The sequence below is a fragment of the Lissotriton vulgaris genome, chromosome 1_1 (assembly GCF_964263255.1).
Source record: "Lissotriton vulgaris chromosome 1_1, aLisVul1.2, whole genome shotgun sequence".
NCBI lineage: Eukaryota > Metazoa > Chordata > Amphibia > Caudata > Salamandridae > Lissotriton > Lissotriton vulgaris.
The window spans coordinates 162,598,702-162,670,790 of NC_141685.1; the positions used below are offsets into that span (position 1 = coordinate 162,598,702).

Below are 72,089 nucleotides of genomic sequence, written 5' to 3' on the forward strand. Positions count from 1 at the left end.
TGATCTGAAGGAAAAATATCAGCATCAGAATCAACCTTGGGGGCAGAGGAAAAAGTATATGGAGGAGGGAAACGATCTAACAAAATGGAATCGTCCTGTGGTTTATTAAGTAGAGGGTAAAGGGGGCACCGGACAGGGTATTGGCCATTTAACTGTAAACAACGCTCCCTATCCTCTCTCTCTTTTATCTTCTTCATTTCTCTATTTTTCAGCTCCAGCGCTTTCGCATGGATATTTTTGCGTTGTTCCTTTTCTACCAAAGCTTGCTCTCTTCTCACTCGTTCACATACATCTTTCTCCCACATTTGTACACAGTCAAACATATCTTGTCTACTTTGGTGCTTAAACATACATTGTTCCATATACTGAATTTTTCTAAGATCAAATGACCCATTTATAGGCCATTGCAACTCAAGATCCTTACTGGTATATTTATTCCATAGTGTTCTGTACATTATAGAAGAAATACAATTTTTAATATACATGTCCCTATTTTGTGTCCACTGGGGGGGGAGTGGGGGCTGATTCTGTTCTAGTTCCATTTGGTACCTCCAAGAAAGCAACACATTCTGCGAAGTGTGCTAAGAATAGGCATGCCAAGAATATTGCAGCATATACAATATTATTCGCCAAGTGGCACTTACTCAATGTGTGCCGTTCAAGTTTTTAAAAAGTTAGAGAAAAATCTCCTCATTACCAGTCTATATAAATTGCAATTCATATATATCTAAGCAAGTTCCAAGATTTTGGCTAAACATACTAGAAGTGTCGCATCAAATGACCGTACCAAGCAAGAGTCTCCAGATTCCTAGTGCCAAGTTCTGAATCGACCAAATGGTCTCTGCACGGCAAACACTAGAAGGGATCTCAGTCGAGGACCGGCACCACCTGGAGGGGCAGGTCGGGAAAAGTTGAAAAACTCTGTGACTGCCAAGCCACGGGCCTCCTCAGCAGTGATCATCCGCAGCGAGATTCCATTCCTCCGTCAAGACCACTCCATTGGGTATCCGAGTCGCCGATGAGCCACACGGGTGGGAGTCAATTTGTAGAATTAGACCTCAGCAAGGCCTACCAGTGCTAGGGGTTCATCCTTCTCTGCACACAAGTCCTCAGACCAGCAAATAGAAGTTGACACAGAAACTGAAATGTCAAGTAAACAATTTATTAAACCTCATGAGGTGGAACTACATTCACACAACACCCTTCAGCAGTGTATGAAGTAGCACAAGGAGTAGAAGAACCATGGGTCTTTTATACCCACACAGGAGCTCAAAAGGAGGCGGTGCAAGTTCACATTGGAAGAGTTACATACATAGATGGTCATACAGAGAATGGCCAGTCAACAAGGAAGGAGGGCAATAAGTTGCTGATCTCAGTTAAAACAGCCTGACAGTAACAGACTAGAGCAGGCACATGGGCAGCTACAGACTCTTCTGAGCATGTGCAGAGTAACAAGGGTTAAGTATAGCCAGGTCTTGAGCAAAGCATAAGGGCAAGCAACAGCGAAGAAGGAAAGAGCACATGGTGAGCACATGGTCAGACAAGATGACTGCCGGAAACAAGATGGCTTCAGCTCAATGCTGACATTGTAAATTGAGGACAAGGCGCACAGCGCAAGTTGTGTGAAAGTGTAGATTTTTCTTAGTTGATAAGTAGTTGTTTGAGATTTTAATGATTTTAAGGGTGCTCCAACAAGTGGCGTAACCGTCCCAATACGCCGTGGATTGGTGGCTGGTTGAGTGCGTTACCATGTGTGTAAACGCATCCTTGTGACTGGGCACACCATTAGGTTGGTCATAGACACAACAGACTCCTTTGTAGTTTCAAAATTGACGTGCTTTTATTTAAGATTCAAATTTTTCATCAATGTTCACATGTTTTTATTTTATGAGCTCATTTTATCCATATTAATGCATATGATTCAGTTGAGTCGAGGCTTTGGTATTTCACACAAAACAAATGCTCCAATGCATTTCGGGCTGGAACAGCCCTTTCTCAAGAAGCGCTGAAAACATAATAATAAACGCCTTTAAAATGTGGAACTGACTCAAAAGCATATATAATCACACATTACATTATTTTCCATTGGTGTAAACCCACTGATAAACATGCTAACCTGGTCACCTGATGGCGTGTAAAAGAATACCTTATAGACCGTGGGGGCTATTTTTAAATGTGACGGTTTTTAGAGACTAAATGAAAGTTGGGTCAGGAGAGGGTGTGTTTAAAAACTTACGCCAAAGTTGCTGGTCTGTTTGGTTAAAACCTGCGTGGAAAAAAACAAGTGGGAGGTATTGTAAATGTACGTTTCGAACCAAGCAGTGAAACAGCATTCCAATACCCGTCGGGGGCCCCGACTTACTTGTGGGATTTTTGAACACGTGCGTAGCGCTTCAGGTTGAGCTCCGTCAGCTGTTGTGGTAACAGGGGTCTGAAGCGGAGTTTCCGCGGAGTGAAAAATAAAGTTTCAATTGGCGCAGTGAAACGGAGCCATGTGACAGAGTCATGTGGCTCGGTGTTGAAACATAGTAAAAGGACTAAGAGTGAAATTACGTTCAGATGGCCATATTGGAGTGGGGAGGTGGAAACCGATATGTGCAGAATAAAACCCAGAAGGGGTGGTAGGTGTGGGAGGTTATGGATAAAGTGGAAACTGATATTTATTGGGTACATGGCTAAGGTTAGCAAGAAGTGCATCAAAACATACGTATGAATTTATCCATAAACAGTCATGACACTCAAGCTGTTGCTGCCAGGGGGCAATGTGTGGAGAAAGGTACCACGCAGGGTACTACAGAAAGGCACTTAGTTCAATTCGGTCATTCAGACCATGCGGCTTCATCGCCTGAAGTCTGTAGATCCAGGCCGTTTCTCGTTGGAGGAGGAGTTTGTTATTGTCTTTACCTTCTTTTTTGCAAATAGTCTCAAGGACCATGTATTTTAGTTGGGCCACATTGTGGTTGAAGTCATTAAAGTGAATTGCAACACTGGATTTCTGATTCTTAGTTCGAATGTTTGATTTGTGTTCGTTAAGACGAACTTTGATTTTTCTGGTAGTTTTTCCCACGTAGATCATGCCACATGGGCATTTGAGAAGGTAAATAAGATTGGAGGAGTCACACGTGGCATCCACATTAAGATTAATTTTGAAACCTCTCATCGGATGGTTGATACTATTTCCAAGGATGACGTTGTTGCAGCTGTTGCAATTGTGGCACGGACGTGTGCCAGTGTGTGACACCTGTTTACTTGGTGGTTTAGATAGAAGTTCTTTGAGGTTTTCCGTCCTCATGTAAGCGAAGATTGGAGGTTCTTTGAAAAGATTCCCAAAATCAGGCTCAGACGACAGAATGCGCCAATGTTTCAAGATGATACTTTTAAAGGTTTTGCTGGCTGTTTTGTGTGAAATACCACAGTCTCGACTCAACTGAATCATATGCATTAATATGGATAAAATGAGCTCATAAAATAAAAACACGTGAACATTGATGAAAAATTTGAATCTAAAATAAAAGCACGTCAATTTTGAAACTACAAAGGAGTCTGTCGTGTCTATGACGAACCTAATGGTGTGCCCAGTCACAAGGATACGTTTACACACATGGTAACGCACTCATTCAGCTCAATGCTAACAGCGATCTCTGCCAAATTTCCACACAGTCTAAGCCCTAAAATCCCTGAATTGGCTACTGTACAAAGCAAGAATTCAACAAGTAATTGCCTGCATGACTTATAAAGTGCTACACATCAATACCTCCAGATATCAGGCCCAAAAGCTAAACCAATAGGGGGCTGCAGACCTTTGCGAAGTGCGCACACCCTGCTTCTGAAACCCAAATGAACCCATAAAAAGAAAACGGGTGCCAGCACGTTTTCCTTTGTCGCACCTGATATGGAATTCTCTACCACCAGAAATTTGTCTAATCTCTTCTACCACCTCCTTCAAAAAAGAAGCAAAATCTATTCTGCAGACTAGTTTTTTACCCTAAGACAATATATTTATGGCTATTAAAATGTAACCTTACTAACTACTGTTTATGATACTTGGCCATCTTATTGCTTTTTAATCTTTCATTGCTGTTTGTCATTCACTCATGTCTATTTTACCAGTCCAATTGATACCCTACCTATCGTCATGTAAAGTGTTCTAATACCCACTAGGGTCATGTTCGCGCAATACAAAACTATAAATAAAAATAATTAAATATACATTTTTATATGAATTTCTCAGAGTCCTGAGCTGTTGTAGGTGTCGGGAGGGTGCTAGCCTCCATCGTGTCTCTCCAAATCTGAGTCTGCTTCTTTCTTCATTTTGGTGATCGTTATACCACGGTTGTGTTCATTTGTTTTTGGTCCTTTTTTGTTGTTTCTACCGGCTCCATTTGTCATTCATAGTTCTGTTGTAGTGTTCCATGAGTTTGTGAACATCGGAAATGCTTTCCTGGGGTTGAAGTTTTCTTTGGCATAGATCATACAGGTCATCTCTATTCTTATTTCTAGTATCCCTGACCCACAGTCTAAGTCTAACCTCTTATCTCGTTGCCTTTGCTTCAGGAGCTGAGATGTGGAATAAGATGCTGTGATGATCTGACTAATCGCATGCCGTTATGGAGTCTATACATAGTGCTTCTGCCATGGATATATGGTTAGTGATGTTCCTTTGCTGTGTGTTCGACCTGTGCATGTTTTTTATTTTTTTACACCGTTTTATATATCGCAAACTAGACCCGGATCGGGTATCAAAGCACTTTACAAAGCACTAGTTGCATTACATGAGGACACTTTTTTTATTTTTCATTTTTATTAGGCACAGGGAGATTAAGTGATTTGCCCAGAATCACAGTATGTTCAGAGTCATTGCAGTGACTCAAACCCAGTTCCCCAGATTCAAGGTCGACCGCCCTAGCCATTAGGCCAACTCCTCTCCCCCGATTGCATGATTGCACCAGATTATGGTCTTTGAAAAAAGATTTAGTGGAGTCACATGCGGGTCCTCAATTTAATTGCAATTTAGGTTGAAGTCGCCTAGAAAGATTGTGTTCGGGTGTCGTATGGTCTGTACTGCGATTGTTAATTGCTCATGAGGGTCTGCTTGTCTCCAGGAGGGTGGTAGACAATATATAATTTGGTCAGGGAATAAATCCCCCTAACCCATGTGGACTTCCCATATATTCACAGGAGGATATCTTCTCCATTTGGAATAGTTTGATATGTGGATGCATGCAACCCGCACGCCCCCAACTTGGTTTTAGTGTGTGGTTCAGTCTAATGATGTTGTAGTTAGGTGGTCCTAAGATATCTAATAGTGGTGTGGAAGAGTTATTTAGTCAGGTCACTGGTAGGATTGTTGTGTCTAAGAGGTAAGTGGAATTCCTATAGGCCGACGCCCAGGATATATTGTTTGAGGCCAAGGGCAACACGTTTTCATTTGTATTTTGTCCTTGGGACAAGTAGGCTTAACCCCCTGCAGCACAAACCCCTTGGCTGCCAGTTTACAGTACCACATTATGGATCAGGAAAGGGCACTGTCTGCAGTTAAGGTAATATTTTTGTCCAAGCTGTTCAAGCTTGTAATTATGGTTCATTAATTGAAAGCATTTATTATTAGGGTGAGAGTAATTGTTGTAAGCTCCGACTGTACTACTGACCGTGGTTCCACTATAGAAACGTGTACACACGTTTTCAAAGCTTAGCAATATGAGGCTACGTATAATGCCCCCACTTATTTGATGCAAATATTTGCAGAAAATTGAAAGCAAGATTGATGAGTCTTTGCTTTCAAAATAAAATGTTCATAAATAAATGAAAGCAAAAAGAAATAAATTCGCTAAACTACTGTAACATTTCAGATAAAAAATATTTGCAGCATCGTTTAGTAACGTGTTGACGCACGCTAGTATTTCCCAATACAATTGATTATGGAAAATCAGTGTAACCAGTTTCAGTAAGATTATGGGAAACTAAAATAAACCTGCATCGGCAAAGCCAGTATTATCAATGTGCGAATTGTTTTGCCATGTTTTGTGTAAAATCTTATTGGTGTGAGAACTGCCGGGCACTCACCTTTATAACAAACATTGGCAAAAGCAACAATAGTTTTTGGTCTCCAGGAGCATATTCTGCCACAGTAGTTACTGGCATTGAGCAAAACTACTGTGTGCCGATATGCTCCTTGTGAAAGAGCAGAATGCTGTCACTCACAGTGAAGCCAGCCGATACAGAGAGAGAGTGATAACATTTTAATAAACGCAAAACATCCTGGTCAACGCCAAACCAAATTAGGGAACCAATTATTTTTTTTTTTTTTTTTTTTTTTAAACCTTTATTGTGCATCGAATCAGAACAAATACGGGCCTACAACCTGCCGGCCGGCCACGAAAACAGTTAAGCACCAATGCAGCGTTACGGCGACACAGTAATATCTCTCATTGTAAGCAAGCATTAAAAGATTACACTGTAATTACCACATTACCATGTCTCAGGATCAGCGAAGGTTAATTTTAAAGGTTTTCATCGCAACCATTAAGAGCAGGTCATACTGTTCCGTACTTATACAAAGAAATTAAGAACTAGGTCCATGTAGGTGGGACTCGACAGAAGACACCCTTACCAGTCAGTACAGTTCGCTACATGCAGGTTCCAGCCAGAGGATGGTCACAAGTTATGCACACCCCCAAAGAGGACGTAACATCCCAACTAATACCGCGCTACCACCCCTCCCCCAGCATGCCTAACACAGGCCTAGAAAAAGAAGAAATTATACAAAAACAAAAAGGCACCATAGAAAGAAAAACGAACTAAAAGTTACCCCCCCACCCTACACACATGCAGAGGCTACGGCCTACCCCCCCCCCCCCTAGCAGAGTGTTTGTCTCCCCATAACCCGAAATATAGTAAGAAAAGAGAGAATTGAGAAGGAGAAAAAGAAAAGGAAAATAGGAGAAAGAAAAAGAATACAATTCACATAAGACCGGAGGAGGGCCCATGAAATATACTCAACACGATTAGCGTACAGTTCCTTAGCCGCCCTTACCCCGACCCCAAGACCAGTACAATACCGATATTCAATATCCCCGGCAGTCCGTCAACAACCCAGCAGTACAAGAGAGACAGTCCTGAGTCAGGAGGGGGCATCCTCAACCCTATCCCCTACGGTGCGGTGCAACGATACAATCCAACTGCACGATGGCCCTCTTGGAAGGTGGGAGCACACTGAGGGACCACTGCCGAATCAGGGGACGATCGCAAAAGTCCATCCAAGTCGTAACCATGTAGTCCCCAATTATAGCAGAAGATCCGTAGCACGACAATGGTCCACCAAAGGCAGTTAGTCCACACGATAAAGGCCGCTTCAGGATGAGAGACGGAGGCCCGCCATGTGTCCCCGAGGAAGCCCCCAGGCGCGATGTCTCACGGCGCCTTCCAAGCCAGTCCGTCACCCCAGAGAGCTTGCGTACCTTTGGGGGTGCTGCCACCAGCGCCTCAGCAATGATGGGGTCTCGCGACCGCAGCGGTCCAATGGCGACGTTGGCGAGGAACCCATGGAAAGCAGCCGTGGGGTGTGGCGTAGTGTCCCGCAGGCGGGCAGACTGGGGGGCTGCAAGCAGAGTAGCGTCCATCCGAGCCCCCAATTCACAAGTAACAGTACGCATGGCGGACCCAAGGTCGACTAGGGCGCGCAGTATGTCACCGAGTTGCAAAGGTGCCTCAATGGGCAGGGACGCAGCCCCCTCCGGCACTCGAGTATAGCAGACGAGAGGCTGTCCCACTGGTTGTTCGCCATCACCCTCAGCAATCCCACGAGCCCCCTCCCGGGCCGAGGCACTTTGGAAGCAGCCTGGGTGCACTGAGGTAGTAGTTTCCATCCCGGTACAGTCGTGAAATGGATCGGGCCAACGCCTGCGTCCTCACCGGCAGCTCTGAGTTAATAACTGTGGGAGCCGAGGGCAGGCAAGAAGATGGCGCTCACAGCGGCGTCAGGGGAGACAATGTTGCGGAGGAGCCTTGCCGAGGCTGGAGAGCAGCTACTTTGTAGCTCCAGTAGCGGCGGCGCCCAGAGTCAGAATCCGCGGTGCCAGGTGCAGGAATGTGGGCGCCGCCGACGGAGGAAAGCAGCCGGCTCTATTCGACCCGTAATGGCCGCCGTCTTCATGTGCAGGGCCGGCCGTCTCCGCAGGACAAAGACTCGGCGTTTGCCTCACGGTTCCGCTGGTACAGGACAGTACTCGGATAGGAAGCAGGATGATGCGGGAACCGGGGGGACTGCAAAAGGGTCAGCGGAGCCGAGGAGTCAGGCGGCCATCGCGGTTGCGAGCTAGGCTCCTCCCTCCGGGAACCAATTATTAAAGTAAGTCTAAAAGTGCACCCATGGGATATGTCCATGGGTGCACTATTGAAGCTATACCGCTTTTGTGAATTCCTAAAATTTTCAGAAGTAGGACAAAAAATAGTACTCGTAGAAAATATTTGTGAACTGCATTTTGGCATGAACAAATATGCATGTGTATCTTTGCTCATGCAAACATCTGAGCTTTGCAAGTGAACTTTCCCTCTAACCACTCTTTTTCCCAACTCTGTAAGATTGTTTACGTCTGCCATTGTAAGGAGTAAATCTCCAACATTTCTCAGTATGGGATAAGATCAGAGAAGGGTTGTGAAAAACCTTAAAACATGCAAGTTAGTATGTTCGCACAGACTCAAAAGGGCATTCTAACCCTGGAACTATTGTGTACCACTACCTAAAGCCCCAGTATGTAGATCTGCGGAAATGTGGCAACATAAGGGCATCGCACATATTCAAACGCTATCATGGTATGAACCCTGGCATAATCTGAGAATCCATATCAGAGCTCTTATATATGGAGGTTGCTGCCATAATTTGTCACCACACTACATGGCACTAAAGGGACAAGTGGATTTTGTTACAGGACAAGTAGATTTCTGAAGCAACCTTCCTATGGACAAGTAGATATTTTATTTAATTTCACACCCCTGGTCTAGATTATGTGACGGGATGGGGTCAGCTATGTCTTTGCCATATTTTGCTGCTGATTGCAGTTGTGCAGTAAGCTTTTCAGTGTCCTTTTAGGCTCTCTTTTTTCTGTCTTGATTACCTGTGATGAAGGTGATGTCTTACTTTTCAGAGGTTTTTAGTACAAGCTATGAATCGTTGCGCCAGAGAAGTATTTATAGCTATAGTGTGTATTTTATAATTTGTTTGTGTGCTGAGGGTATGTTATGTAAGATTGGCATAGGTCATCAATGTCCACCTCTAACATCTGGTTTGTTGTCCTGTTGAGGCGTATAGTTGTGTTTGGCAAAGGCATAGAGATCCATCTAGGTGTGCTTGATACTGTGTGTTTGTGGTGGTGGGAGATCTATGTAGTCTCTTAGTTTCCTGAGCCGTAGTTATTTCAACTGCCAACTTAAGGTTGGCCATGATGTTCCATAATTCTTGACTTATCTTGTCTATTGTCGACTCTAAGTTGTTTCACATGCTTGACCGGGAGAAGTAGCATTGCTTGTGGTGCTGGGAAGGGGAGACTCTTATGAGGGTGGGCATGCTTGTTCTTTGAGATATTGCTTGCCTGGTTTGGGGAGTTGGGCAAAGAGGTATACTGCACAGTGAGTTAGAGGAAGTTTTGATCAGACACTTGAAAAGCTTACTGATGATTACTGATAAGCACAAAACTGTTCATCAGAATTTCCATCTTTAGACCTTTAACTAGTGTTCCATTGTTCTCAAGCTTTCTATCGAAAATGCCTAGATCCCTCTCATCCCTCTCTCAAAATGAACTCAGACTCTGGATGTTCTGTATTAGCTAATAAATGTTATTCCTTTGTTCCAGTTGGCATTCTTTAACAATCTCTGGTTTTAAATCCACAGGTGATTGAAAAGTAGGCGTAGAAGACAAAATGGTAGTCAGTATTAAGCAAATAATTGAAAACTATTAAAGGACTGATGCTAAAGAAGTAAAGTTGCTTCAGAGCTCCCACAAGAGAAAAGTATCTAATGAAAAGATGTGGTGAGAAACTTGGATTAGAGTAAAATAAAGAATGCGAAAGCCATTTCTCTTCATAGACTTCCTGCTGCTCTAATGGTATATGTGGAATGCCCTAGAGATGCTAACCCAGCGCAGGAAGACCATCTGTCTGAACCAGCGGGGACAAACATCAGCCTAAAGTTCTATCCAGTCCAAGAGAAGATAATACACACAGAACAAGTGAGACTTGAAGAATTTTTAACAGACCTCAGCAAATGGAACACTTGAGCACCATATCCAGTGAATTGTCTTGATATCAAAAACAAATATCTGTTTGTCACTTATACAGTGTAAACAAAGCTGCTTAAAAGACAGGTAGTCCACTTAGAACTAAGATACCTGTTAGTTACGAACTAGCGATGTGGGTATATCTTGGACAAAGGGAAGGAGAATGAGGGAAAAAAATTCACCTCTAGGACCAATGACCACCTTTTGCTTGTAGTTCAGGTCCCCATGTCCACTATCATTCTTGCCCATTAGATATGACTTCGGATACTTGTTACCGGGCAAGACCTGCAAAATCCTTAACATCCTCATTGTAGTCTTATATAGAGACATAGAAGACATCCATAAGAAGGGTGACCAGAAACAATGTGCTGCTTTTGATGCACAATAGTATTCTGAATTTCATGTCCAATACATTATGTGAATATGTACCTAGCTTTGAAATACTGAACACCAACCAAAGACCTGATCAGTACTTCATTAACTCATAAATAAATAAGTATGAGAAAAGGGTTAGAGAATCCACATGGATGCAATGAAGAGGCAATAATCCCATGAGAGGCTTCCCCATAAGTACCAGGGGCTGCTGATATTAAGGTTGTAGGGTGAATTAGGTTGCCTACAAAGGTTATAAACTGTGAACTCCACAGAGAAGTGATCTTTGACTAAATAAATGTTCAAGTGTTAAGTTCAACAAGTGCAGCACATTTGAGTGGGTGATGCTAAACACATGCTGAATAAGATTTAGTATTGTCTTATGGTGTGTCTGCTAGAAAAATCCCAACTTGGAGATATTAACTTCAGAAAGAAATCCTATCTCATAATGGAATCTATACAAGTCAAAACCGAACTTGGAGATATTAGCACCAAAAAGAAGTCTCATGCATGCTCTGAATGTGAGAAGAGCTTTAGTTATCAATCCAGTCTCAGTCAGCATGAGAAAATTCACACTGGGGAAAAACTTCATCAGTGCTCTGAATGCCTGAAACGCTTCACTCGCAAAGGTCATCTGACTCAACATGTGAGAACTCACACTGGGGGAAAACCTCATAAGTGCTCTGAATGCCACAAAGGTTTCCATTTCAAATTCAGCCTTATTCGACATGAGAGAATACATACTGGAGAAAAACCTTTTCATTGCTCTGAATGTCTGAAAAGCTTCAATTGTAAAACCCTTCTCCGTCAACATGAGAGCACTCACACTGGACAGAAACCCTATCAGTGCTCTGAATGCCTAAATAATTACCAATGTAAATCAGATCTCACTCGACATGAGAGAACGCATACTGGGCAAAAACCTCATAAGTGCTCTGAATGCTAGAAAAGCTTCAGTTGGAAAAGAGATCTCACGCGGCATGAGTTAACCCATACTGGGCTGAAATCCCATCAGTGCTCTGAATGCCCAAAAAACTTTAGTCGTAAATACCTTCTCACTCAACATGAGAGATCCCACACCGGAGAAAAACCATATCACTGCTCTGAATGCCAGAAAAGATATTGTCTGAAAAGTGGTCTTAAATTACATGAGAGAACTCACACTGGGGAGAAACCATATAAGTGCTCTGAATGTCACAAAAACTTTAGAGATAGAGCTAATCTCACTCACCATGAACAAACTCACACTGGGCAAAAATCTTATCAGTGCTCTGAATGCCTAAAAAAGTTCAGTTATAAAACTGGTCCTATTATACATCAGAGAACTCACACTGGGGAAAAACCTTATCAGTGCCTTGAATGCCAGAAAAGCTTCAGTTATAAACTCAGTCTAACTTTACATGAGAGAACTCACTCTGGGGAAAAATCTCATCAGTGCTCTGTATGCGAGAAAACCTTTAGTTTGAAAAGTCATCTTACTGTTCATGAGAGAAAACACTATGGGGGAAGAACCTTTTCGGTGCTCTGAATTCCAGAGAAGCTTTAGTTATAAAATAATTCTCACTCCACATATAAAAGCCCATCCTAGCTAAAATAATGTATGAGTGTTATGAAGGCATGTAAAGATTCAGTTGGATGGTCAAAGTTATAAAGGATAAGTGTTTATTAGTATTTTGAAAGCCAGAGAAGCTTTATTCAGAGAATTCATTTCAATGAACATGAAAGAATGCATCCTGTGCCAAATCCTTATCACTGTTCTGAATGTCAGGAACACTTGAGTTGTAAAATGGACGCCCGTCGACATGAGGCAACCCCCACTGAGTGAAAAACCTTAAACATATACCCTTTGCCAGAAGCACTTGTCACACCCATCGCAGTGATTTTAAACCATCTATACTAAGAGCAAAACTGGTTTACTTCCTATCTCAGAAAGCTGATGCTGATAATTCCTCAAATAGGTTTTTGGGTCTACCAAGCACAGTTTGCATCTCCTCTTCTAAGATTTATGGGTTACCTGCGCAACAGCTTTTAGAACGACTTGATGTTTTCCTTTTTTCTTTTAAACATATCCTTATTGCACATTTTATAGCTTATGTTTTAACGCACCCCTCCAAGTGGAAAGTCCATTCTTTTTTTTTGTTGAAAACCTTTATTGATGCATTCAGAAAAGGTACAAACATGGGCCTACAACCACTGGGGCCGGCCGCTAGAAGAAAATGCAAACACCATAGAGTCATATCATAGAACAGCACTCCAGGCCACCGCCCGAGGTCCGGCAATAAATCAGTGATATATACAGTGAACTCAGGTCTAATATGCAGGATACAAATGTTTTCGTTTTGTAATATTATAAATAAGCGGATCAGGCTCCATACAGTCATAGCAGTACAGTACGAGGGGCAGGCCCTCATCAGGATATACGCTGTAAGGACGGCAATAAGGGGGTAGCGCTGGCGCTAATACATACAATGCATTACAGACAATGGTATTATACGTGAGAAATTGTAAGCGCCAGTACTCAGAGCATGCCCGCCGGAGACCATAACTACCTAGAAAGTGAAAGCACAGAGCATCAGCAAGCGGTAAAATCAGGGTGATTCGCAGAATATTCTGATCCGAGAGAAAAAGAGAGAAGAGAAGAAAAATAAGGCCATAGAAATTAAAGCGACAAAACAACCCCCCCCCCCCACATCCCCCCACCCTGCACCCCTGCGAACGGCTACAGCCTAACCCCATTAGCAGCGTGCCTGTCGCCCCAAATAAACTAAAACCCTAAAAGTAGGAAATAATGGAGGAGGACATCAAAAAACATGCCTCCGGACTCCCCTCCCCCCGCCAGCACCAGGTATCCCCACAGTAGAATCGACTAATCACAGTTGCTGTCATATATGTATTGTTACTGGGGAAACTGGAAAGACATTGCCCAACCTTACAATCATAATGTCTCTACCACACCTCAAGTCCGGAGAGAAACGACCCCATCCTTCGGTACTCTTTCTTTAAATTCTTTATTTCGGCTTAAATGCCATAAAAGAACATTGCATACTTTACATTACATTTCATTAGTAAGTCAAAAACATATCACTTCATAAAAGCATAAAAACACGTTAGTTAAAAGGTACAATTCAAGTTGGAAGATAATTTGAGCGGGAACATACATTCATAAATCATAGAATGGACCATCATGTCGATTCCAAGCAATCAGTTCAGTTACAATTGGTGCCCCATTTTTTTCTTTGATAAAAGATAGAAAGTAAAAATCTACTAACACTAAATGTTATCTGTTGAGATGTGTTTGTTGTTAGGATTCTCAGAGCCTGTGAACATGACCTCAAGCCTAAAAGTAGGCATATTGGTTTAATCCATTTCTTTCTTGCCTGAACGTAAAAAGGGCAGAAAAAAAGGATATGCTGCTCATTTTCGGTCTGGTTATGGTCACACATAGGCAAATTTCGTCCATTACTGGGGATGATGAATCGCGGTTCCTAGCCCAACGTGCCAAAGTAGTTTTAATTAATAAATTTCCATACCGAAATTTTAAAAATAAAGTTTTGGCAAGTGGGGGCTCTATTTCATCCATAAAAATCTCATAGGAGGGTTCGTCCTTAAAGTTTGGAAACTTTGCAACTAAGGTCCCACTAGTTGTATTACTTACAGTCCTACTTAATATGAAACTCCAAAAGGCCCTTTTTAGAATTAGTTTGGGATTGACGGGTAATTGCTCGGGATTCTCCCAAAAATGTTTCAATCCTATATTATTCAACCATGTTTTAATGTGCCTTAGCCATGGGGTGGTAATCTGACTATCAAGTGTCATAATTTCCTTCAGCCCGTCTCTGTAATCTTGAAGTTCGGGCACATGCCATAATCTAACTCACAGCATTAGAGGTCGAATCAGGACTTGGTGATCAGTTCTTTTGAAGTTTAGGTCCAGTTCCAAGGGTACTAGTGGGGTACCTCTCGGGACCCTTGCCAAACTACGCATAAAGTTATTATCTAAAACAGCAAAACTCTCCCTGGACCCAGGACCCCATATTTCAGCACCATAAAGGACAGATGATTGGACCTTAAATTTGAATAGTTCCATCACTGGGGACACCGCTTTGCTAGTGCTCAGACTTTGCTCCCTAAGAATTGGTTTGGTATTCTGAGCAAAGATTAATTTACTTTTATCCATTTGGGCTTTCCAAGTAAAGTTTGAATCCAGGGTCACCCCTAAGTATGAAAAATGAGGCACTGATTCAAGCTTTACTCCTTTTAATGTTAGACAGCCCTTGTCCGGTTTAATCGGATTTAGGGCCATACATTTGGTCTTCTTACCATTGATCTCCAACCCCTTTTGACTACAATATTCACTAAAGGTGTCTAATAATGTCTGTAAGCCATTTTTCGTTTGGGAAATCAAAATGGTGTCATCAGCAAATAGTAAAGATGTCACCTTTTCGCCGTTCAGTTTAGGTGAGTCATTTTTACATCTCCTTAAGAAGGAGGGAATATCGTTTACAAAAAGGGAAAATAGCGTAGGAGCCAGGACGCAGCCCTGGCGTACTCCACGTTCGATGGGTATTTTTTGAGTTAGTTCACCATTTGGGCCCCATCTAACTCTCGCAAAATTCCCTTCGTGTAACTCTTTAATCTGAACGACAAGATTATTTGGCATACCTGCTGCACTCAAAGTTTTCCATAAGAGATTGCGAGGCACCAAATCAAATGCTGCCCTTAAATCAACAAAGGCAACATATAGATGGCACCTTTTGATCACTACGTACTTCCAATAGAGGCAGCAGAATTTAAAGATTTGGTCTATTGTGCTGACTTTTGGTCTGAATCCGGCTTGGAATTTAGTTAGAATTGAATTTTCATCTAGCCAGTTACTCACGCGTAGTAGGATGTGTCGTGAGTAGATTTTCTGTAAGATGTCCATTAGACTTATTGGCCGATAATTACATGGGTCCATCCTATCTCCTTTTTTAAAAATTAAAACAATTTCTGCTCCCTTCCAACTTTCAGGGAATTCTAAAGTGCAAGAGAATGTATTGCACAAGTAATTAATATAAGGTGCCCATACTCCTAGGTCGTGCTTGTATAGGTCCCCCGGGATTTTGTCCAAACCTGGGGCTTTCCCAGATTTGATTTGTGTTATTGCCAGCTCTGTTTCCTCTAAGGTAAAAACCAGATGGTCTGCTGGGGGTTCAAGGTTTACTACACTCGTATTCATGTACTCAATTTCAACCTTGGCCCCTCCTTACAGATCGACGAACCCCTCCCAATCGAATCTGTTCAGTCGCAGGACAGTCAAAACACCGCACTGTCCCAACAAATTCCAGATTGGGCACGGCAAAATGCCGGGAACACTTTCCGCCTCAAAGATACCCTTCCCCGATAAAGTCGCCGAACGTTGTATCTCCAGCCATCCTGGCGGTAACAGTACATAGGGGCGGGATGCAGTTAGTATCTGGTCACAGTTCTCGTCAAAAGGCTCCTGGAAGGGGACAGTTCAAGGTCTTTCGACAGTACAATGCTGGACAACCAAACCAGTCCAGACACTCGTAGCCTTAGTTAGGGGTTTCGATATCTCACTCCATGCGGGGTCTGCTTCCTCGATCGAAACGGCCATCTTGTGTGACTCGGGTCTGTTCCCTTCGCTTAGTGGAGCAGGGTCCGGTCCGTCCAGCCCAAACTCGGACAAACTGTTCATCATATGCCGAAATCGTGCATCCAAGCAATCGTGAAGTGATGTCAATGCCGCCAGAACAGTGCTTATCGACGGCTCGCTCGCAATCCACTCCGCCATTTTAGATCGGTCGCCAGCCAACCTACGTCCCCGGAGAGTTGGTCTTCCCGGGGAGGGCGGGAAAGCATGGAGCAGAACTTCACCGAGGGGGACTAAACAATCTTCACTGTGGGAGCTGACGTCTCCACAGCGGTACTGAGATCCCAGCCCAGCTGGTACCAGCGGGCCCTCACCGGGTCACCGGGCCTGGGATCCCTGTCGAAAGTCAAAGTTATACCTCGTCACCCCTCGGCATTATGCGTTGAGGGTGTATGCCGTCCCATTGTAATCTCGACGGTACGAAAAATTTCTCAGTTTTTCGGCGGACCGGACCCCGCCAGCCACCACCGCCAACGTTGTTCAACTGAACCCTGGCTGGGCCAGCATTCGGGACCCCGGTTTCACCCTTGGGCTAGGCCGCAGACTTCCACATGGAGTATCTCCGTTCCCCGGGGCGGTAGAAATTTCGGGATGGCGGCGCTTCACTCCAGACCGGTTCATAGACGTTTAGGCAGGGCAAGAATTCAGGATATATGACAGGATATACCAGCTGGAATCTGAGGTCGGCGGAGCCGGGAGCTTACGCCGCCATCTTGGTTGTTGTCGTGGCTCCTCTTCCGGACAGTCCATTCTTAAAATTCATGTCACGTCTTATACACAGATCAAACATGTATACATATATTGCTATCTTTCCCACGTAGAAGACACCTGTGGAAAAATTTATCCATTTGACCCCCATTCCCACATCTTCTAGGGAATATAAAGGTGCTCTACTACCGCAGGGGTCCATCCTAAGTTCCCTCCTTTTCAATATCTACCTCATTCCACTCCTGTCCCTGATTGAATCATTCGGCATACCAGTAACCTCGTATGCCGATGATACACAACTCATCGTGCCCCTTGATGGTAATTCTACTAGTGCTGAGCTCAACCTCAAGAATTGCCTAACTGAGGTCTTCCATTGGATGAACATCAACCATCTGAAATGTAACTCCAGCAAAACGGAGATACTCCCGATTGGAAAAAACACCTCCTTCTGCCCAGCCCTTTGGTGGCCAGACGACTCAGTCGCTCCCCCTCAGACAGTAACAACGGCCAGGAATCTCGGCGTCATGTTCGACTCAGACCTCTCTTTCGATCAACATGCCAGGACTGTAGCCGGTAAATATTTCGGAATAATAAAATCATTAAGAAAGTTCTTTGACTTTCTTCCTCTCGACGCCAGAAAAACTGTGACAGTAGCCCTTATAATTTCACGATTAGACTACTGCAACGGCCTTCTTGCCGGGGCAAAAAAGAGCACTCTAACGAAACTCCAAAGCGTGCTTCACATTGCCGCTCGATTGGTCCTCAAACTGCCCCGTAGAGCATCTATCTCCGCAGCCCTACGATCCTTACATTGGCTGTCCCTTCACAAAAGAATTCTCTTCAAAATATTGATCATCGCCTTTAGAGCTTTTAACAAATCCGGCCCAAAATACCTCTACAGACGCTTTCCCCACTACACCCCCAGTCGATCCCTCCGCTCGTCCCAGGACAACCTCATCCTCCCTGCTAAGTACAATCTGAAGACGAAGGGAGGAAAAACTTTAAGCTTCCTAGCCACTAAAGCCTGGAACAACCTGCCCAAAAAACTTAGGCAACAAACCCTCGAAAAACCCTTCAGAAAGCTCTTAAAGACATGGATTTTCAACCTCTCCGATGACTACTCCAAGGCAGCCATCTAATCCCCCTCCGTTTTTGGTTTTGGACCGGTCATCTAGGATCTTCAGCGCCAAGATGCTCCCTCCGAAGCGAACGCCGCGCTTTAGAAATACCATTGCAAATTACAAATTACAAATCCCTCTTCTAGTATAGCCACCCACCCGACAGAGGTGCCCACACCCTTGACCCTTTTCTCCTTGCCGCCTCCCCTTTTTAGGTCGAGCCTTCGCAGCGCGCATGCGCTGCAAAGGAAAACAACCTTTTCCGAGCGCTTAGGCTTTTCAGCCAAGCACGTGCACTCATTCTATTTCCTTCAATGGCAACGCGTACACGTCAGGAGATTCACTCGTGGGAGCACGCGGCCCATCTGGTCGCAATTTCCGATCCTGCGACTGAATCCCTCCTCCCTGCTGCCGCGCAAGCGCTTTTTTTCTTGGTTTTTTTGGAGCGCGGCCGCTCACTTCTAAAATATTGGCTTCTTGTTACATTAGTTCTGTCTTGGAAAATGGCGAGTGAACTCCACTGTGCGCGCTGAGCGGAGCTCCCTGATCTCGAGACACCATTCACCAGCAGCCACCTGTCAAGCAAAGCAGCTTTCTGGACATTGCTGCATTTTTTCTCAGACGGAGCTGTGATATAGTGCACACCGCTAAAAAACAGACGGCGCGCCTAGCCTCGACGCCTGGAGTCGTGCACCAGGGCCCCTCCCGCCTCGGCTGCCACTTAAACTGGTAGTAATAACAAACCTCACAGGACATCAATAGAGTCACTGTGTTGAATAATCACAGCGCCCAGGCAGGAGGCTTGCAGCAGGCGCAGCGGCGGCTCCGTCACCCGTGACATCACCGGTGGAGCTCAGACCGCTCTCCAAGCACCCGTCTCCAGGCTATCCGCTCTCTCCACGGCTCATCCGCGTCCACAGACCCCGGCACAGGAAGCTGCCTGCCTGCAAGGGGAGACGCTGGGAACGGGGAGAAGCCTGAAGCCACGGAGCTTGGAAAGCAGGCGCGCTGTACCATGGATTTCATCTCTGCGTTTTACTTGCTGTCTTTTCTCCCGGCTCTGGCTCTTGGCGTTAGGTAAGTGAGATTTAGGATTTTGTTCCAAGACCCTGCTTGGCGACCCCTTTCTGGTAGCATTACTGCTAGTTTTCCATTGTTACTGTGCGCAGGAAAGGATACTGTTTTCTTTTGGGGGTAAAGTTCCGCCTGTGGGACTGGTGTGCAGATGATGGGTACTGAGATCCCACCTGCATGGACACGCTGGTGTGTCAATCAGCCCCATCCCTGGCAGGTGTAGTTCTTCTGTGACCTTTTAAATAGTTATGTGGCTGTAATTTGGTAAACAGTAAACATCACAAAAACAAGTGAATGCAGTGACCCGTCACAGGCGCTAATTAATCCTGTGAATTTGGAAACAGCCTGGGAAGCTGGCGTTCCCTCTGCTTGCCAGGCACAGCTTTCCTAGAATGCAACTCTATTTGGAAGGACTATTGCAGCACGCTGCTAGCATTAAAGAAGTATTTTCTAAGCGTGTGACGTCTTTTGGAAATATATATTAATACATTTTAGAAGTAATATTTGTTGTAGTTTCCTAATATTAACTCTGGTTTGCTAGCAAGTATCCCTGACATATAGTGATAAAAACATATCCAACCTGCAAATAATGCGTTGCTCGCATGTTTCTTGTCGGGGCGCCAGATTTGCAGGGCTTATGGCAAACAGTGTGTGCATATGCTGATGCTACAGATTGGGGCACTCTGGGTACGAGAAAAGTTAATCTGGTTGTTAGAATTGGGGGTCTCTGGTTGGCGCAAATATTCACTTGTGACAAGCGGGACCCTCTCCTCTAAGTCAGGGCAAAGGACTTACTCTCAGAAATAACCCCTGCTCACCCTCTAGGCGGCGTGGCGCGAGCAGACTAGGCTAAACTCCTCAGCACATACGGTTAAGCATTTAGTGCAACACACACAATAAATCAACCCACCACACAGGGACGGACACAAGACTGTAGTTTTGTAAAAATAAATTCCTTTATATATAAACTCTCAAGCAGGCTTGTAAATACAGTCTTAACGATTTCAGGATGATTCCAGTTACTCTTAAAATGCCACTGTTCTTAATATCCCAATGTTCAGTATTTTGGAAGGGTTGAGTACCTCTAAAAACCCCTTCACTGTTCTTTAGGCACTGTCTTTAGGGGTAATGTACTGTACGTTCAAGGTCTGGGCCCTCTGGAGCGCTCCTGTGCACTCCGTACGATCACCAGACAAAGGCCCTACTGAATCTCACGCCTCCTGCGTGAGACGCGTACGTTGCAAGTGGACCAAACAGGGTGTACGAGTCGTACCAGACTTGTGCGACTCGTACTACGGTGCGTTCTGAGCACAAACACCGCACGGACACTACAGTCAGGAGCGCGGGGTACGGTCAGGCGTACTTGGTGCAGATTCGTGTAGAGCGAGGCGGGGCGAGTCGTTGGTTGGCAGTGAGACTCACACTTGGTTATAGCGTACAGTACCTTTTGATCGTAGGAGTTCGGGGTGGACACAAGCAGGCGTAGAGGGGACGTCCCACATCGTGGTGCGGTCTTTCTTTGTGGCGAGCTACGGCTCGTGGCTCGGGAGGGCTGTGTTGCGTTGCGGGCCGAGTCTTTCCTGCGGTGTGCTCTGGTTCTGAAAAGAGGGGGCGGGCCCCGGGAAGCAGTGTGAGGTGCCAACATAGGCCTCCACGAGTACAGCGCGTACTCCTTCTCTCCACGCGCCGCTGCTGTTCACGAACGGCGGCGGCTGCGGATTTCAGGGCAGTTTCACCTCGGGGAAGACGGGCACAGGGTGAGGTCTATTCTTGCTGTGCAGACCACAGTTAGGCAGGTGGTAGTCACGGTGCTTGGGCCAGCAGGGCTGGTCTTTGCGGTGTAAGCTGGGGCTTGTCAGATAGCAGATGCTTTGCTCGACGGGACGGGGGTGCCCAGGGCCTTTCAGAGGGCACAGAGATTTCCTCACGGCGCGCTCAGCTTCTCCTTGGTAGAGCTGAGGGGAAGATGCAACACTCACAGCAGCTTCTCTTTTCGGGGGGGCGGGAGGGGGTAGCGCCCACTGTTCCTGGTTGTTCAGTTCAGGGGGAAAGTTAACCAGCAAGCCCTTTGAGATTGTTCAAATGCACAAGTTGAATTTAAAAGTCTCTCAGTCTTTTCTTCCTCTCTCCTTCTTGCAGAAAGGCACCCACCACAGGCCAGTCTCTCAGGATTAGAGACAGTAGTCCTCCATGCAGCTTTCCCAGGTCCTTTTCTTCAGGCAGAGTTTCTTCTTGGCGTAAACAGGATCTGATTTCTTAGGAGCAGGGCTCCTACTTTTATATGCCATTTCTTTTGTTCTTGCAGGCCAAGGGGGCCTTTGCCTAATCCAGTCAGTCTCTGAGCACTTTGTTTTGCAGGCTCTGGTTTCTCCTCTCAGTGTGCAGGGCAGGGACATCAGACGCTCTGCAGGAGGTGAAGCCAGCATTGTGATGACAAGTACAGCCAGGGGCACTCTGTTGACAGTTTTCCCTCTTCCTGGACCAGGTGCGGGGCAGAGTCATCAGTCGCTCCCCAGGGGGCAGAGCCAGCATTGTGGTGGCAGAGGACAGCCCAATTCAGAGTCAAGGGGCAATTCCTCCACCCATCCTGGTGTAATCCCTCTATTCACCACCTGTCATCCCTAGCCCTGTCACTCACAAAACCCAGACAGCAGATACACATAAGGGCAGAGGCGGGCTGAAATGGTTAGGCAAGCAAATGCTAACTTTCTAAAAGTGGCATTTGCAAACACAGGATATTGAAATAAACTTTACTAAAAGAAGTATTTTATTATTCTGAGTTCAGGCATACTAAACTTGACTTTCTACCATGTTCCCTGAGCCTGCTGGGATTATAGAGTGTAATTATTACAGCAGCCTATTCTGGCCTATGAGAACAGGTAGCCTTAAAACAGTGAAAAATAAAATTGGCTGTAATTCACTATTAGGACATGCCACGCACATCAGAGCTTGTCCTACCTTATGCTTACAATCCACCCTGCCCTTGGGCCTACCATAGGGGTGACTAATATGACGTTAAGGGAAGGTTTAGGGACTGACAAGTAGGTGTACTTGCCCAGTCAGCATGACAGTACCAGACTTCACACAGGTTCTGCAAAGGCAGACCTTAGACACATTTTACTAGGCCGCTTCTGTGGGTGGCACAACCAGTGCTGAAAGCCCACCAGCAGCATTTGTATTTACAAGCCCTGGCACTCCTGGTGCACTTTACAGGGGACTGACAGTAAACCATATAAGTCAATCATGGAAACCAATCACATATACATTTTACAGTAGGGAGAGCATATGCACTTTAAAACTGGTCAGCAGTGGTAAAGTGCCCTAAGTCCTAAACCAAAAGAAAACAGGTCAGAGAGAATATTGGAGGAAGGCAAAAGGTTCAGGGATGACCCTGCACAGAGAGCCAAGTCCAACACAACCCCCTTCCAGCCAAAATGCAGGGTAGACCAATCACTACTGTGATGGGCTTCCCTGCTTAGGGCGATAGAACATGGACCTGGCCCGCAACAGCAGGGGCATATTCCAGTTGTACGCCAGTCTAAACCTATTTCAAATCCTCTGTTCATACTCTCAGGGTCCACCAAGCTAACCCCTGGGGCACCCTCCCCTTCACCTGTGGACACCACCTGTGCAGCACCTAACCTTAACTTGCTCGCAGGTGTGTCCCAACAGACATACATCAAGTTACAGTGGCCACTGACAGTAGTCAGGGATGAGAACCAGGCCTTATGCCTCTCAGGGCTCTCAAACCTCTGTGGCATTAGAGAGCGGGGGCAGTAGCCCCAGGTGCTTGGCACCCTTTGTCCCCTCTCCCTCCTGTCAGTTCAGGTATGACATCCTGGCACTGACCCATCAGCCCCAGGCATATACCTGGCGGCTGGACCAAAGACTGGGGTGGGCTCTCCCACACCCGGTCCTCCTTCTTAGGGCCCTGTACCTGCCCACCTGGAGTGGTACCCCCTTCCAGAATTGTCAGGGCACCTGGGGCAGGTGACCGGCACAATTCGCCCACAAGTTCAGGGGTGCTATCCTGCAACTGGAGTACTAGGTCAGGGGGGAAACCCTGCACCTGGCCCTTAAACCTAGGGTCTAAACCCACAAGCTGCACCAGGGTCAGAGGCGAGGACTCCCTCCCTGTGCACCCCCTTCTAGACGACTGTACCCTCCCACCTGGAGTTTACACCCTCTGGAATCCACCAAAAGGTCCACCTCCAATATGAGCTCCCTGGGGTCAGAGAACTCACTCTCTAACAGGTGTTGGCATAGCTCTGGAAAACAGGGACTTAAAATATGCTCTCCCAGAATTGGACCACACAGCCCCCTACAAGGATCAACCAAACTATCCTTCACCTCACCATCCAGTGCTCACACACGTACCCCACACCACTCTCCTGAGATTGGCAAGACATTATCTGCCTGTCTCTGTCCCACAACCCACACTTCCGGGCGGTGTCCACACTCACTTTTCAGGACTTCAACTTTGGGGGATCCCCTCTCCCTGTACTGCTCATCTAGAGTTAGTAGAGTGTCCCTCCCACTACTAAGACCATGAACCCCTACGCCAGCTACCCTATTCCCTTCAGGGACGCTGCGCACTACTGGAGCTACCTCATGTCCTTGAACCTCCTGGTGTATGTTAACCCCCTCAAAGTCAGGTGCCACATCTCTGGGTGTGGGTACTACTCTCCCAGCACTAGATACCTGAATGTTGGTGCCACCATCTGAGCTGGACTCCACCTCCAACTCAGCAAAGCTCAATCTCTGAGCTACACGCATTTCTTGTTGCTGGGCTGAAACCCTCCTGGTCTCAAGCCCCTCGAGCTCCAAGTCAAGTTTCCTCATTCTCAAGTCATGCTCAAGCTGCATTTTCTTTTCTTCCAGGGATAACTTCCTAGCTTCTAGCTCCAGTTGCCCATTTATTTCCAGTTTTGCCATCTCTATTCCGTGGTCTAGGGTTGCCTGTCTGTCTGCCAGCTCCTCTGGCAACAGGCATCGGCCAGAAACACTGCTACCCAACGGGGAGGTTGCACCCCTTCCTCCTGGACCCAGTGGTCTCTCTAGCTGCTGCTGTGCATCCTCAAATTCAATATTCTTTATAGGGGCATTCCTTGCCTTGACCCAGGCCCTCAGTGCCTTTTGGAACTGCTCCCTTCTGGAGAGTCCGTTCATGGAAATTTTCAGTTTTTTGCAGAAGCTCTTGAGCTGTTTCTTGGTGTAGTTTTCTAGTTTCTCCCAATCACAGTCAATAGATGAGATGGCTGCTGCCTTTTCTATTCTCACTGAACCAGGCATGACTTCTTTAAACATGGAGATCTCTCAGCAAAACATACATTCTAAAAAGAGTATGTGGCTTAAGTTACTGGACTGTAGTCACTATGCAATGGTTAACATTCACTGTATATATTACCCAAATGCAAATTCGTGATCCCACCGCTGCCACCAACGTTACAATTCGGGGTCTCTGGTTGGCGCAAGTATTCACTTATGACAAGCAGGGACCCTCTCCTCTAAGTCAGGGCAAAGGACTCAGAAATAACATCTGCTCACCCTCTAGGCGGTGTGGCGCGAGCAGACAAGGCTAAACTCCAGAGCACATACGGTTAAGCATTTAGTGCAACACACACAATAAATCATCAACCCACCACACAGGGACACAAGACTGTAGTTTTGTAAAAATATATTCCTTTATATATAAACCAGGGGTGGGGGAATCATATCGACGCCCGAGCCATGCTGTTTTTATCTAAGGGCAAGAAGATTTAATGTCTATTTTGTCCGACGGACTAGTAGACATTAACCGCATGGCTGCGGCGCGAATTCCCCGCCCATGTTGGACCCGCCTTGCGCGGGCGGAGTCATGACGGAACGGTTCCGTCATCCGCGCAGCTCAACCGACGCGCATGACGGAACCGTTCCGTCATGAGCGTCGAAGGGGTTAAATAACATTAATAAAACTGGCTGCGTGCACCCTAGGGCTCACAGCCAATCAGAACAGCTTGACGGGAGCCTTTGGAGGCCTCTGATTCGCTAGCAGCTAGGCTCTGGGCAGTGATTGGCTGAGGGAGTGGAACATCACTCTGCCTCAGCAAGCTGTAGTTCGTGGCCGCGGCAAGGAAACACACATCAAGGTAAAATTTATAAAAATAAGCATTGCCATAGTGTGCCTGCCATAGAGTGTTCCAAAGTGTTATATTTTACACAGCTAAGCTGGAGGATCGCTCTGAAATGTGAAATCTGCTTCAGCACTGTGCCCCCGCGTTTTATGCGGTCTCAGTCACGCTCTAATAGCGCTGAAGCAGAGACCCCAGTAAAGCGCGGGCTCTCATCGCTGCTTTGGAGCGTGACTGCGACAGCATAAAACTAACGCGCTTTCTGCAGCCATAAGCCTCGTAACATTACACAGTCTGTCACAGCAGCAGGCGCACCAGTTCCTATTTGAAGCTGCAGGACGGGGGTCCGACATAAAATGAAACTCGACCCCGAGCCTGACCAAGGGCCTCAGACAGGGACTTCCGATCGATTGGCCTGGAGACAGTATTTAACAGGCTGCAAATGGTCTCAAGCCATAATGTGAATTGATGATTGCTCTGACAAAATCCGTTAGTGAGCCACTGCCAAGCACCCTTTCAGGAGGACGTTGGGAGGATAAAAATATAGTACCAAAATTAGAAAGCAGAACAGCGCTACCCTATCGAATTAAGCATGTTCCCTTTTATTAATGTTAGGTAAAAGAATGCACAAAAGAAGCTGCAGCTTGCGGAGACTGCGTGCGAGCAAGTTAAGGATTGCTGACTGGGTGGTTTTCCGTTGCTGTAGGTTATAAGTTTGATGGGATGGTCGGTGTCTTGTATTAGCGTGGCTTTTGGCATAGTCTGTGAGCGTTGCCGAGTTAAGACAGGCCGGCCTGTATCATTAAAATAGTTAAATACACATAAAGTCCCGCCCAACTGCTAGACTCTTGTTTATGAGAGTGCAGTGACACAGTTGAGCGCCACTTCATTTCGTTCCTTCCGATCATTTTAGCACTTGCTGCCTCGTTCCAGCAACTTCCAGACATCAATTTAAACGTCAAGAAAAGTCTCGTGATTAATGGGCTTCCTGGAAAGAGACCGAGGTTTCTCTGGTGGAAAGTTTGACTCATCCTAAGGCAGCGCAGAGGGTTAAACTGCCTGCTGCTAAGAAAGTGTACCATGCAGATAAGAAGTGCAGCATATGATATAAATATGTCAGTGGGTTACTGCTTCTGTAAGAGCTCCTTTTGTTATTTGTCGTTTATAATTCAAAATCCTAATATAGAACATTGAGCTATTAACTGTCACCCCAGAGCTGCTGCAAACTGCAAGGTATATGTTAGCACTGCATGTTTTTTTGCCCTGTCTTTCATTATCCTAATCTTGTGAAAAGGGTTAATTTGGGTAGAAAACAATTCTTATCATGAAAAAGAACCCTTAACAATGATGTGCGTTTTAAATTCTGAATTTGGGCCTTTCCTTAATAAGACCTATTAACTATATTGCCTATACCAGGGTCGATGACCTGTCACTCCTACACTACACCTTGTAGTACTGTCTGATGTAACATTTCTATACAATGATTTACACACCTATGATTGTCTCTGTGCAATGTGTGCGTGGTATAAAGTGCTCTGACACTGGTATGAGTCAGTGGTTCTATAAACCTCTAACTGAATCTGAGAGACAATGTTAATTATGGAGAGTTGAGAGGCACTGTGAAAGGATGTTAGTGAGGGAATCCGTGGCAACGGTGGTCGTTGGGGGCCTGGGGGTGCCAACAGACATTGTCACACAGGACGCCGCCAGCGCTAAAGCCGTCCCTGGGTCCAACTAATGTTGTTAACATTTAAAGGAAGCTGTAAATTGATGTTTTTGAGTTGCTTTAAGTTCTACACTGACTCTACAACCTAAATGTCCCCTTTGCATAACACCTCCTTTGATTTCTCGCGCAGCTGCCAATTTATTAGTGCTAGCCTACTTTACAAATAAATATGTCCTTGTGTAATGTGAACTGGCACTCATGTAAAGCGCTCCTCCCAATACCTTCGGCTTGAGTTCGCGCTAGAAAACTGCACAAAAAAAACCATGCCATTCTTTTATTAGAAAGCACTCAAGGTCTTATGCAAGCGTATTCAGGCCATATTAAAATTCACATTGATCTAACGGTGAAGGAAAAGAATGTCCTGCATCATTCACGTAAGCACCAAAGCACCAAATGCCACTTTAAAGCGCGTGCATGCGCACTGCCTACAGTGCAAGTTGCTGTGGGCAGAGGGCATCTGCTCGGAGCATGGATACTTTCCTTGAGAAGCAAGTACTTCTCTGTACTCTCTTTCTTTCCATTTTCTTTCTTTCCATTTTGCCTTCCTTATTTTTTTTGCATTTCCTGGTTTTCTTCCCTTTTTTGTCTTTCCTTCCTTTTTTATAATTTTTCTTTCTTTTCTATTTGCCTTGGTTCCTTTTACCTTTCCTTTTTTTCTGTTCATTCTTTTCTTTATTTTATCCATATCTTTCTTAAGCTGTCAATTTTACACGTTATAAATGTTTTTCATTCTTTTTATGGTAACATGGATGGTAGAGTTAAATAACCTTTTGTACTTCTCCAGAGCTCAAATCCTTGTTCTCACTTAGTGTAAATCTTTTCTTGGCTTCTAGGTCTAGAGTGCAGCCAGTGTAGCACCAGAGTAGAATTCAGTGCGTTCACAACTTGTCAGGAAACAGAATCACTACGAACCGTACCAGCAGCATAGAGGTTCAGTGCAGCAGACAAGACCGCTTCAACCCTTGGTTCTCAAAAAGTTTGGAAAAGTGTAGGAGGAAACCTGTATCATTCAATATTTAAGGCAATCTCTTATGTGAAAAGTCTGTTGCCATAAATAGCTCAACATTTTTGGATAGTGAGTTTAAAACTGAATTAAGTATCGTCTCAGACTCCATCACTTTGTCCAGTCGATAGGCAAATATGTCCCAACAAAGTTTATTCAGCTTTGGATTCAAAAAAAGTAAAGACAGTGATATAGAAAACCCAGGAGAAGGAAACTCAAAAAAAACAACTGAGGTTGGGCCTAGTACCACTGCACAGAATCCTAACACAACTAAGAACAAAAAGTATGTTGCTGAAAAAAGAAAAAGAGTTTTTCAGTCACACTGGGTGGAATCCTGGCCATGGCTAGCCCTGAAGGAAAGTCCAGAGGGAGAAGGACCAAAAATGTACTGCACTATTTGCCAGAAATATCCTTCAATAGTAGTCAGCTATTCGGGTTCAGGTAGAAATGCATTCTTAAGTGGATGTGACCAATTGCGCATTGAACCAATCAGAGCTCATGAAACTAGTAAGGCACATATGACATGTGTTTCATGGCACCGCCAGGAAATGAAAGAAACCGCCTTGCAGTTTTAGACTCCTATAGCTGGTACCTCAAATTCCAGTGTCTCTACAGAGCAGCCCCTCATCATGCAAGCACGGCAAAAACTGAAGGAGACAGAAAGAAAGAAACTGACTATCTTGTTTAACAATGCTTATCTAATTGCAAAACAAGGTAAGCCACTCTCAGACATGGACATCTTATGTAGGGCTATGAAGAAAGCAGGTGTCGATATAGGAGAAAATAATGCAAACTGCGAAAAAGCCGCAGAGTTCATAAGAGGCGGATATACTGCGACAGGACATCAAAAAAATAGTTTCAAATTCTTGCTTCATCTGCATTATTGCTGACGGAAGCACAGATAGTGCTATTACTGAACAGGAAACTGTGCTAGTGAGAGTAGTCAATGGTGGGAAACCCTACACTCTATTTGCAGATCTTGTTCCACTTGAACATGCACATGCTCAAGGAGTTCTGGACGGTATAGTTAAAGGAATCAAAAGGTTATCTTTGGATTTAGTAGATATGAGGTCTACAGAACATCCAGGCCCATCACTAATAGCTGTTAATTTTGATGGTGCTGCAGTTATGATGGGATCTAAGGGAGGGGTTGCAGCACTCATAAAGGAAGACATTCCTTTTCTTCTGCCGTTCCACTGTGTAGCCCACAAGCTTCAGCTTGGGATTCTGGATGCTGTAAAATCCCATCCCTCTATTTGTCAGTTTGAGCAAACTTTGAAATGGATTTTCAAATTTTATTGGTATAGTCCTAAGAGGCGAAGAAATGCCAAAGAAATGTCAAGAATAATTGATGAAAACTTTGCACATTTCACCAATATTAAACAGGTTAGATGGGTATCCAGCAAAACCAGGGCTTTGGCAGCCATGCAACAAAACCTGCAGATAGTAGTTCTACACTTGGGACAGGTTGCAGCTGGTAGTGATGATTCTGCTGTGAAGGCAAAAAAGTACCTCTCAGTTGTAACTAGTTTTAAATTTATAAAAAGCTTTACAGTCTGAGAGATGTTCTGAAGCCAGTGTCTCAGCTTTCAGAATTCTTTCAGTCTAATGAACTGCTTTTATTGCATGTTCCACCTGCTGTAGAGAGGTGTGCGTTGACCCTAGTAGGCCTAAAAAGTGAGAAGGGTGAATACATGCAGCAGTTTAAAAAACTGTACCACCCGGAAGAAAAGAAGTTTGGAGACATTTCTACTGATGGCTGAGAAATAAAGTTATCTGGACACTGCCCACCAGCAGCAACAATCCAAAGTGACAGTGAAATCATTGACAGTATGGTTGAGTACATTGATAAGCGGTTTGAAAATTTTAATTGCATGCCGGTTCAAGGTTTTCAGGCATTTGATTATACACTGTGGCCAGAAAGTAGAGAGGAACTCTATACATATGGACTCTCTGATATTGAGGGAATTGTACAACATTTTGAGGTACTTTTCACCACAGACGAAAGGTTGGCAATTGTGGAGGAGTTTTGTGGACTTAAAACCCATATGAAAAGCTTTCAGACCAAAGGCATTCCTGTATTGCCTGCATACTCCACCCTGCTAGCAACAAAACCTTCCTCGTTGACTAATATATTAAAGCTTGTGGAAATGATGTTCACATTCAGCGTATCTACAGCAGAAGCTGAACATGTGTTTTCTGCAATGAATATCATTAAGAACCCACTAAGAACACGGTTAAATCAAGATGTTCTCCAAGACTTAATGCTTCTTAAAGTAGAAGGAACCAACTTTGAGGATTATGACCCCAGCAGAGCTATTGATCTCTGGCTTACAACAGGAGGCACAAAGCATGTGTGTGGACATAAAAGGCCACATCTATCATAATTACTGAAGTATTGCTAATATATGAGTCTTAGAGCAGCCTGCTATGCAAGATCATTTATTGTTGTAACTTGCATTTCTACACAATTTCAATATGTTTGGATAAAAGGGATAATATTGCTTGTCAAGTTTTACTTAGCATTATTATTGCAAATCATTTAATGGTTTACCAATAAAACAAAATATATTAAACGTTTTTCTGTCAGCCCTTATGTTTGATGCATGGACGGGAGTAGGTGGGACAAGTGAATTTTACAGGACATGTAGATTTTGTCCCTTGGACAAGTAGATTATTTAGAAAATTCCACACCCCTCCAAGTTGAATGGAATGAGCTTTAGAGATAATTAGATCCAAGGTCGCTCCCAGGTTGTGGGCTGGACTTTTGCATATTTGGATCAAGTTTATGTCAGCTCGGAAGGTTTTTAGGCTAATCACTGATTGGTTCTTTGGGTCATTCCAGTAGATGTTGAAGTCACCAAGGAAGATTTGGGCGCAGTATACACCGGAGTTGTGATGATTTCTATAATTTGTTCAATGGATGGGAGGTTATCTCCTGGAGGGTGGTAAAATGCGTGCAGTTTGTATCGAGGCCTATCTTTACTCAGGATATCGATGCCTAGATATTCACACGAGATGAGAGTAACGTTTTGTGCTCGCTTCACACAGAGATTATTGCAGCGAGTACAGGGTTTACCTCCACCAGGTCTGTTTGGTCTATCTAATCTGATGATGTTGTAGCTGGGCGGTCCTAGAATGTCAAGCGTTGGAGTGAAGGAGTCATTTAGCCAAGTTTCCTTCAGGACTATAAGGTCAAGATCATAAGTAAGGATAAGGTCAGCAATATCCACCGCTTGATTTGACGCCGATATGAAATTGAGTGGTATACATTTCAGGTGGGATTTGGCGACAGAGAAGGTAGCCTGAGTGATGGGAATTTGCTTGAAGTTGGAATTGTTAACTGCTCTGGGATTGGGCCTAGGATGTCTATGTGGATTCGACTGAAGGAGGAGGGAGTAAAAATTGTTGTCCAATTGAGAATCTTTCATCCTGATGGGTCGGATGGAGGCGTGGGGGTAGGGAATTGTCTTCCAGCTCAAATGAGGAGACGTTGAGATTGCTGATATCCCATTGGATGTGCGGGGTGACATCCGTCTAACGTGATTGGTATTGAATTATTAAAGGGAGTGTCTACTCTTACCCATCAGCCTGGTGGGACACCAACAATTAGCGAGCTCAGAGGTGAGGGATATTAGGCTCCGAACCTCAGCCTTAAGTTGAGGCTCCTGAGAGATCTCAGTGAGTTTGGCGTCATTAGTAAAGCGAGAACAGGAGGTCGTGATATGGGTCAGGGGGCCAGGAGAGACAGTACTCCAGTTTATGGCATTAGGGAGCAGCTGAGTTTAGAGACCAGGGGAGGGGGGAATAGAGATGGAGTCATGATTGAGGAGTGGGGGTGTGGGACTCATAAAGTGATTGATAAGTAGATAGGCGCCATGTTATTGGTCAAGTTAGGGGGTTCCAAGATAGCAAGTGTCATGGTTTGGTCCAGAAAGGGTGGCACAGACGCACCAGTGGTGACAGCGGGGCATGTTTAGAGGTAAGGGGCAGATTTGAGGTGAAGGTGTTAGTATTGAGTCAGTGTATTTAAGTGGTCGCTGCTCTAGGGGTGTGATGAGGGCTCAGACTATTATGACAAAGAATGTCGGTTGAAACAAGCTGCAAGGGTAATGATGAATGAATGCTATTGGGTAATCTGATGAAGATAGATAGGAAGGAGGAGAAGGGGTGGAGTATACTGGATGCCAGAGGAAAGGCCGCCTTGATTCTATTAGATCTCTCGGCGGCCTTTTACACAGTGAACCACAATATCCTACTCTGTTGCCTCAGAGATGAGTCAGCTCAAACTCTAATAGCCTCCTACCTATCAAACAGGACGTTCATGGTGGAGCAGGGAGAGGCAAAATCCAAACCTTTCAGTTCCCCGTGCGGTGTTCCCCAGGGGTCGTCACTAAGTCCCACTCTATTCAACTTTTATGTGGTACCCCTGGCGGCAATAATAAGGGATTACGGCTGTACCCCAGTCTCTTACGCCGACGACACACAAATCGTGGTGTCTATCACTAATAACATTAAAGAGACGGCCGAGAAATTTAAGAAATGCATGGAACACATTTTCAAGTGGATGCAGGGCAACTGCTTGAAACTAAATGGAAATAAAAGTGAAGTAATGCTGATGGTGACAGACATGCAAGCCTGGTCTCAGGAACGGTGGCCAGACAGCTTGGGCCAACGTCTCCCCCCCCCCCCAGTTAACAAAGTCAGAAATCTGGGAGTCCTCCTGGACGATAAGCTCACATATGAGGCACAAACGAACAAGTTAGGCTCCTCCATCTGGTACATTCTTAAAACAATCAGAAAACTCTTACCATTCATTCTCCAAGATTCGCGCAAGACAGTGGTTACAGCACTGGCGCTGTCTAGGTTGGACTTTGGAAACGCACTTTATGCGGGGATTCAGGCCAAGCAGCTAGCAACATTACGTCTACAAAATGCAGCAGCCAGGCTGGTGCTAGAGATTCCAAAGTTTGAACCAGTAGCGCACAGATTGAAAGGTCTTCATTGGCTACCAATTGGTAAAAGAGTTCAATTCAAATCCCTGTGTCTGGCATATAAAGCCCTTCATGGAACTGGTTGTCAGTTCCTGAAACATAAATTGAAATGGTACGAGCCCTCCAGATCCTTGAGATCCAGCCATCAAAAAATGATTCAGGTGCCTAGATTTAATCAGGTTCAGTGGGGTGGGAGAACTTTCAAAATGCATGCAGCCAGGATTTTGAACTTGCTCCCAATGTCAATTAGAACCAGCCCCTCATTGCTCTCTTTTAGAAAAGAGATAAAAACTTGGTTGTTCTCTACAAGTTTTTAACCCCAAATGGAAGCTAACTGGTCTGCTATGTCACATAGTGCCAAGACGCCCATGGCCAATTGTGCGCTTTATAAATCTCAAAATCAAATCAAAATCAAATTAATACAAGCAGTGGTGGGAGAGGAGGATACAGAACGAGGTAGCTGTGGAATGGCTAGGATGAGCTTGGGTCACAGAGGAAACTTTCTTCGTCACGGAGAGTTTCATGAGTGAGATAAATGTCATCAAGTGATTCTCAGTTGCACTCAGATGCTTGGATGAAGATAATCCCATTATTATAAAGGGAGATGGTTGTCTCTGCTTGACAACCGATACAGGGAGTTACCAAGAATCTGAGATGGTTGGGGGTTTTAGTGGATGCAGTAATCCGGAGCAGAGAGCAACGGGCTTTCCTCCAGTTTTCTGGTCTTTTAGTCTAGAAGATAAGGTCACTTATGGTAGCTCCTTTATTCGTGCATATGTAGGAGACGGAGATAAGGGTTTTTGGGTAAAATTTGAGAAGCCTGTTTTTTAAATTTCTTGAACATGCTTTTAGATAGTTTAGGGGAGTACATGATAGTGTAGGAATTACTGCCTTATGGAACCAGTTTGCAGTCTTAGTGATCTTCGAGAAAGGGAATCCATGGCTAAGGGCACCACATTTCTAGAGTTGAACAAGGGGAGGGACCTTGGTACTAAATGCTCACATGTGGGGGGAGCTGAGGGGAGGAGAGGGGAAGGGGGTATGATCAGATGAAAGAAGGAAGGGATCGGGCAAACCATGGGGTGGTTGGAGGAAAGTTTCATGACTCTGTTCTACAAAGGCAGCCCATGAAACAGCAGAATCATGACAGAAGATATCTAGAGAGAAGAAGGTACTCTTTCTGTTTTGGGCTTCCCAGCATTATATGCATGCGATTACTATGTGTAAAACAGCAAATCCTGAAGAGAGGGCCCAACTGTGAATATAAGAAAGGGAAGTTGGAATACATTACGGCAAACTAGAATATGCAATTAGGAAGATAGAATCTGGATCAGAGGGACAGGGGGGATGAGGTGAACAGTGGCCTAGGATGAGGGGCTGAGAGGTGAGTAGAGATGCACTTGGAAATTCGATAGACTGAGCCAGTCTGGGAAGCCAAGCAGAATTAGTAAACAACATCATTCTAAGATGGCTGCCATCTTGGAAACACTCAGAAGCTATAGAACATGATAGTCCTTTTTTTATGTCCTTAGGAAGGACATGCCGAGTCCTATGATGATATCTAGATTCCGAGAGTCCATTTTAGATTGGACAGGCACCTTATACGGGAGGGCTCAATACATGATGCAGGGCTACAAGGCCCAGATAAAGCCCCTTAATGCCAAAAGGGCCCCAAACACAATCAACACACAAAAGGCCCTCATGATCATGCCTTGAGAAAACAGCTAGGGGAATCCTCCTGAAAAAAGAGTTAGTATTGAATGAAACCAGGCACCTACATGAACAATAATATTTGATGTATGGCACAACATCCTGATGTCTATCCTACTGTCTTGAGTCTTCCTGATCCATCTCTTACTCCAAGACTTGTTCTTGTTTTGACAAAACCTTGACCATATGCATCTACCTAAAACTGTAACTAGTGTATGAGTGCAATGCGAGCGCACTTTTTTTTACTAAGTCACGAACACCTTTGCTGAAATAAATAAGATGTGGCATGTTCAAAGGAATTTATATGTAAATATCTGTGTATGGTTAAATATGCCTTCATAATTTTTAACAATAGTAATAAGCAAGATGGTTTTTTAATCAATTAAAATTTGTGTATGCACATGCCTGTATTTTTCATGTAAGTAATTTAAATCTCTTTCCATCCAACAGAAAACAATCCTTGATTGTACAAAATGTTTAAGAATAATGAAGATAATACTGTAAATCTGCAAAAGCAAAGTCTGAAATATTGAGTTCCAGTATTCAGGAAAACATAAGTGCCAACAGAGACAGCGGTACCTGAACATAAACTGACAGATCTTGGAAGTACCGTCAAGGAAAATTAGGTGGTTCTACGAGTCTCAGATGTGCACCTCTGTGCCTCAAGATGAAGAAATGACCTCTATAAAATTAAGACAACACTGATCAACCACTTCTTGTGTAAACATATCCAATACCAGCTCTGATCATGAGGTTGTTACAGCAGTGTTCAACTTCCTAAAGTGATATTAGACCACCATTCAATGATAGAGGTGTATTTTAAACTCTTTCAGACCATTCCAAAGCAACCAGCAAAAAGCACAGTTAACTGAAAGTTAAAAGAAATGGGGATTCTGCTATATAAAATACAGAGCACTGTCCCAGTGTGCACCTCCCAGAAGGACGATGGATCTTTACTCCCAAGCTTGCAGAACCATTATCCACTCTAAAGACACAATCGCCCACAAAGAAGCCTTATACACGTTATGAGGGTGGCAAGTATTTGGTGAACTTTGCACTCTAGTGTTTAATCGGAAAGTAAGTGTGCAAAATACCACACACATACAGGGTGTGAGAGAATAGCACAAGTGCTTTACCAGTCATGTTGGCCCTTCAGGAAGTACAGTCAAGAGATGTAGAAAAATACATACCCGACTCAGAGACACTAACCAAGAAAGAAAAAACATACACTTGCAGTGAATGTGGAAGTAGTTTTACTGAATCGTCTAAACTCAGGAGTCACCAGCGCACACACACAGGTGAAAAGCCATTCAAGTGCAGTGAATGTGGGAAGAGCTTTATATATTTACCAAGCCTAAAATGGCATCAGCTAACACACACAGGGGAAAAGCCATACCATTGCAGTGAATGTGTGAAGAGCTTTAGTCAACCTGCACACCTAAAACGGCATAAGGGAACACACGCGGGGGAAAACCTGTTCAAGTGCAATGAATGTGGGAAGAGCTTTATGTATTTATCAGACCTAAAACTCCATCAGAAAATACACACTGGAGAAAAATCATATCATTGCAGTGAATGTGTGAAGAGCTTTTGTCAATTAGCACACCTAAAACTCCATCAGAGAACACACACAGGGGAAAAACCATATCATTGCAGTGAATGTGGAAGTAGTTTTAGTAACTCATCAGCATTAAAGTTACATCAACGAACACACACTGGAGAAAAACCATACCATTGCAGTGAATGTGGAAGTAGCTTTAATCAATCTGCACACCTACAACTTCATCAGAGAACACACACAGGGGAAAAACCATATCATTGCAGTGAATGTGGAAGTAGTTTTAGTAACTCATCAACATTAAAGTTACATCAACGAACACACACTGGAGAAAAACCATACCATTGCAGTGAATGTGGAAGTAGCTTTAATCAATCTGCACACCTAAAACTCCATCAGAGAACACACACAGGGGAAAAACCATATCATTGCAGTGAATGTGGAAGTAGTTTTAGTAATTCATCAACATTAAAGTTTCATCAACATACACACACTGGAGAAAAACCATACCATTGCAGTGAATGTGGAAGTAGTTTTAGTTCAGCTTCAGGATTTATGTATCATCAAAAAACACACACAGGGGAAAAACCATATCATTGCAATGAATGCGGAAGTAGTTTTAGGGATTCGGTAACATTAAGGAATCATCAGCGAACACACACAGGGGAAAAACCATTTAAGTGCAGTGAATGTATGAAGAGCTTTAGTCAATTAACAAACTTAAAATACCATCAGAGAAATCACACAGGGGAAAAACCATACAAGTGCAGTGAATGTGTGAAGAGCTTTTGTCAATCATATCACCTAAAACAGCATCAGAAAACACACACCGGGGAAAAACCATACCACTGCAGTGAATGTGGAAGTAGCTTTAGTGAATCTTCAACATTAAGGAAACATCAGCGAACACACACTGGGGAAAAACCATACCATTGCAGTGAATGTGGAAGTAGTTTTACGGAATCATCTCACCTCAGACGTCATCAGCGAACACACACAGGGGAAAAGCCATTCAAGTGCAGTAACTGTGGGAAGAGCTTTATTCAATCTGCAGAGCTAAAACAACATAATCGAACACACACTGGCGAAAAACCATATCATTGCAGTGAATGTCTGAAGAGCTTTAGTCAATTATCACACCTAAAAAAGCACCAGAGAACACACACAGGGAAAAACCACATCATTGCAGTGAATGCTGAAGTAGTTTTAGTTCCTCTGCAGGATTAATGTAGCATAAACAAACACGCTCAGGGGAAAAACTATATCATTGCAGTGAATGTCTGAAGAGCTTTTGTAAATTATCCTACCTAAAGCGGCATCAGAAAACACACTCTGGGGAAAAACCATTCCAGTGCAGTGATTGTGTCAAGAGATTTTGTTAGCTTATCAGAAATACATCAACATCAGTGAACACACACAGGAGAAAAGCCAGTGCAGTGAATGTGTGAAGAGCTTCAGTTAATCTGCAAACCTACAAAGACATCAGCGAGCACACCACCATCCCTGAACCAACATAGAAATAAACATAGAACTGAATGAATTTGGTAATAATTTAATTACATCACCAATAATACTGACCCATCCGTGCGTGTGCACTGAAGCTAAAAAGTGCAGTTATTGTAAGATGAAGGAATTATAGAAACTGATAAAATTATAACAATGCAGGACATTCAAATACAAGCTGATAAAAAGCAGGGGATAGAAAACTGAACTAGTAGGAAAGAAGAAAAATACATGTATTTGAAAAATTATAAAAGTGCCTATTCTCTGCTATTGTTTATTTCCCCACAGGTAGGCAAAACATGAATTATCAGAATACCCATTAGGAGACTAGCACAAAGTGGACTAAAAGTAAAGAAACATTGTTGGTTTTTATTCTGTGAGAGAGATATAACGAAAGAAATCCAAGCACACCTGACCATGCTGCCAGTAAAATCAACACCATGAACAATGCTTGGACTAACAAGTGTATTTTTAGCTAATTCTGGAGATTAATGATAAAACTTATAAACCCAACACACTTAAAACAATTTAACAAGCACAAAATGAAGATTCTTCAGAGCTGGCTGTGGTTTTGGTCATTTTATGCATCATTAATGGTTCTGTGACAGTGGCCAGAGAACTGTGTAGAAAAGCAGAAGTGAAAGCAGGAGAATGTGAGCTGTAGCTTTCTGGGTTAACCCTCACAGCGCATGACATTTACCTCTGAAGCTCTAATATAGAACAAATGATGCTCATTTTCATCATCATTCATGCAAATCCGAGAAGACAGAGAAGTTGAAACATTTAGGGCCTGATTTCGATCTCGGCGGACGGGTTACTCCATCACAATGGTTACAGATATTCCAACCGTCTTAATATGAATTCCATTATAACTTTCTTCGTCACGGAGAGTTTCATGAGTGAGGAAAATGTCATCAAGTGATTCTAAATTGCACTCAGATGCTTGGATGAAGATAATCCCATTATTATAACGGGGGATGGTTGTCTCTGCTTGACAACTGATACAGGGAGTTACCAAGAATCTGAGACCGTTGGGGGTTTTAGTGGATGCAGTAATCCGGAGCAGAGAGCAACGGGCTTTCCTCCAGTTATCTGGTCTTTTAGTCTAGAAGATAAGGTCACTTATGGTAGCTCCTTTATTCGTGCACATGTAGGAGACGGAGATAAGGGTTTCTGGGTGAAATTTGAGAAGCCTGTTTTTTAATTTCTTGAACATGCTTTTAGATAGTTTAGGGGGGTATATGATAGTGTAGGAATTATTCCCTTCTGGAACCAGTTTGGAGTCTAGTGATCTTCGAGAAAGGGAATCCATGGCTAAGGGCACCGCATTTCTAGAGTTGAACAAGGGGAGGGACCTTGGTGCTAAATGCTCACATGTGGGGGGGGGGCTGAGGGGAGGAGAGGGGAAGGAGGTATGATCAGATGAAAGAAGGAAGGCATGGGGCAAACCATGGGGTGGGTGGAGAAAAGTTTCATGACTGTTCTACAAAGGCAGCCCATTAAACAGCAGAATCATGACAGAAGATATCTAGAGAGAAGGTACTTTTTTTTTTTGCAGAGTTTTACATAGCGCGAACTAGACCCAAACTGAAACGGGTATCAGAGCGCTTTACATAGCACCAGTTACGTTACACAAGGACACACATTCATTTTGTTAGGCACGAGGAGATTAAGTGATTTGCCCAGAATCACAGGAGGTTATGGCGACATTACCGAGACTGTAACCGGGTTCCCCAGGTCCAGGTCCCTTTCTGTTTTCGGCTTCCCAGCATAATATGCATGCAATTACTATGTGTAAAGCAGCAAATCCTGAAGAGAGGGCCCAACTGTGAATATAAGAAAGGGAAGTTGGAATACATTACGGCAAACTAGAAAATGCAGTTAGGAAGATAGAATCCGGATTAGAGGGATAGGGGGATGAGGTGAACAGTGGCCTAGGATGAGGGGCTGAGAGGTGAGTAGAGATGCACTTGAAAATTCGATAGACTGAGCTAGTCTGGGAAGCCAAGCAGAATTAGTAAACAACATCATTCTAAGATGGCTGCCATCTTGGAAACACTCAGAAGCTATAGAAAATAATTGTCCTTTTTTCATGTCCTTAGGAAGGACATGCCGAGTCCTATGATGATATCTAGATTCCGATAGTCTTAGAGGCGCCGCCATTTTAGATTGGGCAGGCACCTTATATCGGGGGCTCAATATATGATGCAGGGCTACAAGGCCCAGATAAAGCCCCTTAACGCCACAAGGGCCCCAAACACAGTCAGCACACAAAAGGCCCTCATGATCATGCCTTGAGATAACAGCGAGTCACGAACACCTTTGCTGAAATAAATAAGATGTGGCATGTTCAAAGGAATTTTTATGTAAATATCTGTGTATGGTTAAATATGCCTTCATAATTTTCAACAATAGTAATAAACAAGATTTTTTTTAATCAATTAAAAATTGTGTATGCACATTCCTGTATTTTTCATGTAATTTAAATCTCTTTACATACAACAGAAAACAATCCTTGATTGTACAAAATGTATAAGAATAATGAAGATAATACTGTAAATCTGCAAAAGCAAAGTCTGAAATATTGAGTTCCGGTATTCAGGAAAACATAAGTGCCGACAGAGACAGCGGTACCTGAACATAAATGAACAGATCTTGGAAGTACCGTCAAGGAAAATTAGGTGGTTCTACGAGTCTCAGATGTGCACCTCTGTGCCTCAAGATGAAGAAATGACCTCTATAAAATTAAGACAACACTGATCAACCACTTCTTGTGTAAACATATCCAATACCAGCTCTGATCATGAGGTTGTTACAGCAGTGTTCAACTTCCTAAAGTGATATTAGACCACCATTCAGTGCTGGAGGTGTATTTTAAACTCTTTCAGACCATTCCAAAGCAACCAGCAAAAAAGCACAGTTAACTGAAAGTTAAAAGAAATGGGGGTCCTGCTATATAAAATACAGAGCACTGTCCCAGTGTGCACCTCCCAGAAGGACGATGGATCTTTACTCCCAAGCTTGCAGAACCATTATCCACTCTAAAGACAAAATCGCCCACGAAGAAGCCTTATACACGTTATGAGAGTGGCGAGTATTTGGTGAACTTTGCACTCTCGTGTTTAATCGGAAAGTAAGTGTGCAAAATACCACACACACACAGGGTGTGAGAGAATAACGCAAGTGCTTTACCAGTCATGTTGGCCCTTCAGGAGGCACAGTCAAGAGATGTAGAAAAATACATTTCTAACTCGGAGACACTAACCAAGAAAGAAAAAACATGCACTTGCAGTGAATGTGGAAGAGCTTTATATATTTACCAAGCCTAAAATGGCTTCAGCTAACACACACAGGGGAAAAGCCATACCATTGAAGTGAATGTGTGCAGAGCTTTAGTCAACCTGCACACCTAAAACGGCATGAGGGAACACACACGGGGGAAAACCTGTTCAAGTGCAACGAATGTGGGAAGAGCTTTATATATTTATCAGACCTAAAACTCCTTCAGAGAACACACACAGGGGAAAAACCATATCATTGCAGTGAATGTGGAATTCGTTTTAGTAACTCATCAATATTAAAGTTACATCACGAACTCACAATGGAGAAAAACCATACCATTGCAGTGAATGTGGAAGTAGCTTTAGTCAATCTGCACACCTAAAACGGCATCAGGGAACACACGTTGGGGAAAACCTGTTCGAGTGCAATGAATGTGGAAAGAGCTTTATATATTTGTCAGACCTAAAACTCCATCAGAGAACACACACAGGGGAAAAACGTTATCATTGCAGTGAATGTGGAAGTAGTTTTAGTAACTCATCAACATTAAAGTTTCATCAACAAACACACACTGGAGAAAAACCATACCATTGCAGTCAATGTGGAAGTAGTTTTAGTTCAGCTTCAGGATTTATGTATCATCAAAAAACACACACAGGGGAAAAACCATATCATTGCAATGAATGCGGAAGTAAATGTCATGCAGCTCTCCGTGTTACCCTCACAGCGCATGACATTTACCTCTGAAGCAGGAGAATGTGAGCTGCAGCTCTCCGGGTTAACCCTCGCAGCGCATGGCATTTACCTCTGAAGCAGGAGAATGTGAGCTGCAGCTCTCCGGGTTAACCCTCGCAGCGCATGGCATTTACCTCTGAAGCAGGAGAATGTGAGCTGCAGCTCTCTCGGTTAACCCTCGCAACGCATGCCATTTACCTCTGAAGCAGGAGAATGTGAGCTGCAGCTCTCCGGGTTAACCCTCGCAGCGCATGGCATTTACCTCTGAAGCAGGAGAATGTGAGCTGCAGCTCTCTGGGTTAACCCTCACAGTGCATGGCATTTACCTCTGAAGCAGGAGAATGTGAGCTGCAGCTCTCCGGGTTAACCCTCACAGTGCATGGCATATACCTCTGAAGCTCAAATATAGAACAAATGATGCTCATTTCCATCATCATTCAAGCAAATCCGAGGAGACAGAGAAGTTGAAACATTTAGGGCCTGATTTCGATCTCGGCGGACGGGTTACTCCATCACAACGGTGACAGATATTCCAACTGTCTAAATATGAATTCCATTATATTCAGTTGGATTAATATTTCGGCCGACAGGATATTTGCCACTGTTGTGACGGAGTAACCTGTCCGCCGAGATCTAAATCAGGCCCTTGGTTATTAACAGGTTTCTGAAAGCTAGAGCTGCAGCTGTGTGATAGCCAGGCTGAGGATGAGGCTTCACTCCAGAAGAGCGCAGGATCAATAATGAAGGCCACAGAGGTGCAGCTGTGTGATAGCCAGGCCGAGTACTTCACTTCAGAAGAGTGCAGGAGATAGGGTGCTCCTGGTCTACGGTGTTAGGGAGAAGCTAAGTTGGGAGAACAAGGGGAGGGGAGAATTGAGATGGAGTCCTGATTGAGGAGTGGGTGTGTGGGATTTATAAACTGGTTGATGAGGAGATAGGAGCCATGTTATTGGTCAAGTTAGGGGGTTCCGAGATTGCAAGTATCATGGTTTGTTTCAAAGGGGGTCACAGACGCATCAGTGGTAAGAGTGGGGGAATGTTAAGCGGTAAGGGGCAGAGATGAGGTGAAGGTGTTAGTTTTGAGTCGTATGTATTTCAGTGGGCGCTGCTCTAGGGGTATAGGGAGGGCTCAGACTATTATGGCGACAACTGTTGGTTGATTCAAGCAGCAAAGGTAATGGTGAATGAATGCTGATGGGTAATCTGATAAAGATGGATGAGGAGGAGGGGAAGAAGTTGAGTAATACAAGGAGAGGGGAGGATACAGAACGAGGTACCTGTGGGATGACTAAAGGGCTGTGATGAGCTTGGTTCAGGGAGGAAACTTTCTTAATCACAGAGAGTTTGATGAGTGAGGAAAATGTAATCCAGTAATTCTAGGTTGCATTCAGATGCTTAGATGAGGATAATCCCATTATTATAAAGTGAGATGTTTGCCACTGCTCGACAAAGGATAGAGGTAGTTACCGAGAGTCTGAGATCATGGAGGGTGTTAGTGGATGCAGTGATCCGGAGCAGAGAGCAAAGGGGTGTCCTCCATTTTGTCTGGTCTTTTATGTAGAAGATAAGGTCACTTATGGTAGCTCCTTTATTCTTCCAGACGTAGGGGGGGGGATAAGGATTTCTGGTTGAAATTTGAGAAGCCTGTATTTGAAGTTCTTGAAAATGCTTTTAGATAGATTAGGGGGGTATATATTAGTGTATGAATTCCGGCCGTCTGGAACAAGTTTAGAGTCTAGTGATCTTCGAGAAAGGGAATACATGGCTAATGGCACCAAGTTTGCAGAGTGGAAAGAGGGGACGGACCGGAGTACTACATGCTCCCGTGGGGAGAAGCTGAGGGGAGTTGAGGAGAAGGGGGTATGGTCAAATGAAGGAAGGAAGGAAGGAAGAGATGGAGCAAATCATGGGGTGGCTGGAGTAAAGTTTCATGGCTCTGTTCTACAAAGGCAGCCCATTAAACAGCAGCATCATGACAGAAGATGTCCAGAGAGAAGAAGGTACTTTTTCGGTTTAAGGCTTCCCAACATTATATGCATGTGATTACTAGGTGGAAAACAGCAAATCCTGAAGAGAGGGCTCAGCTGCGAATATAAAGAATGGAAGTTGAAATACATTAGGTCAAACTAGATTATACAGTTAGGAAGATATAATCCAGAGTAGAAGGATAGGGGGATTGGGGTGAACAGTAGCCTAGGATGAAGTGCTGAGAGGTGAGTAGAGATGCACTTGGAAATTCGATAGACCGAGCCGGTCTGGGAATCTAAGCAGAATTAGTAAACAACATCATTCTAAGATGGCCGCCAGGGTAATCCTCTTGAAAAAAAGAGTTAGTAGTGAATGAAACCAGGCACCTCCATAAAGAATACTATTTGGTGTATTGCGTAGCATTATGATGTCCAATCTACTGTCTTGGGTCTTCCTGGTCAATCTCTTACTCCAAGAGCTGTTCTTTTTTTGACAAAACCATGACCATATGCATCTACCTAAAACTGTAACTAGTGTATGAGTGCAATGCGAGCGCACTTTTTTTTACTAAGTCACGAACACCTTTGCTGAAATAAATAAGATGTGGCATGTTCAAAGGAACTTTTATGTAAATAGCTGTGTATGGTTACATTTACCATCATAAATTTCAACAATAGTAATAAACATAAGTGCCGGCAGAGACAGCCGTACCTGAACATAAACTGACAGATCTTGGAAGTACCGTCAAGGGCAATTCTGTGATTTTACGAGTCAGCTGTGCACCTCGGTGCCTCAAGATGAAGAAATTACCACTGATAAACACCTTCTTGTGTAAACATGTCCAATACCAGCTCTGCTCATGAGGTAGTTACGGCAGTACTCTGCTTCCTAAAATGATATCAGACCACCATTTAGTGCTAGAGGTGTATTGTAAACTCTTTCAGGCCATTCCATAGCAACCAGCAAAAAGCACAGTGGAGTGGAGCTTGACAACTGAAAATTAAAAGAAATAGGGGATCTGCAGTATAAAATACAGAGTACTATCCCAGTGTGCACCGACCAAAAGACGATGGATCTTTACCCGCAAGCATGCAGATCCATTATTCAGTCTAAAGACACAATCACCCACAAATAAGCCTTGTACACATAATGAGTGTGTCGAGTATTTGATGACCTTTGCACGTTATTGTTTTATCAGGAAGCAAACAAGAGCCCCAAACACAATCAGTGCACACAAGGCCCTCATAATCTGGCCTTGAGACCACAGCAAGGGGGATCCTGAAAGAAAGAGTTAGTAGAGAATGAAACCAGGCACCTCCATGAACAATAACATTTGGTGTATGGCACAGCATTCTGATGTCCAATCTACTGTCTTGGATATTCCTGATCCATCTCTTACTCCAAGAGCTTTTCTAGTTTTGACAAAACCTTGACCATATGCAGCTACCTTAAGCTGTAACTAGTATATGAGTGCTATGCGAGCGCTTTCTTTTTGCTAAATTAGTCTATGAACACCTTTGCTGAAATAAATAAGATGTGGCATGTTCAAAGGAACGTTTATGTAAATATCTGTGTATGGTTAAATTTGCGATCATAAGTTTCAACAATAGTAATAAATTAGATGCTTTTACAATCAATTAAAAATTGTGTATGCACATTCCTGTATTTTCCATTTAAGTAATTAAAATCTCTTTACCTCCAACAGAAAACAATCCTAGGTTGTACAAAATGTTTAAGAATAATGAAGATAATACCGGAAATCTGAAAAAGCGAAGTCTGAAATATTGTTTCTGTATTCAGGAAAACATAAGTGCCGACAGAGGCAGCGGTACCTGAACAAAAACTGACAGATCTTGGAAGTACCATCAAGGGCAATTCAGTGATTCTAAGAGTCTCATCTGTGCAACTCGGTGCCTCAAGATGAAGAAATGACCTCTAGAAAATGAAAACAACACTGATAAACCACTTCTTGTGTAAACATGTCCAATACCAGCTCTGACCATGAGGTGATTACAGCAGTACTCACCTTCCTAAAATGATATCAGACCACCATTCAGTGCCAGAGGTGTATTGTAAACTCTTTCAGGTCATTCCATGTCAACCAGCGAAAAGCACAATGGAGTGGAGCTAAAAAACTGAAATTTAAAAGAAATAGGGGTTCTGCTGTAAAATACAGAGTACTGTCCCAGTGTTCACCGACCAAAAGGACGATGGATCTTTACCCGCAAGCTTGCAGAACCATTATCCAGTCTAAAGACACAATCACCCACAAAGAAGCCTTATACGCATTATGAGTGTGGCGAGTATTTGGTGACCTTTGCACTTTATTCTTTAATCAGAAAGCAAACGTGCAAAATACCACACGCATACAGTGTATGTGAGAATAACAAATGTTTTTTATCAGTCATGTTGGCCCTTTAGGAAGCACAAGAGATTTAGCAAAATACATACCCAACTCAGAGACACTAACCAAGAAAGAAAAATCATACCCTTGCAGTGAATGTGAAAGTAGTTTTACGGAATCATCTAAACTCAGGTGTTATCACCGAACACACACTGTGGAAAAAGCCATTCAAGTGCAATGAATGCAGAAGTAGATTTAGTGATTACTCAAATCTCATGATTCATCTATGAACACACACAGGTGAAAAACCATTAAAGTGCAGCGAATGTGGGAAGAGCTTCATAGATGTACCTAGCCTAAAATGGCATCAGCGAACACACACAGGGGAAAAGCCATTCAGGTGCAGTGAATGTGGAAGTACTTTTAGTGAATCTTCAGCATTAAGGAATCATCTGCAAACACACACGGGTGAAAAACCATTCGAGTGCAGTGAATGTGCAAGTAGTTTTAGTGATCCGTCAGCATTAAGGAATCATCTGCGAAAACACACGGGTGAAAAACCATTCGAGTGCAGTGACTGTTTGAAGAGGTTTAGTAAATATACACACCTAAATCGGCATCAGGGAATACACAGAGGGGAAAAACCATATCATTGCGGTGAATGTGTGAAGAAGTTTAGTCGATTATCACACCTAAAACCGCATCAGGGAACACACACAGGGAAAAAAACATATCATTGCAGTGAATGTGGAAGTAGTTTTAGTGAATCTTCAACATTAAGGAATCATATGCAAACACACACTGGAGATAAACCATTCAGGTGCAGTGAATGTGGGAAGAGCTTTATATATTTATCAGGACTAAAACAGCATCAGAGAACACACACAGTGGAGAAACCATTCATGTGTAGTGAATGCGGAAGTCGTTTTTGTGACTCTTCAGCATTACAGATTCATTAGCAAACATACACAAGGGAAAAACCATACCACTGCAACACCTTGCTAGTGTCATCAAAGCATTTGGGATGAGCCTGACCTCCTACGCCGATGACACCCAATTGGTACTGGCTATCAAAGGGGACGGTGAGGAAGTGGCCAATCGATTCACGAGAGGAATGATGGCAATAGGTGACTGGATGGCCATGAATTGTCTGAAACTCAATTCAGAAAAAACTGAAGTGGTCATCTTCGGTCACCTCTCCCCGGGCTGGTCATCTGTCTGGTGGCCACCATCTTTCGGTCCCCCGCCTAGTCCAGCCAGCAAAGTGAGAAATCTAGGCGTCATTTTTGATGCTGGCCTCAACTTTATGGCACATGCGAACAAAACTGCGGCCACAGCTCATATGAAATTGAGAATGATTAAGAAAATACTACCTTTCCTACCGAACACGGCCGGGAAAACACTGGTCAGCTCACTAGTCCTGTCCTCCTTGGACTATTGTAACGCTTTATTCTTAAATGCTCAAGTCCGAGTGACAAATAAGATGCAGTCGATCCAAAATGCAGCCGCACGAATGCTGGCTGGGATCCCCAAGTTCGCACCAGTCACAAACATCATTAGGGATCTCCATTGGCTCCCGATACGCAGCCGTATCAATTTCAAATCGCTGTGTATTATTTACAAGTCACTCAATAATCAAGGTCCCCACTTTCTCAAACAGAATCTTCTCCATCATGTTCCAACCCGATCTCTTCGTTCCTCTCATCAGAACTTCTTGGCTGTGCCTCGCACTAGAACAGTCACATGGGGCGACAGGCGTTTCCTGGTTGCCGCCCCTAAACTCTGGAACACCCTTCCTGCACATATCCGAGCAAGTCCCTCCCTGTTCATATTCCGCAAACAGCTAAAGACGTGGTTATTTGACCAATAGCCTTGTATATCTTCTTTACCCCAGTTGCTGATCTATGCCCTTAATTAGCGCCGAGACGCCCACGGGTATTCGCAGCGCTCTATAAATGTCAATAAATAAATAGTTGTTTTAGGTACTCTTCACAATTAATGTATCATCAGCAAACACACACGGGAAAAACCATTCCAGTGCAGTGAATGTGTGAAGATATTTGGCCATTTATCAAACCTACATAGACATCAGAGAACCCACACAGGGGAAAAGCCATTCCTGTGCAGTGAGTGTGTGAAGAGCTTCAGTCAATCTTCAACCTTACAAAAACATCAGCGAGCAACCTACTATCCCTGAACACACCTTGAAGCTCTTAATCATTCTGCATTCTGGTAACATCACAAGAATCAGATACAGCACAAGAGGGGAATATACAAGCGAAATGCCAATCGAGTGAAGAATCAAACAGTGCCAAGTTTTAGCCTTGACACTTTTTAACAGCTACATAAATGAAATCGTTGCAGCTCCGAAAAATCTTAATTTGGATGTACCAAAGCAGGCAACGATCACATTCCAATTTTGTTTTAAGCGGATGATGCGGTACTGTTGGCAAGAACGGAGATAGCAATGCATCGACTATTAGAAGACTTTGAGTCCTACTGTGTATCAAGGAAATTGTCCATTAATGTCGATAAAACGAAATATATGGTTTTCAATCAAAAACAAGAATTGCGGGCTACTTTTAATGTTTGTAAAACATTATTGAAAGAAGTATCAAATCAAATCAAGCTTTATTCGGATCATACATAATGTCCATAAAAGAATACTATAAAAAATGCAATAAAATCCATTTACAAACATGAATTTCAATTGTCAACATTTTAAAATGAACATAATCATTATTCAATTATACATTTAATAGAAAAGTATACAGTTTAGATAATTTCATAATTCAACTTTTCCAGGTGAACGAGTTAATTCCTTTATTTACTTACCGACTTTATGTAGCAAATTACTGCAATACAGACCGATACTTTCTCGAAATTTCGTATATAGTTAAAACCATCTTTATAGGAATACAGGCAGTTATCTTTAAAAATTGGACGGAGAACATTTTTCCTAGTTTTTGTATAAAAATTACAATAAAGTAAAAAAGTGAAGGGTACTCTGTGTGGACCTACCAACACACGGACATTTGGGGAGATTAGCGGACCACTTGCCCCTTTTGGGGAAAGCAAAGAGGTAGTGTAATGTATTTATCTGTAGTCTGGTTAGGTAGAATCTATGCTGAACATTGGTTATAAAAATGAGGTATGGCTGTATGCCCATGGCAACTGGCCCCTCAAGACAAAATGAAACAGTTATCTTAGCACTTGAAACCTATGCTCTTGACACTGTCCTAACGCTGACACTGCTCTTGACACTGTCCTAACATTTAAGAGACTCTTTTTTAATTCAAACTCACTAATTTTTTGTATATCTTCAGGTCGATTCTAGTTCAGGGCCAAGTTGCATTCTATTAAAAATCCACTGATATAACTTAACCGCTATATTTTCTTACATCGGTCTTGGGACAAACAGTCTAATATAATATCCCTTGTAAAATGAGTGTCTTCCCTAGTCCAGACACGGTGCCACAGGTTTAAAGCGGCCTTACTGATCAAATCGTGTATGTATGATATTACACTTTATGCAAAATGATAGAAGAAGTAGAGGAAGGTACGGCTAGCAAGCGTCTTTAAAAAGTATTTTCAAGGATTTGTAATGGCAAGGTATCTGCTAAGCCCCAAAGGGCTCCCCCGTAACAACTCCCTGTGATGCACTTTGCTCCGTATAACTTTAGAATCTCCCGTACGGTTGTATTACCAATTTTTGGGGAGAATCTGAAAAAAGCCTCCACTAATTTCACAAATTTCAATTTGCTTAGGGTTATATGTGTATTCCAGGTGCCCTTACTGTTAAGAAGAATCCCTAAATATGAGAATAAAAATGTTCTCTCTATTAATGTCCCGTTAATATAGCTTTCCTTACATTGGCAAGAAGGGCATACCGGTCCTATTATTTGCGGACGACGCCGTTTTAATATCTAGAACGGCGCTCGGTCTCCAAATCTTGCTAGATTCTTTTAATGACTTCATGAACTCCCGTGGCCTGAGCATTAATAATTCGAAATCCTTTACAATGACGACAGGCGTATCTCCCAAAAAAATATATCCTCACTTTGTAAACGGAGATAAAATACCCACTACAAAGACCTTCTCATACCTTGGTGTTCTTTTTGACCACAAATTAACTTGGACACCAGCAATACAAAAGAAAAAGGGCGAGGTAGTGCGGGCCAACGCGGCAATACTGGACTTCACTAGAAAAATGGGCAATAGTCCGGTGGCTGCTGTCTTGAAGTTATATCAAGCCAAAAGCACCGCAATTGCACGTTATGGAAGTGAAATATGGGGATCAGAATCACTAGGTGCCCTTGAAGTTACTGAGAATAACTTCTTAAAACAGGTCCTAAGGTTACCCAGGGGGACGGCCAACATCCCGGTACATGAGGAACTTGGCATCCCATATCTAAGTGATAAGCTGGCCGTAAATCCTTTGTTATGCTGGCTGAAAAGCTGGCTAAACACAGCAATACCTCTTACCAGAAATATTCTTCAAGAGGCACTACAGTGGGATGGTAGACTTAAGATCCCATGGTTAAAATACGTAAGAATGTGGCTTTTTGAATTAGGCCGACCAGATTTATTTTTATCCCCCGAAACAATAACCAAAACTGATGTAACCTTTGTTAGGAACACTTTTATGTTGTCCAGGTGCATGACACGGGAGGAAAATGAATATAAGAAAAGCAGTGTGAGACAGTATGCCTTAACCAAAACCTGTTTATATATGGAACCCTACCTGTCCTCGCCCATGTCCGGTTATGACCGTTTTTTATTAACAAGGTTCCGATTTAACATGTTCCATTTTTTATTAGCTGTACCAAGTGGAGCGCATAGAGGACAAGTGTTGCCAGCTTGCGGCTGCGACAATAAATCTCCGCAAGATCTGGCACACTTTTTATTTTTCTGTCAGTTTTATACACTCCCCCGTAACCTGTTTTTAAAACCTTTACTTAAGCACCTGAATTTTGTACAATTCAGACCTGCACTGTGTCACCTTCAAATGCTAAATAGTGAATGTACCATGTTTGTATGTAGTTTTTTAAAACTTGCAGTTAAACATAGAAAAAGCATGGAAGGGTAACTAACTCTGCTGCTGATTGTACTCCCACTTCTAATGCATTTTATTCTTTTTAACCATATCATTGTGTATATGCTTGTGAATGTCTTGTTGTAATACTACTCTCCCTATTTTATTATTACTGTATGGATTAACTTGTATGAAATGCTCTTTTATGATTGTTACATGCAAACAATCGAATAAAGATATTCTATTCTATAGTGTGATTTTGTCCTAATTTTCCTTTTATTTATTTATTTATTATTTATTTATTTATGGTTTTTCTAGAGCACGTAGTCACCCAGAAGGTATCCCAGCGCTGAACCTCTTACTCACAGGGGGAGAAAGTCAGGAGAGATAATGGCTCAGGGGAAGAGTAGGGTTTTGAGAGATTTCCTGAACCGCAGGAGGTTTGGTTCTGCTCTGAGGCTCAGGGGGAGTGCGTTCCATTCTTTTCCCGTGTTGACCGAAAAACGGTGGCCATAGGACATAACCAAGGTTTTACTCAGGTTAATTTTTAAATGTTTTTCTGTCATAAAACTGGTAAAGTTATCCATCAGAATTTGTGATCCGTTTGCTGTCCTTGAAATTAGATCGACATCATCAGCGTACAATAATAGGGGAGTAGGCCGCTTACCGACCTTAGGAACAGCTGCCCCTAAATTCTGTAATAACCATTTATATAAAGTGAAAACAAAAGAAGCGCAAGAGTGCATCCCGGTCTAATCCCACGTGTGATACTAAAGTGCTTTGTGCATTCCCCATATTTTCCATAGCGTTTCTTCGCTGACAGAAGTGCGTAGATTTGAGATAAGAAGCTAATAATATCCTGGGGGTGCACCCATCCCTCCCAACGTCTCCCATAACTTTTAATGATTCACCAAGTCAAATGCACTTGACAAATCTACAAAGTAAAGGTGAAGGGAGCCCTCCCTTCCAAGAGTGTATTTTCCTATTATTAGTTCTAAAATCAAACACAGTTCAATTGTTCCAACGCCCCATCTGAAGCCGTACTGGGCTACAGATAAGATGTTTTTTTCTTCTACACAGTGCTCCAGCCTGGCCAGCAACATTCTGCACATGACCTTAGATGTTGAGTCAAGCAAATATATTGGGCGATAGCGACTAGCACTGCTCCTATTCCCCTTTTTAAAAATGGGGACTATCAGGCTCTACGCCCAAGTTGCAGGTATCACCCTATCGATGGTTGCATTAAAGAATTTGTGCAAGACAGGTACCCAAAATTCCATGTTATGTTTAAATACATCAATTGGGACCCCATCAGGGCCAGCCGCTTTGCCACTAGCGCTGTTCTTAAGGGCTGCTCTAATTTCCTCTTGGCTTATACTTCCTATTTTAGTGTTTTTTAAAATAATAGTGGTGTTGTCCTCACTATAATACGCTGATTTGTTTCATTAAAAATTGCTTCAAAGTGGGTTAACCAATCTGCTGGAGCCACTACTGTGTCAATTGTCACTGATTGGACATCTTTGAAGAATGGTTGGTCCAGGGGTTTCCAAAAAAGTGTTGAGTCTTTAGTCTCAGCAGCTTTAGTCAGGTTCTCCCAAGCCTTGTCCCTGATCTCTGATTTTCTTTGGGAAAGAGCTTCTTGATGTAGTTTCCAAAGAATACTAATCTCCTCCCTATTAAGCGGGATTGTTTTTAATGCAGACTTTAAGTCTCTGTTTAATCTAGAGCATTGATTATCGAGCCATCTTGGGGACTATGACACATTTGATTTAGGATTCCTTCTCAAATTACAAGAGATTACAATAGAGATATTTTGGAAGGCCATAACTATGTCCATGCTATTTGAGGATTTGTCTAAACAGGTTATAATATGATGATTCATTTTTGTAGGATCCTATTTGCAAAAGCTTCTGGATCAACTCCTGCCCATTTAATAGAAATCCCATTTTCACCCTGTGCTTTAATATCCGCAGGGTGAATGCATGGTACAGATTTTTTTAAAAGGGGAGCGTTTAAAGTTATACATTTTAGGGTCTTTTTCTCTGCCAGTGACCCATGAAGGTTTTTCCAGATATTAGCCTGTGTGAGGATAATGTATTTTTTTACCTGTACCTCACCTAGCTAAAACTCCGCTGTCTAGCCCACCAACATCACCAACAAATCGCGTTAAACTCCACGCCAGTGATGGCATAATTCTTGCCACAATCGAGCCCCCTATAGGTCATACACACACCTTAATGGTCGGCAAAAAAAGTACTACATGTACAATCATGTTAACATGACTCTACCCGGTACGTTTGTCTTTTGTCCTATGTGTTTTATGTAGCAAAGCCAGAGGGAATCCCCCTCTAACACATATCGCACTTTAGGGAGTGCGACACTTTTTGAAAAAATAACACAATCACTATAATTTAGTTTTGATATTATTTAATACACTTTACTCAATGGTCATACTCAATGGTCCTGAGGAAAGCCAGTTTTAACACAAAAGGCCTGGCTGAAACATGTAGACCACACAGGATGCAGGAGATCATAATATATACTCCACCGCGTCCGCTTGCCTTTTTAACCGCTAACAGGGGCCCAGAAATTAACATTTAATTATTATCCCTCGGGTACTGGGACCTACTGTATAGCTTTAATCCTTTCAATTTCTCACTCACTACACTGCACACTCAGTAAGTATACCAGCTCCACAGTAAATCTGGCGTTGAAGCACACCCGGGACACATTCGGTGTCACTGTGGTGGACCCAATGATGAAGCATGCCACCAACTAGGTTGGTGGGTGAGGATTTCATGAACAAGCCTAATGGTTTTCCGACGCTCGTACATAACTGAGTCTTTTTCCTTTTCTAAAAAATATTTGGCTGGTCCTTATTGATATTTATATATAATCCTGGGGATTTGGACTAACTTATCTGGTCCTCTCTCTCTCCTTTGATTTGGTATACATTAGGCAGCGCACAGCTGCGAGAGTTAAACATACATCTACTCAAGATGGCAAAAAACCAAGGCCTCACGTTTACTGAGGACGACGTCAGCGAAATTCTAGCTGACCCGACTCTTTTGGCAGACTTCAACATATCAACAACCATAGCACAAAGCACAGACTGGGACAGGTTAACAGAGAAAAAGCGGAACAGGATACGGACTATCCTGCATGGCGTCATTTTAGCACAATACCTGCGTACCAACACAGCACCAGCTGGCCTCCTGGTGACCAACGCCCCAAGAATCTTTCTGGACGATGCAACCTTCAGAAAAGACTGGGCCCAGATCGCCTGGCATTGTACCAGGGACTGGCTGGTATTGATAATAAAAACGGCCAAGCGCCTATCTGATGCAATTCTGATTGAAATCCAGGCCACTGAAACTCATTTCAGGACCACACTAACAGGATATAAAAAGAAATTAGATGAGCAGAACCGGGAAATGGCCGAATATAAAGATTATCTGACACAAACTAAAGTAAAGAAATTTGAAAAAGACCTCAAGAAGTTCAGCTACCTAAAAACCTACCCATACGCGGAAGATGAGTATACAGCTCCCAAGAGAGACACAGACAGCTCAGGCGTCAACAACTCGGTCTCAAGCAACTCGAGTTCATGATCAAACAAGTCTAGAGGTCGTGGACTGTGGTAAATAAAATTACCCAGGCATTTTTCTATACATTAATAACAATAAGGATAGCTCATAAAATGAGAGGCAGAGTCCGTGGTGTCCAAGTTGAAAAGGGCTTTATTTAATGGCTCGAGCCAGGGGGAGAATCGGGTTCCATCACCACTAAGGTTCAGGAAGGGAATCACACACTTTATTAACATTACACATTATATATAGTAAAACCATACAATTGTAGTGAATACAGTAGGCGGAACTCTCCAGGCGGAGCAATGCGAACAGAGAGAGATAAGAACACATGGGCGTAAAAGAAGGCGTGTAAAGAGGCGTACACAAGGGTGTGTACTAGATGAGTCATAGGAGTGTCATAGGTGGGTGGATGCATAGAGGAGGTCTGCAGGATCAGCAGAAACGTTTAACCTACATGTGCGCGCAACTGGTCATGACGTGGAATTGACGTGTAACTGGGGAGAGCTGGGGGGCTGTGACTTTAGCACTAGTAGAGGAGTCTGGAGTCTGGGGTGTCTGAGCGACCTGTACTTTTGGCATATCTGATATCTTGTGTTTGGAGGATGTATAGTCTGAAGTAAAGGTCTCTCGAGTAAAGGCTGTTCATCACTGGATGCTAATGTGCACATATATTTCTTCGTGCATTACGTGGGGGCCATGGGCCTACTATGGCAACGGGTTCAGTAAATCACTTGCATGGAGACAGGAAGGCTAGGCCCTATGCTCTGCAGGCGGAATATGTTTACCTATTTCACTGAACTGGAATGTGTTTTTGCGGAGGCTGAACAGATACCTGTAGGCAAAATACCGTCTTGGCAGGCAGGCCAGGCCGGGCACCTCTCGGCTGGGCAGGGAGTGAGGGAGAGGTCAGGGATGCATACCTAAATGCAGCTTTACAGAGACGGAAGAGGCTCGGAGCCTGAATTCAGGGCCTGGCTCGGCTGGGCCAGGAAAACTTGTGCTTCTCGATATTTAAACGTGTACCATGTAAATGCATTGGCAACGTAGGCCACAGTGCAGAATTAACGTTTCATTCATGTAAGGCCTAAAAGCTGACATGCTAACATTAGACGGAAATGCAGGGGCATTATCATGACAGGCACAGGAAGGGAATTACATGAACATACATAGGGCACGGGTGCATGGATAGGGTGCGAGTGGGGGACACACTGACCATATAAAATTTCTATTTCCTCATTCCCTCCTTGTTCCCTACTGCGCCCTTTAGGATATATCTATTTTCATGAGACCATCTATTTGTTCATATAGCATCATTTGCTCGTCTTTTCTCATACGTGTACGGGAACGGGAATGTGGACGGGGAATACAGGTAGTGGCACACAAGCCGCAAATCGCTGGGCCACATTGCAGACAGAGACAACAACTGAATACTATGAGCAGGACCATTCCTAGGAAGGACAGTACTTTCCATCCCCAGGCTGATATCACACTCCAGAGCCAGCCGGACCAAGTCCAGGTGCCAGGATTCTGGTGTATCTGATGAGCTATCTTATGGAGCCTTGTTATTGCTGCATACACTGATGGTGCGGTATTAGGAATAAACACACAACAACTGGAGCCGATCACTCTACAAGCTCCGCCCCTATCGGCCAGGATGACGTCAAGAACAAGACGGTTCTGAAGAACAACAAGTCTCATAGCAGACTGCTCTTCGGTCAGGTTACCTAAGGCAGAAGTAGTCTCATTCACTACTGCTTCCAGTGTTCTTGTTAATCTGCGTATTAATTTACTGTTTTGGACGGGGCCTACGAAGAAAAAGAATCCTTTATTGAAATCTGTATATTGCTCCCTTGTTGTCTCAGTCTGATCGACAATTGGGGATTCGATCTCCCGCTTATGTCTTACATGTACGAGTTGGGAATCTCGGTGATAATGAGATGGGGCTAGGAAAACTGGTGGCAGTAGGAACGCAATATAACACGTTCCACCCCAATCTAAGGGCAGACGTACATAAGCTGTCTGACCACAAATGAAATAGGAATGGCGGGAAGCTTTGAAAGTAGACTTTCCTTTATCATTGAATTCGACCACAGTATTACAATCACTGTGTCCAAGGTGTACTGAACCATTCTTTCTAACGCATAATTCACCTTTTACTGGTAAAACTGTTATGAACTGAGAACCTGTATTGGTCTCGGACTGGACGTTCAGAATCATAAAGTTAAGGGAAGTATTTCCTTGTTCATACACTTCATTTTCTAGATCGGTTCCTTTCCTTTGGGGAAGACCGTCCTCGTCTGGAAAACATGCTTTATTCATAACTGTATTCAGGTCTCCCCATATCCAATCGCCTTGGGAATCTACGGACTCACTGTCTAGTGATGACATTAAAGCAAACCATGCTCCGCACGAACCATTGTGAGAGAACGGATAAGGAAAGAGGGGCAGAGCTCCCTTCATTTTCTGATAAGGTGGGAGTCGGCCACATACCCAACAATTCGTTACATTGCTGGTCTGGTGAGTATGGTGTAACATACGAATAAAAGTATTGTTGCGCAGTGCTAGTTGATAGGATAATTCGTGAGGTGGCAGGTCGCTGAATGTGTGCTCTACGGTGTCATTGAAAGAAGAATGTACATGTGAACCAAGAGGAGGAAAGAAAACATGTAGCGTCAAGCTTATACATATAATCGATATACTTAGAAAAAACATAATGATCAGTGTTACTATGCATCGACTGCGTAAGGATTTGCAGTATTTGTTTTTCATATTTTTCTGCCTATCTCTATGACTATTTGGGTCTACGATCTCATACATATCAGGAACCTGTCTAACCGCTTCACCCGAGGGGGACTTAAACAATTAAACGCTGCCTGACTTACTAGATCGTAATTTTTGTTTATAGATTTGTTGCGGAGTCTTTTCTAGCAAAGGGAGTTTAGAGTCTATTATCTCCGAACAGTTCTCAGAGTCTTTCACGGAACAGTTCTCAGATTCCTTTACCGGGCCAAGTCCATGGAATCTCTTCACGTGGTGGGCATGGATCCAGCCCTTACGTCCTTCCACTTTGATAGCCGTCCTCGTGGTCAGTAACACAAGCTTCGGTGACTTCCAACGTGGCTCCAGGGGGCTTGACGGGTCAAAATTTCTCACCAGGACCAGGTCTCCAGGGACGATGACGTGGTCCTTAACCTGGGTGTTGTCTGGGAAAGCGGCGGCAGCCTGTGAACGACAAGAGAGTAGTGCAGACATCAAGGAATCCAGGTAATCTGTCAGCATATTACTGTCGAAATCCGTAATTTTACCCCACATATTTGGCGGTCTACCAAAAATCACCTCGTACGGCGATAGTCCGGTTCTGGAATGAGCTACCATACGCATGTAAAAGAGGGCAACCGGCAAGGCTACCATCCAATCCACGCCTTTTTCTGCACAGACCTTCGCTAGTCTGGTTTGAGAGTCTGATTGTGTCGCTCTACGAGGCCAGCTGCCTCGGGGTGTCGTACGCAATGGAACTTCCACTGGTACCCTAGCAGGAGAGATACTTGTTTCATAAGCTCAGAAGAGAACGGCTGTCCATTATCTGAGTACACGACACGGGGCAAGCCATATCGCGGAAAGAATTCACGGACCAACTGCTTGGCAGTGGTCACAGCAGTGTAATCTGGGACTGGGTACGCTTCTGTCCATTGAGATAGGGCACATACAACTACGAGGACATACTTGAATCCTCGACATCTGTCCATCTGAATATAATCCATCTGGAGGACTTCAAAAGGGTGGTCAGGAGGATGAAATCCACCTTGTTCCACGGGAATGCCTTTGCCTGGATTGAACTGACAACAGATCATACAGGTACGTACTTTCTGTTTGGCTGCTGCACGTAAATGTTTGTTGGACCAGATGTTCTGTATACTCTCTAACATGGCTTTTTCTCCTAAGTGTGCTGGACTATGTGCTGTATTTATAATAGCTTGAACCATGGAGTCGGGGAGAAACCATGTGGCTTTGCCCTTTGTCATCCATCCCTGATCTGTCTGGACCCCTCCTTGTTCAGTCCATTTCTTGATTTCGTCTGGAGTGGCATGTGTCTGTATGTCGAGTACATCTTGTGAGGGATCCCTAACTGTCATGCAATTTGTCAGTGATGGTACACCCGTCTTTGTCGTGTCAACTGGAATGTCTGTTTGGGTTTGAGCTGTAAGTTTAGCTGTACGATCTGCCAGGTCGTTACCCTGGGAAATGGTGTCTGTGACTTTAGTATGTGCTTTGCACTTCATGATAGCTATTGCTGTGGGCAGGTGTATTGCATCTAACAGAGCCTTAATGAGGGGACCGTGTTGAATTTTGGCTCCGTGGGAGGTCAGAAAACCTCTCTCTTGCCAAAGGACTCCAAAGTCGTGAACAACTCCGAAGGCATACTGTGAATCTGTGTATATGTTTACTTTCAGGTTCTTGGCTCGTATACAGGCTTGGGTCAGAGCGATGAGCTCTGCTGCTTGGGCAGACAGAATGTCAATTAATCTTGATTCTATGACTTCAGTTTCAGTGGTCACTGCATATGCGGCCACTAACTCTGCTGTGCTTGTTCTCATACATGAACCATCCACATAAAGTGTCAGGTCTGGGTCGGGCAATGCAATGTCTGTCAAGTCTTGCCTGGGCTTTGTCACTGTGTTAATGACTTCTACACAGTCATGCGGTGCAGGGTCTACTGTGCTCGAGGGCAAAAGTGTAGCAGGGTTTAGAGTATTGCAACGTCTGATTTCTATGTGTGGCTGGAACAGTGTCAGTTCGTATCCTGTCAGTCTCGCTATAGTCAGGTGCTGTGTCTGTGTCCTGTTCAAAAGAACTTCCACTGAATGTGGAACTTGTACTGTCAGGGGATGCCCTAACACTATGGAATCGCTTTGTCTGATTGCTAGGGCTGTTGCTGCAACTGATTTGAGACACGCAGGTAGAGCCTGGGCCACTGGATCCAATGTACTAGAAAAGTAAGCACAAGGTTTGTGTTTCCCTGCTTGATCTTGTGTGAGAACAGATAATGCTGTACCATCGCGATCAGTGACAAAAAGCGTAAACGGTTTACTGTAACATGGTGTCGCTAAAACTGGTGCTTGACATAGAGCTTTCTTCAGTTCATCAAAAGCAAGTGTATGTTCCTGAGTCCAAGGGAGGACAGTCGAAGTCGCTGCCTCCTGTGTTGTCAACTGTATGAGTGGTTTGGCTAGATATTCGTACTGAGGAATCCATTGTCTGCAGTAAGAAGTGAGGCCAATGAAGGCCCGTACTTCCTTCTGTGTCTTGGGCTGTGGAAGATGTGCAATTAACTGGATGCGGTCTGGTGTCAGTTGCCTACCCCTCTTGGACAGCAAGTGTCCAAGGTATACCACTTGCTGGGCACAGAATTGTAACTTTGAAGGGGACACTTTGTGTCCCTTTTCCGCCAGGAAGTATAAGACTGTCAGTGATGCACGTTCACATTCTCGTTCTGTCCGCGCTGTGATCAAAAGATCATCAACGTATTGGAGCAGTGCAGTGTCAGTAGGCATGTGAATACTGTCTAATTGTCTTGTTAATGCTTGACTGTAAATACTAGGACTTTCTGTGAACCCTTGAGGAGCTCTCGTAAATTTGAAGCTTCGGCTATTTAAACAGAATCCGAAAAGATATTGGCTTTCCGGATGGATCGGGACACTAAAGAAGGCGTTCTTGAGATCAATTACAGTAAAGAACGACGCTTCAGATTCAATGGCAGTCAATAACGAGGAAATGTCTGGGACCACTGGGTACTGGGGTATTATGCATTTGTTCAATTCTCGAAGGTCAATCACTAGTCTGTAGACCGGTGGCGCATTCGGGTCAGTTCGTTTAAGGATCGGAATGATAGGAGAATTACATACATTGGAGTCAGTTTCTACAACCACACCTTGTGCAATGAGTTCGTCAACAATTTTCAGTAATGCAACTACAGCATCAGGTGGTAACTTGTATTGTCGGATTCGTGGCAGTACAACTCCTTGCTTGAGTGTGACACGGTATGGTGTAACGTGCATGTAACCTACATCAGTCGGACCTTGCGCCCATAAATGCTGTGGTACATTTTGAAGTCTGGGGTAAAAATCTCTCAACACATAATGTCCTTTAAAATCACGTAAAAACAATCTCACTCCTTCCGGAGAACAACAAATCACTGCTCCTAGTTCTTTCAATGTTTTAAAGCCAAGCAAGTTTTCTGGACATGATTTCGTAAGCAACAAGTCTGTAGTACGGGACAATGGACCAACTCCTAGGGAAACTGGCTTTGACACTTCGTTAACAATAGGCTTTCCTGAAAAACCCAGGGAAATATTCTGTGAGCCTGAGAGGGGTGCCCCTGGAACCTCGTCATGACTGATGGTAGTTCTGCTCGCCCCTGTGTCAATCAGAAATTTTCTGTCTTTTCCCAATAGACGACTATGTACATAGGGACCCTCTTGATCTACAGGAACCTCAATAAGGGGCAAGCCAACTTCCCTCTCTAGGCTGTTTTATGAGTACTGTTGATAATCTGGGTAGTCTGACTGTGCATACTGGTACATCTGTTGTGTAACATGTTGTGTGGCAGCAATGGGTTGGGGTACGGCTACTGTCTGTGGCTGGTTCTGTGGAGTTTGCGCGTTCTGCGGGATATGTTCCTGTCTAGGAGGACGCGGTCTTTCTTTCGTCTTTCCTGTAGCTATATTGTGTTTCAGGACAGCACATTCATTTATATAGTGACCTGGCTGTTTACAATAGTTGCAGTTCCTTTGACAGGTGCCGCGCCCCTTTTCTGGCCATCGGCGGCTGGAACTGATTGGGCAACTAGTACTTTTATTTTCGTGTCTTTCATGCGTCTCTTTTCGTGTTCCTGTTCTTCTCTAATTCAATTCTGATGGTACTGTAACATTTGTAACATTTGGGAAGGGCTATTTGCTTGCCAGGTACTCTCAACTTTCAGTACTCTATTTTTGATCTGTGATAAGGAATACTCTACCAATTTGGTTACAAAAAGATGTGGGTACGATTCACTACTTGTCTTTAGGCCACTAAAAATAAAAAATCATTTCTCAATCTAGAATAAAAATCACTAGTGTCTTCATCTTGTTTCTGTTTACAGGCTGAAATAGCATCCCAATCTTCCTTTTTAGTAGTCAATAATCTCGGCAAAACCTGTATCAATAGCTCGGGTAATTCTCTAGCTTTATCCCTGAAACCAGTACCAGGGGTTCGTGTATTATCTTCGTTCTCTAATTCTGCCCAGTTAATCTTTTTCTCTCCCACCTCCCATTCCTTTTCCTTAAGTTTTTCGTAAATGCCTGCTGGCAATAGGACTTTCAACATTTTAATCGTGTCAGCATATGTATACTCCCCCATGCGGAGCATGTCTTTTAATTCACGGTGGAACCCTGCTGGATCTTTATCGTGACAGGGTAGTAATTTTTTCATTTCCAATAATTCCATTTTCGTCAAGGGTGTGTAAATGTATACTCGTTGAAGCGTACCCGCTTCAGTTCTAACGAGATGAACCTCTCGTAAGGGATTCTGTCTGTCTATGTAAAAGGTCTTTCTTTCTCCATGTGAAACAGGAATAAAACATGGGGTCAGGAGGGTCATGTACTTATGTTGTTGTTCTAGTATGACATTAATTAAATCGGTACCTAGGCCTCTCCATCTTACTAGGAGTAAATCGTCCAATAATTTATATAGGGGACCTGGATCAGAATGCTGACTTTCGTACAGTGTGATGAGGTGTTGAATCATGTAAATACCAGCTAAACGCTGTTCTTCCGGAGGAAGACTAAAAAATGCTTGCGCTACTATATCATCTTTATATATGGTAGAATTTCCAGCCCATTGAACTGCTGACCGAGCTAGTTCCTGTTCATGCATAGTACTAAGTTCACTATGACCTACTCGTTTTTTCAGTGCTTGGTCAGTGGCTTGAAATAGATGTTCAAGAGAATATCGTTCTGGTATGGGAGAGAGAGAACGTTTACTGTGTTCTAGGCGTATGGGTCTATCAAATGGTCTATCCAACGGTCTTGCCCTACCTACGTAATTTATTTTACTTGTCTCATCAGTTACTAAATCAACGTCCTTTGAGACTTCGTCGTCCTCTTTCTCGGCTTCCTTTTCGGCCTGTTCTTGCTTGTGTATATCAAGAATTTCTCTACGTATTTTCCTGTACATGCTTTCTACACAACTCTGTTTATCATGTTTACCAGCCGCTATATTGTCACTCCAGTTCAGCATACTTTTAGTTACTTCTTTATCTGGCTGGTCTCGTTCCCTGATCAAACAAGTAACCAAAAACTGCAAGAGCATACGTTGAAGCTCCACTTTTCTATGTGCCATGGCCTCTTGGATACTTTCTGGTCCCTCCCCCGTTCTAATGAAATGATATATTTTATCTAAGTGGTCTCTCATGTCTGGTAAAGTAATCAAATAATCTGCAACACGTCTTAAACGTATTGAGTATAAGAGCATTGAGCCCTCAGCTGGTACTGGATCATATATACAGTCAGTAAGGAACTGTCTGAGGTTTGCATATGACGCTGGTTTTGGCGTGTGTTGTAGTGCTATATCTCGTAGTGATCGTTTTATTTGTGGTGGGGTGCGCATTAGACTAGAGGACCCCCCTCCCGATGCTCCTTGACTCGAATCGCCTTGGCTTGAGTCTGTTTTTACTGAATCGGTTTTTACTGCCAGCGTTGCCGCTGGTAATGCTTGTACTACGGGCTGCGGTGGTTGCGTTTGAAAAGGATTGGTAGGGACGGTGGCAGGAGGATTAGGAGGAGGATTAGTAGGGTTGACAGGAGTGACAGGGTTGGGAGGAGGTAGATTTACATTTACATATGCTGGAGCAGCGTCGTCTAAATAGGAGGAAAGGAAAATGTCCGCTGCGGTCTGTTTATGACTACGGAGTTTAGTCGGGATCAGTGGTGGTGGCAAATTACTGGGTACTTCCGGGGTCTCTTTGGGTAGGCCCTCAGCGAGGAGGGGATACATGCCTTTAATAAGGGCATTTCTTTGTCTGTCTAATTGTTCCGCTTTAACCCGTTCACCTTCTTCTAGTAGTTCTTTTTCTTTGGCTTTTTCTGATGCTTCTCTACTTCTCTCTGCTTTCTGAATTTCTTTCTCTGTTCTTCTATGCGCTTCTTTACACCACAATTCTATGGCATCTTTCTGGGATTGTCTGGCTTTCTTTTTCCAAAGTGCTTCCTCTACTCTCATGATGCAATCAGCATCCCATGTCCCTGAGACAGGCCATCTATATTTCTCTTCCAGATCCCTTGTATAGTCTACCCATAAATCTAAGTATAGTATGGCATCTAGGCCATGCTTATGGTACATGAAATGTCCAGGAGTGTCCCTAGGCGGGACTGGGACTGCCTCTTCGAGTATCCCTTTCCTGGTTCCTATCTGACGTAATTTCGAGAACAGCAGCATGTGTGAACTAGCTTGAACGATAACACAATAAGAACAATAATAGACTGCAAACAATCATTCATACCACAACATTAAAAACATTAGAAACAGATACTACCTAGTACATAGAGTAACACAATACTAATAACCCCAAAATACAATACTATACTGGATGCACTGCTAGAACAGTACAGTCATACCGGTCTCATAAAGAGACACGTCTTTACCGCATCCACCTAAATGGACACGTCTGGACCGGGTCTGTGTACCCAGACCCGTCTTGACCGGGCTCAAATAAATGAAACGTCTATATGCGTTCCCAACAACGGTACTCACCGGGAAGCAAAACTGAAGGCCTCGGAAACTCGATACTGGACTGGACCGCTATGGCTTCTTGCTGCGCATGCGCCTCGGAACAGGTGGGCTTCTGAATACCTCGGACCTTGCTCTCTCGGCTTGGGCTCTGGTCGGGATGGTCCGCAATCCTCACCGCCTCGTGTGGATGCCTCGTCGCAGTCACCGTCACCTCCGTGGGCCTGAGGGAGTTAGCAGGAAAACCCGCGGATGTGCACAGAATGGGTCCGTCACGGCTATAGAAGGGGTCAGGGTCTGCGCTTACATCGCCGGCACGTGGGGGAGGGGACTCGCCCCTATTCGGGCGCCAGATTAATGTGGTAAATAAAATTACCCAGGCATTTTTTACTATACATTAATAACAATAAGGATAGCTCATAAAATGAGAGGCAGAGTCCGTGGTGTCCAAGTTGAAAAGGGCTTTATTCAATGGCTCGAGCCAGGGGGAGAATCGGGTTCCATCACCACTAAGGTTCAGGAAGGGAATCACACACTTTATTAACATTACACATTATATATAGTAAAACCATACAATTGTCGTGAATACAGTAGGCGGAACTCTCCAGGCGGAGCAATGCGAACAGAGAGAGATAAGAACACATGGGCGTAAAAGAAGGCGTGTAAAGAGGCGTACACGAGGGTGTGTACTAGATGAGTCATAGGAGTGTCATAGGTGGGTGGATGCATAGAGGAGGTCTGCAGGATCAGCAGAAACGTTTAACCTACATGTGCGCGCAACTGGTCATGACGTGGAATTGACGTGTAACTGGGGAGAGCTGGGGGGCTGTGACTTTAGCACTAGTAGAGGAGTCTGGAGTCTGGGGTGTCAGAGTGACCTGTACTTTTGGCATATCTGATATCTTGTGTTTGGAGGATGTATAGTCGGAAGTAAAGATCTCTCGAGTAAAGGCTGTTCATCACTGGATGCTAATGTGCACATATATTTCTTCGTGCATTACGTGGGGGCCATGGGCCTACTATGGCAACGGGTTCAGTAAATCACTTGCATGGAGACAGGAAGGCTAGGCCCTATGCTCTGCAGGCGGAATATGTTTACCTATTTCACTGAACTGGAATGTGTTTTTGCGGAGGCTGAACAGATAACTGTAGGCAAAATACCGTCTTGGCAGGCAGGCCAGGCCGGGCACCTCTCGGCTGGGCAGGGAGTGAGGGAGAGGTCAGGGATGCATACCTAAACTGCAGCTTTACAGAGACGGAAGAGGCTCGGAGCCTGAATTCAGGGCCTGGCTCGGCTGGGCCAGGAAAACGTGTGCTTCTCGATATTTAAACGTGTACCATGTAAATGCATTGGCAACGTAGGCCACAGTGCAGAATTAACGTTTCATTCATGTAAGGCCTAAAAGCTGACATGCTAACATTAGACGGAAATGCAGGGGCATTATCATGACAGGCACGGGAAGGGAATTACATGAACATACATAGGGCACGGGTGCATGGATAGGGTGCGAGTGGGGGACACACTGACCATATAAAATTTCTATTTCCTCAGGACGACGAGCCCAACATTGGCAGCAACCCTGGCAAGGAGCGCCACAACAATGGCAGGGACCACCACAAGGTCATAATTTTGGCCCCCCGCATTTTGGCCCAATGCCGCCATACTTCGGTTACCCTCCATTATATGCTCCAAGAAACATGCCTTTCCACCAAGGCAACCAAAATCAGCGACGTCCTTTTTTATCACAGGAGACCATGCGGCAAAATAAGGAACCCCACACAGGTACAGTGGGCCCCAGAGGAGGAACCAGTGAATTCGAACACCCGGAACAAGTCCAAGGAACAAGCAGGAACAAGCAGATAACATCAACCAATCCATTGGTTTTCAACATCTCCTCCACACAACTTTTGGAGGAAGAAATTGAAGTCCTGAACAAGGGCCTGTCTTTCATCCCTACTGCCAGACTTGATACCTTCAAATTACATCAAGAACTTGCGGAATTTTTCCGTAAACTCAAACTGAGGGCTTTCTTTGAAAAACAGGACAACAAAGAACATAGCAATGAGCCCACCAATGAGACTGGCCTCAAACTCAAATCCAACTTCGTCCCACCACCAGCAAGTATACCAGTGGAAATTTCCACTTTTGAACAAGCTGTCTACTCAGATGTAGAACTCCTACGACCTCATGTATCCTACAACAACCTCTCCAACGAGAACGCGATGTCGCCTACAGAGTGACCCTGCCTTAATAATCAAGCCAGCAGATAACGGAGGAGGCATAGTCGTGATGAATAAAACTGATTACGACAAGGAATGCCTGAGACTCCTCAGTGACACGAGAAACTACAAACCCCTCAAATCAGACCCGACAGAGGGATTAAGAGAAACCATTACTCTCCTAGTAACAAAAGCTAGGTGTTAGACCCGTCTGCTTATGAGAGCCCCCTCACACTTTGATTTATTTTGTTCCCCCGTGCCTCCCAAAATTTGTCGCTTTTTCCTTGTCTACCAGGACCTTTTTTTGTGTGTGTGTTGTTTCATGGGGCTAGATGTTCCTTGACACCCAGTTGCTCACAAGGTTCTTGGCACCTACGTGCAGGGCCTGGCGGAACCTGTGGCATCACGAACTGGAGGTGTCACCCTGTATAATGGCCCTGAAATGGCGGACACCCTTGTCTCGCAGAGAAGTGACTCCTATTGGAGCCCCATTGACCTCTGACCCTTTTTGAGGTTTTGGCGCCTTTTGTGTATAGAACATATTTCTGACAGGAATCCCCTCAGGTTATTCAGGAATACAAAATGGCTGCCCTAGAGCCCCGCTACGGTGGCCTCTAGAGACCATTAGACACCTCAAAAGTGCCAAGTCATTGTCACGAGCCAGGGAAGGTTCTAGAACCTTCTGGCTCGTGCCGGCACGCCAGGGTACTGGCTATATAAGGCGCAGTCCCGGGCGGCCATTTTAGTTCGACCAGAAGACTCAGAAGAGAAGAGACACCAGATTGACAACTGCCCTGTTGATCCCCTGAGGTGGCTGTAAGCTGAGGCCTAAGAGTCGCAAAGGGTTGCTGGCGTTGTTCCTGACTGGCGTTCCATTCCGCTCCGTGAGAAGTGACCTTGCACCCATAGCGCCTGCCCAGCCGGAGCCTCATTGTCCCGAAAGACTTTGGCCTTATTATAGTGCCTCCCCGTCCCCCCCGGTGGTGACATCGTGAGAGATATCGCGGGTCGCGAGGCGAGAGCAAGTTCGCCGCGACCACGATCACTAGAAGTGCCCCTTCAAGTAAAGCGTCTCCTGGCGAGCGTTCGGACGTTTCCGAACCTACCGTCGCAGAAGCGCTGCCTGCGTGGACTGAAGGTGAGGTGCTGCGCTGGGGCGGGGAAAGCTGGCCTTCATTGGGCGAGCCTAGCGTCTCGGCCCTACCCTAGTGAATCCGGAGCCATAGTGTGGGCGGGAACCATCCCCGTGTGAGGAAGTCAGAGGGAGGACCGTGGAGCTCCTGGAGGTCCTATCGCTAGCGGGAGAAGTGCTGTGCCCCGACTGAATCGCTTACCGATTGCAGCCGTTGTGAGGTGGGCCCGTTTCGTCAAGAAAGTGCAGCGTTTTCCACAAACTATGATTCAGCAGTGATTTTGACTGTGCGCAAAGGTTGTGTGACCCCTCCGGCAGCCCGTTTGTCAGTCTAGAGACTTGAACTGGAGCCGCCGTCGGAATAGCCTGCCAAAGCCCATAGGCGCGCATAGACTCCACCGACAAGCGGAACAATCATGCCCTAGCGGCAGCGGAGTGTGAATGCTGTTCTCATACTGTTTCTTTACTTTGTAGATGAACGCATAATGTGCACAGACTGAAACGTAGTTTAACGATTGAGTAGTGTCCAGAAGTCCTACCCATTGAAACTAACATAACTGTAAGAGTGCATTATTCCACAGTGAAACGTATTGCAAATGTTTTCTCTCTCCAAGTAACTAATTGGTGGCAGCGAAACTTAAGTGAACCTTAAGACCTTATCTAAATATTCCAAAAAGTATTCATTCATGAAACAGTGATATTTATGCTATTTATTGGAAGTATTTATTCCTGATATTTATGCTATTTATTGGAAGTATTTATTCCTGATATTTATGCTATTTATTGGAAGTATTTATTTGTGATATTTATGCAATTTATTGATGATCTTTATTTCTGAATCTATTCCTGAAGTATTATTATTTATTTACTGCATTGACTGATTTCCTAGTGACCGACAGTTCGGAAACAAATGTGAATGTAATTTTTCCAATGTACTTCATTTAACCCAGAGAGAGATTTTTATATAAAAGGAACATATTTTTCTACAACAGTGGTGTGGTGTCCTCCTTTTTACGTGACGTTCAGGGGTTATTATTGGGTCGGAATCGACTTAACACACCAGCCTTCGCCTGCCTTGCCACTCTAGCCAAGCTACCCCCCTTTGTGCTGGGCTTGCCCATCGCAGGTCCAACACTAGGGATGAAGAAAAAATCTCAAAACAAGAAGCTGACTACTTATGTACCAGGAATGCTAAAACCCCATATTTTTACACTTTGCCAAAGTGCACAAAGGGGTGATCCCACCACCAGGAAGGCCAATTGTGTCGGGCATACAGTCTCTTCTAGAACCACTTTCACGATTCTGTGATTTCTTTCTAAACCCATTGGTACAACAAACACCATCGTACATCAAGGATACAAAACACCTGCTGAACGTGATTAAGGACACAACCTTTGACCCGACTACTCAAATACTGGTCGGGCTTGACATCGAGAGTCTCTATACTAGCCTGCCACAAGACGCTACTCTCAAAGTCCTGCATGACATCCTGATGGGGACAAGCTGGGAATACCAAACCCCTAGAAGCTTCATCATGGTCTGTGCCTCCCTCGCCCTAAAGGAGAACTACTTCGAATACGAGGGCAAATACTATCTGCAAACAAACGGTACTTCCATGGGGAGCGTTTTTGCTCCCAGTGTGGCGGGACTCTATGCCACCATTTCGACAATCCCATATGCAAGCACCAACAAACCCACATCTGACTAACATAAAAATATGGCGTCGCTACATTGACGATATTTTTATCGTCTGGGAGGGTGACCAAGAATCACTTGATACTTTCCTGACATGGATTAATAACCGTGACACTTGCCTCCGGTTTACATGCACCAGCAGTAGAACTGAACTGGCCTTTCTGGACCTCAACATCAGGGCAGTTGAAGGAATGCTTACTACTACCACGTTTTACAAACCAACTGCCAGAAATTCACTTCTAAGGTTCGAAAGCTTCCATCCACGACCCTTGAGGGAAAACCTCCCCTACGGCCAGTTCCTGCGCATCAGGCGCAATTGTAGTAATGTACAGGACTACAAACTACAATCTTCTGACCTGGTCCATAAACTAGTGGACAGAGGCTATCCCACCCGGATCATTAACAAAACATGCAAAAGGGCACGCAATCAAAATAGAGAGGCACTCCTAGAAACGATTGTGAAACCCCCAGAGGACCCTGTACTTACATGTGTTACGACCTATAATACTGCCTCAAACCAAGTGTCCAGAAGCATCCAGAAAAACTGGAAAATCATCAACTCAGGCACAAGGCAGTGGGAAAAACCTCGTTTTGCATACAGAAGGTCAAAAAATCTAAAGGACCAACTGGTCTCCACCAGACCAGGACAGCAGCACCCCCCCAGAGACAATACAATCCTTAACGCCTGGGGTTTACCCAAACTAACTGGGTACCAACCCTGCAATGACTGTAGCGTCTGTCATTTAACCACTGCTTCAAAAACCCTGTCACTTGAACAGGGTAAGACCTGGACCCAACGTCAGTTCACCAATTGCAATTCATCCAACCTAGTTTACCTAATCACATGCAAGTGCGGTCTTAGGTACGTTGGTATGACCACCGGTAAAGTTAAAACAAGAATGACGGAACATAGAAGCACAATCAGATGTGGAAAGAACGTCAGCAGACTGACGGAACATTTCTTGACTCACAACCTGTTCTGACCGACTTTTTCGGCCCTCCTTTGGGGGAAGGTTGATTGGAGATGACTCCAGCCTATTATCATTATAGTGCAGGGATTAGAACTATCAATAGGGCCTATTCACAAGGCACAGAAATGCACTTTCGTACCATTTTCTTTAGATCAGGGCTTATAAACTTAAGCTAGGGGATAGATTCATTAGTATTAGTGATAATCCGTCCTTTTGTAAGAGTGTTAGTATACCTTCTATGGAGTTATGCTTATTTCGGGCCTTGTAGGCCTCAAACTCGAGAGATTCCATCTTGCTTTCTGCCCCGGCAGCTTGAGATGCTTCTAGGTCAAGTGTAATGTTTTAATTTCGAAGTGTTGTTCGCTTGGAGAGAACCGGCTCAGGCTAACCCATTATCGAAAGACTGTATTTTTCTCCATTCCGAAGACACAACATCAGGCTGGCCAGCTGGGAACGTGTCCTTGGTACGGGGAGGTACAAGAATTTGGTGGGCGGCAGGTTACTGGCCGTAACTTTCCATGAAAGGACAAGCTTCCATATTAGCGAAAGTGTTAGGCGGTGAGTCAGTCAGTCTGTAGGCGGCAGCTAACCGTTAGCATCAATGCCATTAATTATTTCCAAACAAAACAGGTGATGGACCGAATGTGGATCAATGTCACACATTCATCCCAGTCCAAACGATGACAGTCCAAACGATGGATTTGGGCCCAGATCTTTGGACTGGGGTGAATGTGTGACATTGATCCACATTCTGTCCATCACCTGTTTTGTTTGCAATTAATTATTTCCAGGCAGGCAGTCGCCATTTTGAAGTTCGAGGAAGATCATGAAGCTGATACTCTCTGAGAAAGATTGAAGCAGAGACAGAGAGAGACAGCAGCTAATAAGGAGGAAGGTTCCAGTGACTTGGAAGAAAGTAGAAAAGACAGAGCATAGCGGTGCAGACGTGTACTCGTGACTGCTGAGGTGTGATTCAGGGACGAGCCAAGGCACAGACGAGAAGGGAACCTAGATGACTGCTGAATCCAGACTTTACATTACTAAGGTGACGTCGACCTTTTTTCCCCATATTGTGCACATTCTAACCTTTTACTTTTCTTTGCAGGATATATGTTATAGTATAGTGCTGTGTTTATAATCATTGTAATAAAATACCCCAGTTCTTAGTGAACCAACATGTGCCTTGTATTCTTGTTCAATCAGGGTAACCTGGTCTTCTAGTCAGACATCGTTTTCATGAACGGATGTAAATCCCGGTCAGGTAAGAGGTGACTGAATAATGAGGGAGAGAGGGACCATTTGATGCTGAGAGCCAATGAGAGATTCCTTCCAAAGGTATTCATAGGAGAGTGATCGTCGTTGGTAAGCGGCGTTAATGAGAACACCAGGTGGGACCCTGGTGCTTAGATCCGCCGGATTGTGGATCAAGCTGTGAGTGAGAGAACACTGGGAGGGATACCAGTGTCTAGGTCCGCCGGATTGTGGACCGGATTGGAAGGAAGAGAGCACTAGGGCTGCAGCCTAGTGCGTAAGGCACGCCGGATTGTGTGTCGAG

At 44.1% G+C, this 72,089-nt stretch overlaps 1 pseudogene across 1 annotated transcript; it reads left to right on the forward strand.

The window, feature by feature from the left end:
- The first annotated feature begins 9,917 nt into the window (after positions 1–9,917).
- Positions 9,918–40,233, forward strand: LOC147737978 (uncharacterized; annotated as a pseudogene). Its single transcript, XR_015309164.1, has 3 exons — positions 9,918–12,084; positions 29,931–30,389; positions 35,857–40,233. The product of XR_015309164.1 is annotated as an uncharacterized LOC147737978 (transcript).
- Positions 40,234–72,089: the final 31,856 nt, after the last annotated feature.